General features: G+C 42.8%; 1 protein-coding gene across 8 annotated transcripts; it reads left to right on the forward strand.

The window, feature by feature from the left end:
* The first annotated feature begins 5,840 nt into the window (after positions 1-5,840).
* On the forward strand, positions 5,841-58,147 carry LOC148018193 (uncharacterized). Of its 8 annotated transcripts, none has more exons than XR_015687651.1 (9): positions 5,841-6,581; positions 7,391-7,468; positions 7,564-8,098; positions 52,068-52,453; positions 55,894-56,111; positions 56,239-56,383; positions 56,532-56,680; positions 57,261-57,557; positions 57,753-58,147. XR_015687651.1 is itself a non-coding variant. In XM_087661340.1 (8 exons), exons 1-8 carry the CDS (start codon positions 6,117-6,119, stop codon positions 57,796-57,798), a joined length of 2,022 nt encoding a protein of 673 aa, XP_087517466.1. In that variant the 5' UTR covers positions 5,842-6,116; the 3' UTR covers positions 57,799-58,147. The 8 variants fall into 8 exon arrangements, 3 of the variants coding, with proteins under 3 accessions (XP_087517466.1, XP_087517467.1, XP_087517468.1); XR_015687649.1 differs by having other exon boundaries at positions 5,842-6,581; positions 57,222-57,557; XR_015687650.1 differs by having other exon boundaries at positions 5,842-6,581; positions 57,350-57,557.
* The last annotated feature ends 13,942 nt before the right edge of the window (positions 58,148-72,089 follow it).

Below are 72,089 nucleotides of genomic sequence, written 5' to 3' on the forward strand. Positions count from 1 at the left end.
TTTTCTGAAGATATACAACGTAAATGCCACCAAGTTGAAGGACGCCCTGGAGGACACCCTGAGCTTCTCTAAAAGTGACCTATGGGACTCAATCGCCCATTTTCTCAATGAGTTCACTTTTTGCCGAGATCCCACCTTTATCGCTACTTGTAATTATCTTAGATTACTTAGGGTACTACTTAGACATGATCCTACGCCACAGGAGTACCACCTCCCGCTCCTATTTTTTATCTCAATGATGGCATAGATAGCTATGCCATGGCTAGGTTGACCATGCAAGCTACTCTCTTACCATATTTTTGCATGGCCCTCTTAGAGGCCATGAACAGCAAAACTGCTTTACTAAGTGTAACCACCTATTTTTGTCCACAACTCCTCTCCAAGTTAGAATGAACCTAAAGGGATATATGTAAGAAAAGGCCTTTCTTAACAAGTCCCTTAGGTCCCCAACTTCTTCTCACGACCATGGACGAAGATTAGTCTTTGTTTCTTTCAAAAAAATAAATAAATAGAAGAAATAGAAATAAAATAAGAAGAAAAGAAAAGGAAAGAAAATAGAGAAGAGAATCGCGACAAAAATCATGAGACTCACTATATGAGCACCACAGTCATTGCACCTAGGGGTCCTCAAGTTAGGTGCGCCCGATGGCCTCCCCATAGAACCACCCTTATGCACGGACTAGGGTCCTCAAGAGTGGGACAACGACCCAACTCCCATTTCCACTAGCACGAGTACATTACACTGCATGGTAAGGTAGACGAAAATAGGTCATGGAAAGGGATGAGCCTCTTCTCACATATTTGAAAGATGGAGTTTGCAAAGTGCATGTATTAAGGAAAGTTAATTGCACTGTTTTTAAGACCAGCAAGGAGCAACTATAGCCAATATAAATGTTAGAGGAGCCAAGGAGAGAGACCTGAAAACATACATAAATATGGTGATGTTGTCCTAAAGGTCCATAGAGTACTCTTGCTTGAAATGAGAGCTTATTGAGCTCTAATCAATCACTGACAACCTCCTGAAGAAGCCTTGAAGCAAGGCATTGAGTGTAGAGATTACAATCAAACTCAACACATACCTCATTGATGAGCTACCATTACTATGAAATTGCAAGCTTTATCCATTGACTACTTCTCAAGAAAAAGGTCAGAATCCCCTTCTCCAAAGTGCTTGGCTCTGATACCAGTTTGATGTAGACCAATGCCTGGTGGAGCTTCAAGAGTGTACCAATGGAGATCCAAATTGAGAAAGAGAGAGAGACACCAACACATTTATCTTCTTTTTGGGTACTTCAACACGTACCACTTATTCCATCAGATAGGTATATAGTTCAATGTCCCATAAAGGGACATTCACACCCAGTGTGGTTGTGGGCATGGTGGCCCTTTATTCCCAACACATAGCAACATTTGTAGCAAGAATTCCAATATCTAAAGTGAGCATTCGGCTAACTCTACTTTCTTTTGCAAACAATCTACACTTATCATTGAAATATTCCACAAAGCAACCTTCTACATTAAATTAAACTTGCAACCATTGCTCTACCATTTGACCAACAGACATTAAATTATTTGTGGTGGATGGCACATGTAATATACTTGACAAACTCTTGTCTAATGTGTGAGATTGATCATCACTCGTTTGTACATAACCTAGATTTTGCAAATCCTATATCTCTCCAATCCATTTAGTGTGATTGGTCATTTGATAAGATGCACCTAAATCAATATACCATACATCATTATGTGTCCCCTTTCCTATAACAACATTTATCATATGTTATATAACAAATAAATACTCACTTTTATCTTCATTTCATCGTGAAGACGATGCATAGTTTCCTTGCTGCAATTCACCACTACATATATAATCCTTCTTAGCATAAAAATGGGTTGCAATATGACCTATTTTTTTCATAATAATGACAAGCAATGCCAAAATTGCTAGAACCTTTGTTCTACCATTCACCTCTTCCTCTAGAGCTCCCCTTTCCTCTAAAGTTTCAAGGGCCTTTTGAAACCTACATTTCACCAAGTACCTAATTTAATATGTTTTGTTGGTTATCACTAATACGTCCCATATCACAGCCTCTTAAAGAGAATTTGCCATGTCGCTTTCCTAAACTTGAGTAAAATGCTTGGACGTGTTCATCACTTCTTTTAGACAATTCCCCTTGCATGTTAATCTCTTCAGTGATCATGAGAGAGATGAACTCATCAAAAACTAGAAATGACTTTTGTACATACATAGAAGTGACAAAGGATTTCAAGGCCATCTCAATATTAAGGCCACCTAAAGTAGATGAAACCAAATCATCATCATCAGGCATTGCATCAATAGTTGATGAGACACCTACAATGCTTGTCACTACTCATTTATAGACATCTTTCATTTCTTCAAAGTATTCAACACTTGTTTGAGTTAAATCTTTTGTGCCTTTGTATTTATTGAAAACATATTCTTAAAGATTGTCCAAGCTGCATGTAAAGTTTCTATATTTCTTATATGCCCCAACATAGTGTTATCAATAGTGACCATAGATAGCCAATATAATACCTTTTTGTCTTTTATATTCCATTCTTTCTATGCTTTTAATTATTTTGTAGTTGGCAGGAGGCCTTTTCGACTAAGGAAGTTTATCACACAAAACTTCCATGATGGGTAGTTATTATTGTCCAGCTTCCCAGTGATGGGGTTTCCACAGTTCTCTACCATTATCACAAAATTGATATAAAATAGTAAACAAGTCTTCTATAATCTTTCACAATAAGTACACAACAACACATGAAGCAGCCTTTTTCATTGACTGCTCAATAGAACATGTAATTTGTAACCTATAGTAGATGAAACTTGTGTTTGCTTCTAGGTAGATATCTCAAAACTTATATATTTGAAATCTTTAACCTATGAACTCTCTTTCAATTGACACAATCGAACTTGTAGTATACCTTGAAATTGCTATTCGCAACCTTGCAAGTCTAAAACAGGGTCTGAAATGGCCTCAAATAGCCAAAAAAGCAATCTTAGATTTTTGCTCTACCTTGCTTTTAGTGCCTTCACAGTACCTAAGAGAAAGAGTGAAAAAATGGGAGAGCTTCTTACAGGTTGCTTGCTTGCTCGAATCCTTGCTTCTTCTCTTTCACTTCAATTTTCAAAACTAGCCTCTCTCAATGGCGCTGCTTTGATACCATTTCACGAATTGGGTAGTGGGGGGACTTGCTTGAGCAGTTATACCAAACACACACCATACGCACAAGAGGAAGCTCACTCAAGAACACAAGAGGAGAGATGGAGGGAAAAACATTTTCTTGCTAGTTTCTTCTTCTTCTTTTTCACACAACACAATGTACACAACATATAGATAAGATACAATATGAAGGAAAGTGGCCTACTGAGTCAAGCAGTGTATAATTGACTATACTTATTGACTAGTATTGTAACTATGCCAACTATATGTAGGTGCAACAAACTAAATATAATAAGTGATAAATCAATGACCATATGAGGATCATAATGACCACCGACATGCTGAGTGTAGATGTGTGGACCCATCTAACTAGGTGGTCCATCATCAATGTCTGAAGTGTTAAGCTTGCTATCTTAACGAACGAGAGAGAGAGAGAGAGAGAGAGAGAGAGAGAGAGAAAGAGAGAGAGAGAGAGAGAGAGAGAGAGAGAGAGAGAGAGAGAGAGAGAGAGAGAGAGAGAGAATGTGTGTGTGTATGTATGAGTGAGCGAATGAGTGTGTGCATGTGTCTGCCTGTGTGAGCATATGTATGCATCTATCTCACTAGACCCTCTTGTGAAAACAAAGTCTTAATTTTAAGGTTTTTTTGTCACTTTCACAAATCTCTCAACGTGTAAAAAAACATAGTGTTTTTTTCATCTTACATTAATTGATTAGTCTTTTTCCCATATCAATTAATGCTGCTCTTATTTGTGCTTAACTCCAAATACAATTGATGTTGCACCTTGTCTATGCTCAATTGTTGATCATGTTAGTGATGATGGAACCTTGACTTACCTCTCACTCCCCTTATATTCTTCTTCCAAACCACTTACGGTATACTTTGTCTATGGTAGAATTATAGTTTCTTTTAAACCAAAAATTTTAATGGACTTATAGTCCATCTTCTTAAAGGTTTCTATGGTTGTGGAGAAACAAATGCTTCCAACAAAAAACTCAGTTGCCACTTATTGAATCAAGGATAGTTCACATCTAATCTCAATGCTAAAGTTTTTCTCGGTTAATTATATATTACTAGCTTAATAGTTAATTAATAAATACATTAACTAGTATAATATATCAACTAATATTAATTAGTTAATATATTGAGTAAATTAAGTGTGTTTAATTAATTGGTTAGTGTATTGTGTTACAATTAGTGGATAAGTATAACTAGTTCATTAATATATTGTGTAACTAATTCGTTAGTAAGTTAATGTAAATAATTTGTTAGTATATTATATTGCAACAATTAGTGTGCTTAGTTAATTAAGAGTATTTAGTTAATTAGCTGGTGTATTTTATTGCAATTAGTTAGTTAGTATATTAGTATACCTAGTATTTGCACTTAGAATTCATGTACTTTGATTTTTTGGTTTTGTCTCATCAATGCAAGGTTCACTTTAGCAAAGGTAATTGCAATCTTGATATATACAAATTTTCAAAAGGTTAGAATCTACCTTTTTCAATTTTTATCATAATCAATAGTAAAGAAAAGCAAAGCAAAGTATATATTTTCTTGAAAGATCGAAGAATGATATCTTTCTCCATAATTATAAAACAACAAAGAAACATGTGCCAGCTCTTTGATATGTTATTTGTGTAGTATATTCATGTGTTTTTTGTGTTATTATTGTGCTTTTACAAATAGTAAGCTAGTTCTAAGCCATCATATCTCAAATTTTAACCAAGAAACTTTCTAATTTTTAGATATATATTTTGCAAGGTACTCTTAAACAACATAATGTCTCAAACCATATGGCAAGTTTCTAACCAAACTTGATTAGCTTCAAAAACTTGTGATATTGTTAATCTAATTCATATTTTAAAATAGACGTTTCATTTTGCTTACATATGGTAAGAAACAAATTCAATTCAACAAGATTAATATCATACATTTAAAATTTGACATTTAGTTCTCAAGGAGGAGCGGCCCCTCTCTTTTGAGCATGAGGGGATGCTACCCCCCATAGAAAAATATATAGAAAATATTGTAGAAGAGGCTTTCCTATGAATAATGAAAAAATGATTGACCATTTGGCTTGCTTCGTTGGTTAAAAGAGAAGCAATGAAGGAGAGATAACATCAAGAGGAGGAACCCTTTTTCATTTCTACCACTCAACTCGGCATACCCAATAATGAAACCTTTTCCACATACGTTAAGTAAAGATTGTATCCCTACTACTTTAGATAGAACAAGTATAAAATGGGAAGACAACCCCTTGTATTCTATTGTCACTTTGCCACAAAGTGCATCTACAGGACCACGCTACCCAAAGGCATACGGTTCCACCCAAGCGAATCTCTTAAGAGCCATGGTCTGAAGAGCCATGGGCCATACTGGTGTGTGGTTGTTCTCTCCCTCGCGACTGGCAAGGTATAGATACCTTTTCCTCATGGTGAGTATCATCATCTACCTTTGGATAGATAGATGGAGAATAGGTCCATATGTCATCACCGATCCTCGTAAGAAAGATTTAATTAAAGAAGAACTAGATAGTGACTTATATACCCCATTAAAAAGTATTTGCAAAAGAGATTTTTAATTAAGAGGAGAGGCTGAAATTGTCTAGAAAACAAAATCCCAAAATGTAAATTTCCCTCCATGCGTGAATAGTTAAAAGGAAGAAGAACAAGGAAAAACGAGGAAGACGATCATCGCGAACGTTGGTCAAATCCCATCGTTCTTCTCTCGATCTCTTCCCAAAGCAGACATGGAGACCGGAGTGATACAAGAAGTCGAATAACAAATCTCCTTTCTAACTCAATCTCTGCAGACATGGATACGTAATCGCTACACATCCGGCCAGCCACAATTCATCACAAGGAAAGTTCTTTCTGTACCTCCCTGCCTTCCTTCAGTTCGTCCGGTTTGTCTGGAGCAGCAGGCATGCTGCAGGCTGCTCATAAGCATGCTGAGCCCCAGACCGATCCCAAGGCCCGACGCACAACTCGCACCTCGAGGAAGGACTCCCGCCGCCCGAAGCAAAAGCCTTCCAGGCCGCCGCCACCACCACCACCACCACCACCACCACCACCATCATTACCTGGACCCCCTCAGCCAACAGTAGACCACCCGCATGGCTTTGATGATGCAGCGCCAAGCTTGCAGCACCATATCACTCAAAGTTCGGAATCGCAGAGCTCACATCAGCATGCGCTTGCGGCTCCTATCGAGGAATCCGAGCCAGCTTTTAGTACCAAAGAGCTAACAGAGAGTGGTGGTAGCAGGGGTCATGAGGGCTTCCAGGAGGAGTCCATTGCTGAAAGACTCGAAAAGCTCGAGCTGTCCTTGCCACAGATCGATATAACAGAGCTGGAACAGAACAGCAATAGGCAGCAGCGGGTGGATGAGGTAATTTATGCCTTTGAAGATCGTTGTGGATAGGATAAAGCTCACTGCTGCAAATAATTCATTGAGATTATGTGGATGCACAATACCAAGTCAGCTGAGCATAGATATTCCACTGACCAGATGTAGGAACTAGTGCATTTGTGCTCAATATGTTGAACTTCATCTAAATGGAGATCCCCGACTTATGCCATTGAATCCCAAGCTAGTCAACTTGCATTAACAAATCATCAGCATGTGATGGTTTTTAAATCTTGTGATTTTTTTTTTTGGGGTGTTGTTTCTTCCAAATGGATTCTCTGAGGGAGTTGTAAATTTGTTGGGCTTTCATGTGCGTGTGGAGTGTTATACAAAACAAGATTTGCATAAATGTAGTGACATTTGGAAAGGATGGCAGCCTTGACTTAGCTACATTGAGGACTACGATTTATTTAAGACACTGAACTGCCATTGCTTGAAGACCAAATGGACGGCTGCTTCGTAGTTGAATATGTGCAGGTTGAGATGTTTTATGTGGCATGCCACATAAGCCATTGCTTGAAGATTCAAGCTCCCTGGTTAATTTGATGCACATCTAATGCTCAGGTTATAGTAGTTGTTGGAAAACCAGCCTGACTAGTGCCCATGGTATAAGCACTTCAGATAACGGTAAGGTTGTACAAGCAACACAGTTGATGGGTGCATTACTTCAAGGTCAATTGTGGAAGCTTTTGGAGTTGTTCTATTTCCCATGAGTATTGTTTTGGTGAGGAGAGAAAGAGAGGGTATTGGCTTTGTATAGAATCTTATGGATTTCTTTCTTTTTCACGTAGGTGCTTGCTTTGCAAGCTATTTTTGGAGAGGATTTTGTAATTATGGAAGCAAATGAGGCTGAGCCAGAGGAATATAAGGTATATGATATTTTCAGTCAGTTTAAATTTGGAGAGTGACATTCTTAATCAGCCTGGAGGTTGTGTCCTCTACATTTTTCATTGTATGATTGCAGGTCTCCATTCATGTTGAGGTTCCATCTGACATGCGTGTCATGGTGAGGCTACATGATGATCCAGCTGAATCTCAAAAGAAAAATTGTAGCTCTGCTTCAAATGAAGGGAGTTCTTGCAACCTCCATGCATGCACATTAAACTTTCTGCCTCCAATCTATCTGACATACAGGCTTCCGATTTCGTATCCTTCTCGCTCTCCACCGAATTTTATTCTTTCAGCCCGTTGGTTGACCCGAGGAATGCTCTCAAGCCTATGTCAGGGTTTGGACAGTGTGTGGCATGAACAGGTTGGTGATGTGGTAATTTACACTTGGGCAGAATGGTTGCGTACCAGCTGGTTTCTGCATTTGGGGATTACTGATGAATTAGAACTGGATACCCAAGAGCAGACGAATGGAGATAGCCGGGCATTTTCTGGGTGCTTTACTCCAAATGTTGACATTCCATGGTTGATCCGTTATAACGAGGAGCAAAAAAACAGTGAATTTTTGAAATGCCTGCACACTTGTTTCATCTGCTTCACTGAGCAGTCAGGTGATTCTGCTGCTATTTATTCATGCACACACACATGCAGTCCATGGGTGCACACACGCATCCAAAGGGGTCTTTTAAAATGTGATGCATATTTTAATAACATAGTAATTGTTAGTAATCTGCAGGTACTTTCAACATAGCCTTTATCATAACTTGATGCTAGACTCAGCTAGATTTGTACAAGGTTACCTTCATATAATATTTCCATTGGGTCATTCTCCCCATATTTTTCAAAATAGGCGACACCGTACTGCAATCATTATTTGCTCTTGGGAGTAGAAGAGGTACCTAGTGAAGTAGTCCATCATTTAGTCCATAAAACATATTAGATCAAAGCATTAAAGCAATAGACTAGGAGGAGTTGGCCAAGGTGTTCATTTCTTGTAGCAAAACCATAAGCAAGGAGGTTCATGCAACATGCCATAACTGCGTATTGAAGTGTGTGTAGATTGGAGGTGATGTGGATCTGGTAGTTGATGGGATGCAACGTGGTGCAAGTATACACTTTGTGTGATTGGTGATTTGTGTGATTGGCATCTTTCGCTCTAGAGAGAGCATGCATCCGGTACTTCAGGAGAATAAAGGATCATTTCTTGGAAAAGGTCTAACATGAAAAAATTGGGTATATTTAGACAAATTTGTGCATTATTTTAGGGCCTCATCCCAGCAGATCTATTAGTGACATCATTGTTCTGAGTGGCCTGATTTGTAGCAGACCTACTAGCAGGGATATGACAGTTGTTGCTGCCTTCAAACCCAAGGATGGTTTTGCTCCTTCTAAGGCCTCTGTGGCCCAATTCATGCCAAGTTGGATACCTGTTACATCAGATTGGGTATGGGATCCAATAGCAGCCGCATCCATAGAATTTGCATGCTGTGATGCAGTGTTGGCAGTTGGAGTCAAGTACACCAAGACTTTGTTCCCAATGCTTGTATTGCTTTGTCATTGTTTGGCCTCTCACATCTTTTGCGGGTGTGTTGTTGCCAATGTTTGAAAGTGGCTTGCAGAAGATTCCTTTGTGATTAGCATCCAAAGTGTGACTCCTTTTGGTAGTCAATCCTAGATCGCTTTGCAACTCATCATTCCATACAGCTTCAAGGACTAAGGCACCGTGAGCCAACACTTTCTCTGCTCGTTCAACATCCTTGTTACCTACACCTTTGTTACAAGAGTTTGATGTGCTTTCTTGCTTTCCTTCTGCAGTCTTAAGGGTTTCCATGGAAACTGGCTGCTGAATTTGTATAACAGTCCTGATACAAACTCGCTGTTGTTCCACTCATCCCAAGCATTCACAGAATGTTGGAACCTTGATTTGGCAGTGCCATTACTAGACATTGACTCTTGCACACCTAGATGTGAAAGGCTTGGTAATGCTGATGGGGTGTCTGAAAATGTTATGGTATACGTAGGAAATCTGGCCTGCAAGTTTTGCATCCTTGATGCATAACTTGTATCTCACACTTATAGATGTCAAGTTATTGTTTCAAATTGGATTGCAGAAGTCTTCAGCAAACGTACAAGTTTTCCTTGGATTATAGCTGTTACCTTGTAATGCATAGAGGGGGATTAATTATTTTTCTTGGATTGAGAATTGCAGTTGGTATGCTGTACACATAAGGGGATTGATGCCTGCATTGAGATCTGCAGTCAGTATGCTGTACAGTGTTTTTTAAAAAATAGCATAGGGCAATGAAACCTTCCATCACTCCAAACATACTTGACAAATAAGGTAAGTTGGTGCTAGTCATCCACTCTATAAAACCTTTCATTCTTCAGCCTTAAACATTAGTTGAATCATTGCTTCTTTGTTACATTGGCATTTGGTATCATTTGGAAGAGAGCAAGCACCATAATAGAGACATTTGATTGAGGCATAGAGTAGGAGATTCAATGCATTGTACAACTGAACTCACCTTATTGAGTAGCCCATAAATCTCTTCTTTCAAGCTTTGATCACTATCTTTGATCTTTACTTCATTGTTCTTCCTCATTTGGATTGTATCTCCAAGCAACAAGCTTTTGGATCAGTAAGTTCAGTATGGTTAAAGTATGTATCTTTAAAACCACAATTAACATGTGGATTAATCTTTAATTACATGGTTAAACTAAATGTTGCACATGTGAGGTGTAACTGGGTTTAAAGTAAACTTATGAACCCAGGACCCGAGGAAATCATAGGATGTCAAAGGCAAAAGTTGTTATAAGTTATGCTGCACAAGTACTTGGTGGTATCTGGTGCCAGTTGTTGGTCTAGGTCATTCATTTGGCCATAAGTGTTAGTTGGTGAGACTAGAGAAGTGGTGTTTAATGGTACCTAATGCAAGTTTGATGGTCAAAGATGGTGTAGAGACACTTGGGAATGAAAGTTGCCTAGCCAATTGAATTATTGGCCACAGTCATTATTTTTTTGGACACCGAAATAATTATTAGACTATTTTTCAGTATTTAAAGATTGAAAATTAATATTTAATTATGGATAATATTGAAAAACCATTTGAGAAGGTTGCCACTTGTAAAAAATGCCCATGCAAGACTGAAAAACGTATTTAGAGGTTGGAGAGAGGCATTTTAGTGCATTCAACGTGAGAGAGAGAAAGAGAGAGAGAGAAAGAGAGAGAGAGAGAGAGAGAGAGAGAGAGAGAGAGAGAGAGAGAGAGAGAGAGAGAGAGGTTGCTGGTGTGATTTGCAGCCGTTTGAGGACCTTCTGAGGCAGTCGAGGGTAAGAGAAGACCAATCAACAGCAGATGATATCATCTACAGGTTGTTGAGACAGGGCAATAGCAGTAGATGATTGATTTTCTTTAGTTCTTTGCATCTACAAGCTGTTGAGACAGGGCATTAGTAGTAAATGACTGATTTTCTTTAGTTTTTTGTAAAGAAAGTCTGAATTTTCTCTCTCCTCAGCATTCTTTCTCATCTCCCAGCCTTTCTATAGCCTTGGTCCAAAGATTACAACATTGAGATTACTAGAGGCTGAGAAATTTCAGATTTCTCTGTTGTAAACCCTAATCAATAGAAATTAGGGTTCAGTGGAAGCCTTGAGAAGCACGCCAGAAATTGGAAGCTCCAAACTTGGATTCAATAGGGTTGAAGCTGGTTCAGTTAAATTCAAGTGGAGGGACCAGGAAATCAATGAATTTGGGGCATTTTCCATCTTCATCAAAGTTGGTAAAGGCCAATGGACTGCCCAAATCAAGGGGCAAATTAGATTGAAAACTTGTTGGTCATGTTGGACAACAAGGGAGTGGGATTAGGAGAATCTCATTATACATCAACTTTTTCTTCAATTAAATTAAAGATATACTGAAAGGGGCGCTAGTTTTGAGGCCAACAGGGTGTCCATTGTCCAAGATTGTAAGTTAATTTGCATTTCTCAGTTTTGTAATAAATGTTACTGTTGTAATTAAGTTGTAATTAGAAAATTATCACCCATTCCGGAAGGAAGGCTGGTTGCATCTGCTTTTTTTAGATTTCGGTTCTTCTTTAGTTCAAGGGTGGAAATGTCCATAATAGTTTGAAATTAGAGAACTTCAACATGAATTGTATTGAGTTTAGGACCTATTTCTCTTAGATTCGAGCTTTGGGAAAGGCAATTCTTTGCCAACATCCGGCAAAGCCAAACTGTCTTCATATTGATGGAACCAAGGGCATAGTTTTCAACATTTGAAGAAGAAAGTGCCATGGTAGGCGGCTTTCTACTGCTCCATGAGACAACTCCTGATCCAAGGGAGAAAGCATAACTTGTAGTGGATTGCCTCAAATCCACATCACCTATCCAATTTGAGTCACTCCATCTAAAAAGAGTGACTCTCTCTTTGTACATGATCCCATAAGATCGAGTTCCTTGTAAATAGCACAAAACGCGCAAAGTAGCCCTAGGGTGAGCCTGAGTAGTAGTCTCTATCAAAGAAGGCAGAATGCTACCACAAAGAAAATGTTCAGCCATAAGCCAAATCAACGAACCAATGAGGCACTTGTAATAGGTAGCATTTGGAAGGGGATCTTTGGTCGCCAAAAGCTTGGACTTTGGGTCCATGGGGTAAGAAATAATTTTACATTCGGCCATATCAAACTCCAAAAGTTACTTAGAGATGTAGTTGTGTTGGGATATGAAGATGCCCTATGCCATCTTATAGAAGCCAAGGAAGAGGTGTAGGATTCCTAGATCCGTCATGTCGAACTTGTGTCTCAAGATGTCTCGAGTCTAATTAACCTCTTATGAGTCACTCCTTGTGATAATCAAGTCATCTATATACAAGATGATGGGCACACACTTGTGACCTGCAACCTTGTAATAAAGGTTGGAGTCATGATTTGATTAATGGAAGCCATTCTTAATTCTATAAGAAGAATTGATCAATTCTTTGGTACTTGTCAAAAGATGATGTACCAACGAGACAGCAGGGTTTGCGGGGAGGAACACGGAGTGAACTCGACAAACATGGAGAAGAGAAGAGAAGAGAGAAGAAACTCTGATGGATAGAATGATGAAGTTCTGAATCATGGAGTGAATGTGATACAAGGGGACAAGGGTGCTGTAACACAAGGAAGACGATGAAGACAACTATGAACCACAAACCGCAATGTCCTCTTGAAGGGGTATAAGGGTAGTGGAGAGGCTAGAGAGAAGAGGTGACGGACTAAATGAATCAGCCGTGAGGAATGAATGAGAGAGTGGCCTGAAAATAGGCATATTCAGTCTAGGATGGCGCCCCTTTTTGGGGTTGCAAACCCTAAACACAAAACGCAAAAATGAAAAAATGCAAACTGTGGGTGAAGGGTTTCTCAACACCCCCTCTTAGGCCCAAAAAGGGAAACGAGAAGAGTGAGGTGGAGATGGAATGCTATATGCTGAAGAATTGTCATCAGCAGGTGCCACTTGGACAGTGCCCCTCGTGGGGAAATTATTCACTTGCCCAAGCGCCCTAGTACAAGAAGAAGAGGAGGAAGAAAATGTAGAGGATCCCTAAGATCCAAGATTTTCACTTGAAAGGTAACTTGCAAGAAAGAACAGTAGATAGAGTGAACTGGAGAACCCGAAACTCAACCTTGGGAGAGAAGCCACTAGCTCCGTGCATCCATGCAAGAAGGAATATGAAGGCCTCATCACCAAGTCGCGGCTGAACCTCCAAGCCCCCGATCTAGGTAGATTCTCGAGATCCTGGGTATCAATAGGTGAGATGACTGCTGGAAGGAAGCCACCCCATCCAAGGATAGAAGAAGAAGGTAAAAGGCCTATGCCAGGGTGTGCGAAGGATGGAGCAGTGGGTGGGGACTCCCTTTGAAACTGGAGGAATAGGAGCCCCCTCTGAAGTCGCAGTAGATGTAGATGCTTCCTCAGAAGGCAAAGAAAGATCACCCCCCTTTGAATCCCCCTCTGAGGTAGACAGGGAATCCAAAAACTCATGGATCATGGACTCCGAAATGTTTGAGGATGAAGGAAATGTTGCCAGTCGTGCCGAAGAAGGTATTTGGGGTGGTGAAGAATGCCCACATGTAACCTCTCGAACCTGAGTAGGCGAGGGTGAAGGATGGGGCTCAGACTGAGCAATGAGTGGGCAATAGTTGCTACTTCTCAATGGAGTGGACCGGGAAGCTGAAGAAGAGGAAGGAGTTGAGCAACCACTGTCTCTTGAAGGAGTGGATTGTCGAGGAGACGATATTAAACAATCATTGTCTCTAGATGGAGCGGACTACAAAATTGCGGGCGGTAGTAGCCATTGTACCTGAAAATAGGTGGGAGAAAAGTGCCGCTGGCATTGCAACGATCTCTAGGAGGCCGTAGTGCCAATTGATTCTCCATGTGCTCGAAAGGACTAAGTGCGCATCGGATGCGTCTTATTGCCTTGAGCATAGTACTCCGATAGTTGATGCAGAACGATCTTTGTGGCCCAGAAAGAAGAGGTGGCACAAGGAGTGCTTGGTGGAACACGCATATACTTTGGGGTGTGGGGGAGCAAAGGTCAAAGTCGGCAAGCATCGGTGGTGTGTCTAGTGATGCCATAGTACGAGCACGCAGTAGTTTGGTTATCTCTTGGCAAAGAAGCCATGGATACGAGTGTGCTTTGCTGAAGAAGGAAGAGGTCAGCCACAAACCATGAACCGCAATGTTCACCTCAAGGAGTGTGAGGGTAGTGTGAAGCACAAACCGCAATGTTTGCCGCAAGGGGTGAGAGGGTAGTGGAAGGGTTGGAAGTGAGTTGCTAGTGGGAGGAGAGGATGCTACCAATAGTAAGAGGTTGCAGCCAGTAGAAAAACGTAGGTGAGGAGAGAGAAAAACTAAAAACGTAGGTGAGGAGAGAGAAAGTCTAAAAACGCAGGTTGTAAGAGAGAGAAAACAGCAAACATAGATTGTGGGAGAGAGAAATACTAAAAACGCAGGAAAAATCAGCAGTAGTAGTCAACATGCTAAAATCAGCTCCGAACAGTGTATGATAGACTGGAAACAGGTGCCAAACTGTTGCAGACAGCAATGGCCAGCTTGGACCGCGATGTCCTTCGTGTCCGGGGTGTGGTCAGCAAGCTGAAATACTTGAAATCTGAAAAAATGAGATTGTTTTCTAAATGGAGAGTGATCAGCAACAATCGCTCTGCTATAAACAGTTGCAAACTGCAGGTGGAAGGCTGGAAACAGGCGCCAGACTATAGATGACAGCAAGGGACAGTTGAGATTGCGATGTCCTCCGCGAAAGGGGTGTGGGCAGCAAGTTGAGAACACCTGAAACCTGTAAAAACGAGATTTTGATGCGGTGGAAGAAGAGAAGTGGATGTCGAACCTACCACTGGTCTTTGCCGTCACTGGAATGGAAGATCTTTGCCGCTGTTTGAGCAGATCCAGCTCTGATACCATGTCAAAAGATGACGTACTAGTGAGATAGTAGGGTTTGCGGGGAGGAACATGGAGTGAACTCGACAAACATGGAGAAGAGAAGAGAGAAGTAGCTCTGATGAATGGAATGATGAAGTTCTGAATCATGGAGTGAATGTGATACAAGGAAACAAGGGTGCCGTAGCACAAGGAAGATGATGAAGACAACCACAAACCACAAACCGCAATGTCCTCCTGAGGGGGTGTCAGGGTAGTGGAGAGGCTGGAGAGAAGAGGTGATGGATTGAATGAATTAGCTGTGAGGAATGAATGAGAGTGGCCTAAAAATAGGCATAGTCAGTCTAGGATGGTGCCCCTTTTTGGGGTTGCAAACCCTAAACGCAAAATGCAAAAACGCAAAGTTTCTCAACAGTACCAAGCTTGAGGAGCTTGCTTTAGGTCATAGAGAGCCTTCCGCAACTTGTAAACATGATTCTTCTTCCCTTGCACAAGAAAACTAGGAGGTTACGAGATATAAATCTCCTCCTTTGGGACGTCATTCAGAAAGGCAGACCTCACATCCATCTAAAAGATAGGCCAACGGTGGTGATGGGCTGCAAGAGCCAAGATAGCTCAAATAGTAGACATCTGAGCTATAGGTGCGAAAGTCTTTGAGTAATCCAACGTTGCCTTGTGTACAAATCCCTTGGCAAAAAGGTGAGCCTTATGCTTATCCAAGAATCCATTAGACAAGTACTTGGTTTTATAAACCCACTTCACACCAATTACCTTCGGCTTCTTTGGACGTGGAACCAAATCCCAAGTTTGGTTATGCTCAATAGAATCGAGCTCTTTCTATGTAGCATGATACAAAATATCCTGTGTAAGAGCCTTATCAATTGTAGTAGGCATGATCACGATCTTGAACAATTTGATTGTGTGACATAAGGGCGTAGTTTACAAGCCAAATATCCTGTGTAAGAGCCTTATCAACTATAGTAGGCGTGATCACGATTTTGAAGAATCTGTTTGTGTGACATAAGGGCGTAGTTTACACAAAGTGAACTATCCCACTGGGCTTGTAATCTAGTTGATCTACGTGGGCTTGTAGGGATAGTAAGAAAGTGGGAAACACTTGATTCCTACATAAGTTGCCGATACCACCAAGGAACAGTGATCTTGCTATGAAGGAAACTGAGTGGCCTCCGATACCCGCAATGCACCTGTTTGGGATAGGGATGGCTCCTAACTAGATGAAGGTAATTTTCCCTCGTCCAAAGAGGAAGGCTTCCCTTTTGATGGCTCAACACCTTCAAAAGAAAATTGAGGGGATGAGGAAAAAGTAAGAATACTCAAAGACAAAATAGTAGAAGAAGGAGGAGCTATGAAAAGAACACCTCCAAAAGAAAATTGAGGGGATGAGGAAAAAGTAAGAATACTCAAAGACAAAATAGTAGAAGAAGAAGTAGGAGCTATGAAAGGAGGAAGGGAAGTAGGTGCGAAGAAATGTTGTAAACACAAAAAGCACAAAAACAATTGTACGACAAAGCACAGATTGATAAACACAGAACACAGTTAGGGTTAGGTTTAGGGTAACTCAAAGACAGTGAGCACAATGACTAATAAAGTGAATGAATAATGAATATACAGTGCTCATGTAGCAAACACACTATGCAGTGAATACTGAATCTCGAACTCTCGTATCTCTGGGATCAAGGCAAAGGTTATGAGCTGTAGAGTGTATCAAACTTTGAACGGATTTCGAATCGCAGCCAAAGGTAGCCTCTGAGTGTCAAACACCAACAAACGTAGCCAAGGATGGTTGTATTTGATGTAGATGGCAGTGCAAGAGAGAGAAAGACTAAAAACGCAAGTACGTGAGGAGAGATAAATTGGGCGACAACTGCTAGGTGCAAACCCAACTTGTGGAGGAGAGAGAAGATTAGGGTGGCAACGAGAAATTGTATACGTAATCTATAGAGGAGAGAGAAGATCAAGGCGACAACTCCAGATTGTTGATGACAATTGAGGTGTTGATGTTAGTATCAAACGCAACACTCAGATAGTAGGCGACAACTCTAGGGTACTAGGTGAAGGTTGGAATTAGACACCAGATGGTAGTAGATGGTTGGGGGAAGCTCTGATTGCGATGTTCTCCGTGAATAGGCTATGGGCAGTAGAGATATGGTTCATGAAACCTAAAAAAACGAGATTGAGGGAGAGTGGTGGAGTGAATGTCTATTTATAGAAAGTTTGGAACATCCAAATTAGGGTTTTGCATGTGGGACATGGTAACTCTCTAGGATGATGTTTCTTTTTAAAATAAGAGGTTTTTTTCATTAATTAAGCATGTTTTGGGGTTGTTTAAGTTAGGCTAATGCATTTTTAGCTCAATACCTCCTCTCAGGCCTAAAATTGAGCTATGAGAAATAAGCCCTTGATATGTATTGTCTTTTATTCCAAGGCGTCTCATCCCAAAGTAGCTAGGGCATCAGGCAAAGAGTGCACGTTGGCTTTCCAATAACCTATCAAGACTACAAAATCGATGGTTATCTTATTAAGGAAGCCAAGTGATCACCCCAAAGAGGCCAAGGTATCGGTTCAAGGTTGCAAGGCTGCTCAAGGGCCTACGAAGCCTTGCAAAGGTAGATGGATTCAACAATGGATTTTGTGTTTGTTTTTGTTTGGAGTTTCTTTTTTTTGAGGGCTTGTGTAAAATTTTCAAAAGATTTAGCATTAAGTGATGGTTTCAAAATCAGTTTTCGTCCCATTGAGTCATTGTGTCCCGAAGTATAAGAAAATAAGGATGGAGAGTCCCACTATCTTCATAAAACAATCAAAACAATTCCACATACTACTAGAGTAAGTGTCTAGGGATTCCTAAGTGTGTGCGCATGTGTGTGTGTGTGCCAATCATATGGAGAGTATGTGGAGAGAGAGGTAAGATGGATAAGCAAGCAAGATAAGCAGAGCTAGCATGCAAGCATAAGAAAAATTGCCTTTGGAGATTGCCATGTGCAATGCTACGATTACAGTAAATCTAGAGTCCACCACTCTAAGGGTGACGGAAAAAGGATAAATGCGCACAGATGCATGTTTACATGAACAAAATGCCAATGTATGGGGTAATGCAAAGAAAGATGCAAGTTTTCATACTCACGTAGAATGTGATGCAACAATGTCAATTGGACAGTGTCCTCGCAAGGGAATTGTTCACTTGTCCAAGCACCCTTTTACAATCATGTCATCTTGGCAGTGCGGATGAAGTTATAAATGTCCATAATATATAATACAAAATAAATTAATGTTTGAAAGTGAAAAACTGTAAACATCATCACTATCACTATTAAGAGAAGGAAACCGTTGTCTCTTAAACTAGAAGGAGAAGTAAGAGGAAAGTATCCTCTTTTTGTCAAGCTAAAGAAGTAGAGAGGAGTGTATCCAAGCCAATCCGCGTTAGAAGATATTGTAGAATTGGCGATTGCCTTGGTCAAAATATTTGCAAAGTTCTCACTAGATGACACAAACTCTAGGCGAATGGTGCCTAGCTCAACTTGCTTTCTAGTGAAATAGTATTGAACTGCCACGTACCGTGTCCGAGGGGTGATAATGGGATTGCCCACAAGGGCAATGATACTCGGGTTGTCGCGTAGACAATTGTAGGCAACTCGCAAGGAAACTATAATGTGGTGAGTAAGTTCCCAAATAGATGGCCTCTGTAGTACCATTTAAGAGAGCCTAATACTCCGTCTTAGTCGTGAAAGCCGCCACCGTCTCTTGCTTACGGCTAGCTTAAGAGATGTGTGCCGTATCCAAGGTGTAGAGGTAGTCTCCATGAGTACGCTAGGTGTCAAGATCTCCTGTCGAGTCAGAATCAATATACCCCTGTAAGCATAAACCATGACCATAAGTGAGTCCATAATCATAGGTACACCTTAAATGTCTTAACACACGAAGATAAGCAATCCAATGAAACATTCTAGGTGCATTAAAATACCGACTAAGCAAACTAATTGAGAACGCAAGATTCGGCCTAGTAGGAATCAACTAGAGTAATTTCCCTACAATAGAATGATAGATGTGAGAATCAAAAGGCTAATCCGAGGTATCCTTGTGTAGATGGATAGTGGGATCTAGAGGCATAGCTATTGTCTGTGTCTGATCAGTGCAATACTGGTCTATCAACTGTAGGGCGTGCTACTGCGACAAAAAGATACTTCCCTCAATCTTCATTCCCAAGAAATAAGACAACAAATCTAAGTTGTTTATCTCAGAAGTACAACAAAGTTGTGCCTTAATGTCCATGATAGTCGTAGAATTTGAGCCATTGAGTAATATATCATCAACATTTAGCAGGATATAGCAGACCCTTGCGCTAGTGGTGCTCACGTATAGATTTGGATCATAGGGGGTAGAATTGTAGGAGTCGATGAGGTTTGGAGATAGAGGTAGACAGACCTTACGCTTTGAGAGAGAGAGAGAGAGTGCGAGCAAGCAGAGTAGAGAGTGAATACGTTTTTCGGTACAATAACGAGTGTACCACTTTAGGTTTTAGATAGATATATGTATGAAAGTACAATGTGCTAAGGGTGTGTTCACACCCGTGTATATATAAAAGGCACGATGGCCCTTTATTCCCAACAACCTTTCACCTAAAGGCAATGTGCCTTAAGAGGAGAAAAGAATCAGCTTAAGTCTAAGTATGTACAAAGCTGAAATAAATATATCTATCCAACTTCCATCATCTGTTGGCAATGAGCAAACCGCTCTGTTGGAAGACCCTTCGTGAGAAGGTCTGCAGGATTATCATCTGTATGCACTTTGACAAGCTCAATGCTCTTGCTGTCAAGTACATCTCTAATGAAGTGATATTTCACCTGTATGTGCTTTGTCTTTGCATGAAAGACATGATTCCGTACTAGCATGATAGCACTCTGACTATCACAATGGAGAACAGGTAACTCTGAGATGCCAAGCTCTCCCACCAGACATGAAAGCCATAAAGCCTCCTTGCATGCCTCAGTGGCAGCTACATACTCTGCCTCTGTAGTAGACAATACAACACACTTTTGTAGCCTGGAGATCCAAGAGACCGCTCCTCCTGTGAAAGTAAACACATACCCAGAAGTGGACTTCTTGCAGTTCGCATGACCAGCATAGTCTGCAACCGTAAAGCCAACAATAGATGCCTTCTGCTTTCCAAAATAGATGCACAACTCCTTTGTACCTTTGAGGTATCTCATAATACCTTTCACTGCATTCAATGCTTCTTGCCAGGGGTTGCCATGTATCTGCTAACCACTCCCACTGCAAAAGCAATGTTAGGACGTGTAGCAACCATAGCATACATCAAACTAGCAACAGCTGAAGCATATGGTATCTTGGCCATTTCAGCCTTCTCATCATCAGATGTAGGGCTGTCCTCTGCACTGAGTTTCACATATGGAGGCAATGGAATCCCAATTGTTTTCCCCCCCTCCATATTGAAACGCTGCAAAACTTTGGAGATATACTCCTGCTGAGATAGGTAGAGTAAACCTTTAGATCTATCTCTGAGTATTCGCATGCCAAGAATGTGATTTGCATCACCCAGATCCTTCATGTCAAAGCTGCCATGAAGACTTTACTTCAATGAATCCAAGGCACGAGTATCCTTGCCAACAATCAGCATGTCATCAACATACAAAACCAAGATAATCAGGCTGTCATCTGCTGTCTTCTTGGTGTACAGGCAGTGATCCACTTGACTTCTATGAAACCCTTGGAACTGCATGAATGTATCAAACTTATGATACCATTCTCTTGGTGCTTGTTTCAGCCCATACAAACTCCTTTTGAGTTTACAGATCATTTGTTCTTTCCCTTGTTCAACAAACCCTTCAAGCTGCTGCATATATATGTTTTCATGCAGATCACCATGTAAAAATGCAGTCTTTACATCCATCTGTATGAGCTCCATATCCTCAACTGCAACCAAGCCCAAAATGGTTCTCAATGTAGTCATCTTAACTACAGGAGAGAAAATCTCATCAAAATCAATTCCATGCTCCTGCTTGTACCCCTTTGCAACCAATCTTGCTTTGTACTTTGGTGAGGAATCGGAAGTGACCTTCATTTTGTAAACCCATTTGCATGGAAGGGTTTTCTGCCCTTTAGGCAACTACACCAAGTCCCAAGTGCCATTTTTGTCAAGAGATTCCATTTTTGACAGCATGGCTTTATACCATTTCTTGTTGTCCTGTCTGTCCATTGCTTCCTTGAAGCAAGACGGTTCACCACAGTCTGCCAACATGACATACTCAGCCACATTAATTGCACCAGGAACAAATTTGCCAGGTTGTCTAGTAGCCCTAGACAAGCTTCTAACCCAATGGTCATTTGTTTGGTGGTTGTCCCTGCAAATTTCCATTTTCAGCATGCTATCCTGGCATTTCAGCTTGCAAATCAGCATTAACAGCTTGCTGTTCTGGTTGTTCCTGCACATGTAATGGCTCATTTTCATGGGCAATAGCTGGCTGATCATTTCCAGCATCATTTCCTGCATTTACAGGTTCATTTACAGCAAGTATTTGCTACTGTACAGCGGGCACATTTTGCTGTCCAAAAGGTATTTCTTCTCGGAATACAACCCTACGGACCTCCTTAGTCTTTTTGGGTTGTTTGTGCATGCGATCTTCCCGGAAGATAACGTCATTGCTTCGTACTATTTTTCTTTTCTCAAGATCCCACAATTTATACCCCATTTCACCCTCGTCACCATATCCTAGGAAAATGCATTTACAGGTCTTTGGCTCAAGTTTGCTGCGTTTTTCTTTACGAATGTGCACAAAAGCCTCGTAGCCAAACACTTTCAGATGAGCATATGAAGGTGGCTTGCCCGACTATGCTTTTTGGGAAAACCACCCCCCCTCCCCTCCCCTCCCTCCCCCCCCCCAAAAGACCTGTTTGGTGACCGATTAATCAAGTGAACGGTTGTTATAACAGCCTCTGCCCAAAAACCATGGGGTAATGCAGCATGAGACAGCATCGTACGGACCTTATCCTGTATGGTTCGATTCATACGCTCTGCAACTCCATTTTGGGGTGGATTATGAGGGGCAGTAAGCTCCCTCTTTATCCCTTTGTTGTCACAAAATGCCTGAAAGGCTTTGGACACATATTCCCCACCATTGTTAGAGCGAAGACACTTAAGTGTCTTATTTGTCTGATTTTCAGCCAATGCCAAGAATTTTTTAAACTTGTCAAGCACTTCATCCTTGCTACGAATAGGGTAAACCCATACTTTTCGTGTAACATCATCAACAAAGGTGACAAAATATTTATTTCCCCCTAAAGATAATCCTGGCATTTGACATACATTTGAATGTACTAACTCTAGAGGAGAAGATTTCAAAGAAAGAGACTTTTTGTGAGAAGTCTATGTATGTTTGCCATAAATACAATTATCATAGTGCTTAAAATCAGCATAACAAAGACAAGGCAAGTAACCAAATGAGAAAGCACTTTCATTCCTGTTTGACTCATGTGTCCCAACGGACCATGCCACAAAGAAACACTTGGCTACTCGATCACGGCAACAACATGGTCACGCACACTAGATACATGAAGTGGATACAACGTATCACTCTTGCAACCTCTGGCAATAACTCTAGATCCCTTACAGATCTTCCATTTTCCATCACCAAAGGTGGCATGAAAACCATCATCATCTAGCTGCCCTGTGCTGATCAAGCTCTTCTTGAGCTGAGGTACATGGCGTACATGCTGAAATGTAAAGACAGACCCATACTGAAACTGTAATTGCACACTGCCAATACCTGCAATCTCACATGCATAGTTGTCCCCAAGATGGACAACACCATGTCGACCCCCTGTATATGCGGAAAACCACTCACAATGAGGGGTGACATGAAAAGAAGCACCTGAATCAAGAATCCAGGTATGCATGTCATCGTCTGTATCTGCAAGTAGAGCATGCGCACCAAAACGTGAAGAGACAAAGAGTACATCACTCCCACTGTCACTGTCATGAGTGACTACATTCACCTCTTCAATTTCTAAACTGCTTTTCTTAGGCTGACTGTCCTTCTTCTCTTCCTTACTATCATCTGTCTTCTTGCCTTTTCCTTTCTCTTTCTTCCATTTGTAGCAGTCGCGTTTAAAGTGACCCTCCTTGCCACAATGATGGCATTCAACATCTTTGCCACATGATTTACTGCGTCCCTTGCCATCATATTTGCCCTTTTTCTGTGATCTGCCCCTAGTATGTAAAGCACTGGAAGACTTGCTGGATGCATTGTTCTGCCGATTCATCTCTTCCTTAAGTAGAGCACTCTCTACATCAGCATACAAAAGGATCACATTAGAATTGCTCATGGCAGTCCTGAATGTATCCCAACTCTCTGGTAGAGTGCAAAGCAAGAAAGTAGCCTTAAATTCCTCATCAATCATGAACTTCAAGGCAACAAGCTGGCTGAAAATGGAGTTAAACTCACTCAAGTGAGTAGACATTATTATACCTTCTTTCATACGCAAATCCATAAGCTTTTTCAGCCAATACACTTTACTTGCAGAGCTCTTTTGTGCATACAGTTCTTCCAGTCTAGTCCATATAGCATATGCAGAATCCAAACCTTCAATGTTGAAGAGCAAGGCATCAGAAATTGATAGCTCTATGGTTGAGCATGCAAGCTCATTCAACTCATCCTAGTCATCCTGATCCATGTCCACAGGCTTTGTCCCTTTAGTTTTGATTGGCTTTGCCTGCTTCTTTTGTAACAGGATATTGTAGCACTGTTTTTGCCACACTGCAAAATTATGTGCGCCTTCAAGCTTCTTTATATGCATCAAATTACTGCTGTCATTGCTGCCAGCCATGGTTTTCAGCTCAAAAGTGGCAAAAAAACCAGTAAATGCAAGCCCAAATTGTCACCCAAGTGACCAAAGTACAAACAAGTACCAATCAACAATAAATGACCAGGTAGAAGTACAGATTTCAGATCTGTAATTCAGTTTTCAGAAGCACCAAACCAAGTGCTACAGCATTATCCAACTGATTACAGCTGTTCCAAAGGGCATGTGCATCACATTACATGAGAAATCCCAAAATTTCAGCTGCAATTTCTGTTATACGTGTACCCACGGGCATAAAATTTGACATGAACGGTCAAAAGCCCCAAAATTTTGTGCTCAAAAGCGTCAAACACACATCTGCATTTCCTCTGTCATGCATAGGGCTGTCCAATTTTGCCAAAATGAAGAATTTCAGCAAAACCCCCAAATTTCACCAAGTGTTGATGTCTAAATTGCGTGGAATTCAACGTGCATGTACATAAAATGACCAAATGCTGCATAAATTTTGCCCAAATTGCAAAAGCCCCAAATTGCACGGGGTCCAATGTGTCTCAATGTCGAGAAATTGGGTTAATTTCAGCCCAATTTGTACATGTACATGAAAAGCCCCAAATGTCGGGGACAAAATGTCACAAATTTCTGCAATTTCTGAGACAATTTAGCTTGTCCTACATCAAATTTTCCAAATTTGGGAAAAGCCCCAAATTTCTGGGCTAAATGTTGAGAAATTTCACTCAGATGAGCAAAATTTCAACAATTTTGGCGAAATCCCCAATTCAAATGCGCACAATGTCTGCAATTCCGACGCAGATGTCTCAATTTTCCACGAACAGTGCTCAGTCTGGCAAAGCCCCAACTTTCTGGGCCAAAATTGCACAAAGTTAATGTTTTGTCCTTGCACGTGCGAACCTCGGTTAGGGGAAGGAGTTTGAGATTTTTTTTTTTTTGAAAAAAAAGGTTTGAATGATGGGTCCGTTGACCCGTCAAGCCTCCCCGTCGCGCGTTCGACCGATGGCTCTGTCACACGTTGTGCCTCGTTAGGTCTCCTTGCCCGCTGGCGTCGCGCGTTGACTGCTGCCCACTATTGCCCATCAGTTGCAGCCGCCTTGGTCCACGCTGGACCCCGACTTGTTGCAGCCCGTCACGCTGCTGCCCGTGTAGTGGACTGTTGCCCGTCAGCAACCCGCCAGCGATTCTTGCTAGCCCTGTCTCTTGCCGGCTCCTCAATAATCCACAAGACTGTTACATGAGACTCTGCGTGTCGCCTGCACCTCTCAACAGCTTGAGTGAGCCATTGGCTCTGATACCAGTTTGTAGAAGTCGATGAGGCTTGGAGATACAGTAGACAGACCTTACACTCTGAGAGAGAGACAGAGAGAGTGCGAGTAAGCAGAGTAGAGAGTGAACACGTTTTTCGGTACAATGACGAGTGTACCACTTTAGGTTTTAGATAGATATATGTATGAAAGTACAATGTGCTAAGGGTGTGTTCACACCCGTGCACATATAAAAGGCACGATGGCCCTTTATTTCCAATAAGAATGGTATCGTAGAGTCCATAATTAGTCGTCCATCCTGTGGTAAAAAGACCTTGGCGCTTGCTTCAGTCCATTAAGAGCTTTCTGCAAGCAAAATATATTGGCAATCCAATCAGTGGAAGAAAAGCCGAGAGGCTACTCCACATAGAGTTTCTCCTCCAAATAACCATTCAAAAAGGCACTTGACGTCCATTTGATAGATCGGCCAACCGTAGTGCGTGCGTACGCAACCAATAGACGAAGGAATGTCAATCGATTAGTTGGTGCGAATGCACTACAAGGTGAGCCTTGTATTTGTCTAAAGTACCATCAGCCTTTAGCTTGGTCCTTAAAATCCACTTCATCTTGATGAACGGTTTGTGAGGAGGACGATATACTAATGTCCAAGTCCCATTGCGATCAATACTGTCTAGTCCTTTCTCCATGGCCTCATGCCATAGAGGGTCTTGGAGAGCCTCCTGCCAAGTGTCTGGCTCAGAATGTGCAATGTAATCAGCTGTAAACAATGATGTATATAAAGCCTGAAGATTGAGCCAAGCTGACCTTCTAGGGCTCTCCAGAGTGAAATCCAGTGGAAGAATCCTCGAATCCCACATGGTTTGCTGGTACTAGTGAGGTAACGGGTCTCCTGGAGGCGGCTTGGGATCTGAAGTATCGGTAAGAAGGTCAAGAGCGGGTAGTAGATTCAGCTCAGTAGGCACAATCTCAAAATGATGTGAGTCAAGGTAAGGACGAAGAGTCCAGTGTAGAGGACTGCACTATGTCTCTCTCATCAAAGACAACATTCCTCCTAACGATCACCTTGTTCGTTTGAGGATCGAACAAACAATAGGCTTTTGCTTTGGAAGAGTAGCCCATAAAAATCGAGAGATTAGCTCGAGGGGTGAGCTTTCCTATCTTGTCATCAGGAGTATGTGTGTAAGCACAACCACCGAAAACTCTGAAGTGAGAAATTAAAGGCCGAGAGCCAAAGAATGCCTCATACGGACTCTTTTTAGGGACCGCCGCAGTCGAGCATTGGTTGAGGATGTATATTGAAGTGTTAACAGCCTCAACCCAAAGGCGCTCATGGAGCTTTGCTACGAATAGCATAGAGCGGGCTTAGATTTAGGACAATCTAGTTCCTACACTCTACAACTCCATTCTATGCAGGGGGTTGGTAGAGCTGAGTTGGCATGCAATGCCTTCCTCCTGTAGAAACTCAGAAAACTCGTGGGAGGTAAACTCACCATGAGAATCACTCCTCATAGAACCCACATGACAACTAGTTTGACCAATAGCACCCAAGCACGATAATAAGTGAAAGCATCAGACTTGTGCTTTAGGAAGTACACCTACATGTATCTAGAGAAATCATCCACTATAAAAAAGAAGTGCAGTGCACCATTTAAGGTGGTAGCGGATGTGGGACAACAAAGGTCTACATGAATGAGCCAAAGGGGTTTAGCAACATCAGTGATAGACTGCTGAGAAAAGGGTGTACAATGTTGTTTGCCTAGCTGACATGCTTTACAAACCTCTTGAGATAGTTTCAGGCGAGGTGTAGAAGGCCCTCAACCATCCCCTGACGCGATAGCTCATGAAGAGAGCTGTAGCCAAGATGTCCTAAGCGAAAATGCCAAAGACGCTCAAAGTCCATGGGCTTCTGTTTTGTGGCCAAAGCCTAGAAGCAATGAAACTCCGAATCATCAGTAGTCGGCTTGGTAAGAAAGTGGGTCATGTGGTAAAGGCCATTAGGCTGTGCCTTATTGCAAGCACTCACTAAACTAGTTTGAGAGTCTAGGATCTGGATTGTGGTCGTTGTGAAGAAAATTGCTTGCCCCAATTGGCAAAGCTACTAAATTGACAGCAAGTTTGTTGGGAATAAAGGGCCATTGTGCCTTTTATACGTGCTCGGGTGTGAACACACCCTTAGAACTTGTACTTTAGTACTTTACGTATAACTATCACAAAAACCTAACAGAGGTACAACTCTTTGTACCCACACGTCCTACCTCTCACTCTCTCACTCTCTCTACTGCTGCCCACTCACTCACTCTCTTTGCCATTGCCATTGCTCACCACAAACTAGTATCAAAGCTGAAGGTTGCTCGCCTCCCGAGTTCTGTGCAGAGCTGAAGGTTGCTCCCCTCTCGAGTTTCGTGTAGGCTGCAGGCCATGCAGATGCAAGCGTAGGTGGCAGGTCGAAGACAGGAGCAGGGCGCAATTGTCTTCATGTCAGGCTTCAACAGGTGACAGGCCATGACAGGCAGTTCCCAGGCAGACCATGTCAACACAAGTGAGCAGGCAACATAGGCAAGCAACACATAGGCAGGCAACTCGGAGGTAGGAGACATGGCAGGTAGGCAGCGATTGGCAGACAGTCGACGGGCAGCCATCGACAGTTCAGCATAGGTCGCGTGTTGCTGACCTCCCGACAAGTCTTTTTTACAAAAAGAAGAAATTATTTTTTTGGTGCTTTGCAGGCTGTCACGTGTGTATAATCACAACTCAACAAATATTAGAGATTTGGCACGCATTTACTCCCAGAATTTGGGGATTTTGGCGTATGCTTGAAGATTTTACCCGGTTTAGTAAAATTTGTGGAATTTTGTACACTCTTGGGTCTCGGAAATTGGGGCTTTTCATGTAATTGCAGAAATTGCAGTGGGACGGGTACAATTTCTTGAAATTTTGACACATTGGACCCCGTACAATTTGAGTCTTTTGCAAAATTTGTGAAATTTTGGCAAAATTGGATTGTGCAATCCATTTGGGAGTTATGTTTGATGTAATTTGAGTAGAGAAATTTTACGGCTTTTGACCGTGGGAGTCAAATCAGTGCCCATGGATGCATTTGGAGCAGAAATTGCAGTTAAAATTTAGGGTTTTCTCTTAAAAATTGATGTATTAACCCATGGCATGGCTGCAATTGCTTGTGATATTCTGTAGCCCACATTTTACACCTCTAAAAATTGATTTGCAGATCTGAAATTTCTGCAATTAATTGACTTTTCATTGCTGGTTGGTACTTGCTTAGTACCTTGGTCATTTGTGAGAGTTGGGTCACATTTGTTGACTTTTGAGTCACTGTTGAGTTGTACAGTGCTATAATGTCTTAGTGCAGAAGAAACAGGTGAAGCCCATAAAGACAAAAGGGGTAAAACAAGCAACAATGGATCCAGATGAGTGGGATGAGTTAGATGCGCTTGCATACTGTAACATAGAGCTTTTAGTGTCAGACACTGTGCTCTTCAACATAGAGAAATTGAAATCTGCTTATGATATGTGGAAATGACTGAAGGAGTTATATGCTCGGAAAAGTGTAGCGAGCAAGGTTTATTGGTTGAAAAAATTGATGGACCTTTGTATGAAGAAAGGTACAGCCATGTTTGTACATTTGAATGAGTTTAACTCTATTTTCAGCTAGTTGATTGCTTTGGAGTTTCACATTGATGAGGAGTTTAGGGGAACTTTTTTGCTATGCACTTTGCTTGAAAGTTGGGACACTTTTTTGGATAGCAATGAGTAATTCTAATGCTATGTTGCTATATTCAGATACAGAGAGCTCTTTACTCATGGAGGAGATTAATAGGCAAAATATTTTAGCAAACAAGTCTTTCAATGCAGTGCATATTGGAGGCAGATCCCAACAGAAGGGCAACTCTAATAACAAAGCATGCAACAAGTCTTGTGGTAATAATGTGGAGTGCCATCATTATGGTAAAAAAGGGCACTTCAAGGGGGATTGCTTTAAGTGGAAAAAAGAAAGGGCAAATGCAAAAACATTGATGATAACAAGGATGAGAAAAAGGACAGCCAACACGCAAAGAACAGTGTGAAAATAGAGGAAGTCAATGTAGTCAGCCATGAGAGTGACAGTGGTAGTAATGCACTCTTTGCTACTTTTTTTAGTGCACAGTCATTGATTGTAGATTCTAATGATGACATGCACACCTAGATTTTTGATTTAGGTGCTTTATGCCATGTAACACGACACCGTGAGTGGCTCTTTGACTATAGTGATGGTAGATATGGTGTTGTTCACTTGGGGGACAACTATGCATGTGACATTGCAGGAATTGACAGTGTGAAGTTGGCATTTTCACCATGGTTTAGTGTTCACTTTGCATAATGTGAGGCATGTATCCCAGCTCAAAAATAGCTTGATAGGCACAGGGTAGCTGATGATGAAGGCTATCACACCACTTTTGGAGATAGCAAATGAAAGGTATATAAGGGCTCTAGGATTGTTGCTAAAGGCTCTAAAAGTGAATTCTTTGTATCCATTACATGTATCTAGTGTGTATAATCATGTTTTGCCATAATCAAGTAGCCAAGTGTGTCTTTGTGGCATAGTTGGTTGGGGCACATGAGTCAAACTGGAATGAAAGTGCTTTCTCGTTTGGATTATTTGTCATGTTTGAGGTATGCTAATTTTGACCATTGTGATCATTGTATTTTTGGCAAGCTTGCTCAAATATCATATAAAAAGTTTCTTTCATTAAAATCTTCACCCTTAGAGTTGGTACATTTAGATATATGCGAGATGCTAGGGTTGTCTCTAGGGGGAAAGAAATATTTTATCACTTTTGTTGATGATGCCACACACAAAGTATGGGTTTATTTGATCCATTGTAAAGAAGAGGCTTTGAGTAAGTTCAGAAAATTCTTGGCACTTGTTGAAAATACGACCAGCGAGACATTAAAGTGTCTTCACTCTGACAATGGTAGGGAATATGTGTCAAAAGCCTTTTAGGCCTTTTGTGACAGCAAAGGGATAAAAAAGAAGCTCATTGCCTCTTATAATCCACTCCAAAATGGTGTCGCAAAGTGTATGAATAGAACCATTCAAGAGATCTGTACCATGCTATCTTATGCTACATTACCTCATGGATTTTGGGCAGAGGCTGTTACGACAGCTGTACACTTGATAAATCGGTCACTAAATAGGTCTTTGGGAGCGAGAGTCTCTTAAGAAGTGTGGTCGGGCAAGCCACCTTCGTATACACACTTCAGAGTGTTTGGTTGTGAGGCATTTGTGCACATATGCAGGGAATAACACAGCAAATTGGAGCCAAAGTCATGTAAATGCATTTTCCTAGGATATGCGGACGAGGGTGAAATGGGGTATAAATTATGGGATCTCGAGAAAAGGAAAATTGTATGCAGCAATGATGTTATCTTTTGGAAAGATTGTATGCACAAATAGCTTGAAAAGATGAAGTGAGAAGGGTTGTGTTCCAAGAAGAAACACTTGTAGGATAGCAAAGAGTGCCCGTTGTACAGCAGCAAATACCTGCTGTAAATGACACTATAAATGTAGAGAACTATGCTGAAATTGATCAGCAAGAAGTTGCCTATGATATACCACAATTTCAGCAAGAAAATGTGCCATTGGAATAGTTGGAACATGCAGGACAACATGCTGAACCCTTTGAATAGCAGGTTGTTAATGCAGAATTGCAGGCTGAACAACCAACAAACATTGATCATTGGGTTTGTACGTTGACCAGAAATACCAAACAACCAGATAGGTTTGCTCCTGGTGCGAATTATGTTGCTAATTATGCCATGTTGACAGATTATGGTGAACCGTCATGCTTCATGGAAGCAATGGACATAGAGGATAACAAGAAATGGCATAAAGCTATGCTGTTAGACATGGAATCTCTAAAGAAAAAAGGTACTTAGGATTTGGTACATTTGCCTAAGGGATAGAAGATTTAACCATGTAAATGGGTTTACAAGATGAAGGCCACTTTTGGTTCCTCGCCAAAGTACAAAGCATGACTTGTTGCAAAAGGGTACAAGCCGAAACATGGGATTGACTTTGACAATATCTTTTCTCTTGAAGTCAAAATGGCCACTTTGCGAACCATATGAAACTCATATAGATGAATGTAAAGATTGCTTTCTTACATGGTGATCTGTATGAGAACAAATATATGCAACAACAAGAAGGTTTTGTGACTAAGGGGCAAGTAAAGATGGTATGTAAACTCAACAAAAGCTCGTATGGGCTGAAACAGGCTTCGCGTGAATGGTATCATAAGTTTGCTACATTCATGCAATCTCAAGGATTTAAAAAAAGTCGAGTGGATTAGTGCTTGTATATCAAGAAGACATGACGGTCTTATTATACTGGTTTTGTATGTGGATGACATGTTGATTGGTGGTAGGGATGTTCATGCGTTAGATACATTTGAAGTAGAACCTACATAGTAATTTTGATATGAAGAATCTTGGTGAAGCACATCATATTCTTAGCATTTGTATATCAAGGACAAATCGAAAGGTTTTCTTTATTTGTCACAATAGGAGTATTCCAAGATTCTGCAACTTTTCAATACGGAGGGGGGGAAAAGCAATTTGTGTATCATTGCCTCCATATGCGAAACTCAGTGTAGAGGACAGCCCTACATCTAATGATGAAAAGGCTGAAATGACCAAGATTCCGTATGCTTCAGTTGTGGGTAGCTTGATGTATGCTATGATTGCTACACGTCCTAACATAGCATTTGCAGTGGGAGTGGTTAGTAGGTACATGGCACACCTTGGCAAAAAGCATTGGGAAGTAATAAAAGATATTATAAGATATCTCAGGGGCACAAAGGATTTGTTCATCTACTTTGGAAAGCAGAAGGTATTTGTTATTGGGTTTCTGGATGCAAACTATGTTGGTTATGCTAACTGTAGGAAGTCTACTTCAGGGTATGTATTCAGCTTCACAGGGAGAGCAGTTTTTTGGATCTCCAAGCTACAGAAGTGTGTTGCATTGTCTACTACAGAGGAAAAGTATGTGGTTGCCATTGAGGCATGCAAGGAGGCTTTATGGCTTTCACGTCTGGTGGGAGAGCTTGGTATTACTAAGACTCTTGTCCTCCATTGTGATAGTTAGAGTGCTATCATGTTAGCATGTAATCCTGTCTTTCATGCAAAGATGAAGCACATATAGGTGAAGTATCACTCTATCAAGGATGTACTTGATAGCAAAAGCATTGAGCTTGTTAAGGTACATACATATGATAATCCTGCACATCTTCTCATGAAGAGTCTTCTAGTTGAATGGTTTTGCCAATTGCCGATAGATGATGAGAGTTGGATAGTATATGTATTTCAGTTTTGTACATATTTAGACTTAGCTAATTCTTTTCTCAACCTTAAGGCACGCTGTATTTAGATGGGAGGTTGTTGGGAATAAAGGGCCATTGTGTCTTTTATACGTACTTCAGGTCTTTACATATAACTATCACAAAAACCTAAGAGCGGTACAACTCTTTATACCCACATGTCATGCATTTGACTTTCTCTTACTCTCTACTGTTGCTCTCTCACACTCTCTCTTCACCATTGCCATTGCTGAATATCGGACCTTCATTACGTGTAGGCCACCACAAGGTTCACCCCAAGCTGGGGGACATCATAGACATAATCCAACAAAGCGAGATCTTAACCCAAGTCAGTGGAAAAATTGACATGATCTTGGGCTTAAATCTTGACCAATGAGTTATTTCCTACGTGAATACTCTCGGTTGCAAGGGCTCGAGAAATGAAAATGTCCGCTCTAGGAGTCATGTGATGGGTAGCTCCACTGTCCACAAGCCAAATAGGTATTGGTGTGCTTGGCTTGTGACAAGTGGGTCTTTGCAGGCACCTCATGAAGAGGCAACTCACAGATGTGAACGAGACTTGCATCCGATGTCTCTAAAGAGATGATGTGGGCTTTGTAGACTAGTTAGACAAACCCTATGGAGTTGAGTAGTTCGCCAATTAGATGACCGATCAATGGCAGTGTGGATTTGGCCTTGCCATTGCCCCCGCTAAGGGTTGCCACCACCTTGCTTCCCTTGTTGGGGGTTACCGAACTAGGGTGTGGAGGTGTGATTCTTAGATTTTGCCTGTTTGCCTCTTGCCTTAGATCGACACTTATTGTTATAATGTTAATCCTTTTGACAATGTTGACAATACCTATTCTTTTTAGATACACTTTGCCATCTAGATTTAAGAGAAGATTGGTCTTTCCTTAGGATTCACTAGTCCTATTTTGATTTTGATTTGAGTTTTGTTTCCCCTTGCCCTGTTGTCCCCGCTAAGAAGATGCAACTAGAGCCCCCTCTATTGAGGACGTATTATGAAATTGATCGAACAACCGTGTGTAACGCAATACTTGACACTCAAACTTATAAAATGTGAGCATGTGAGGTTGTGAAATTACCCGATGCACAAAATGAAAATATTTTCTTGGTAGCTTATTAAGGAATAGGGTAGTTGTCAGAGGACTTAGGAGCCCTACTGGTTGAGAACTCAGCAAAGAGATGCCAATACTCAACCAATTGGACTTTCAAGTCATCCTTGTTTGTGATTTTGAAATTTTGGAGCTCATGATCTAAATTGATGTGACCAATCCTATCCCAAGCCGCATGTGGTTAATCAAATATGCTCAAGGATGCTAAGTTGAAATGTTGAAGCTGAGAGTGAAACTCAAGCAATAAGCCCTATATAAGCTCGACAATAGCAGAGGCGCTACGGGTCTTCCACGAGTGGACAACCTCGTATGGAACAAGGGTGGAATCAAGTTAGGATTCCAATCCTTACACTAAATCCCACAGGTTCTGAGAGTCTAAGACATGCCTCATCAAATTTGACCAAGTCGTATAGTTTGATTTGTTGAAATGAGTCTTTTTATTAAAAGCATGCTGCGCGGAGGACTAGAATCATGAGATGTTTGTGAAGATGGATAGATGGGAAAAGATGGTGATGGTGGGCTTATTACTCACAAACCAAAGCTTGTTTTAAAGAGTCCCTTTGTGATGCGTATCTCTCAATCCAACGGAAAATACAGAATTTGTTGACATAGAATTTGAAACAATAGGGTTTGTACATGAAATGTGTAATCTGAGCTAGTTTCCACTTGTGGATGGCTAGTCCGTAGTGGAGATTTTGAAGGTCCTACAAGATCATTAGTTCTGTGCATTGAATCTAAAGGAGAAAACTCAGGCTTACTTTTATAGGCTTACTTTCAACCTTCTGTTGAGCCCTATGTATACGGATGAGATCATACTTAGCGACATAAATTTGATATGGTCTATGGACTCCATGGTAGTCCAATGGTTCTCCGCCCATGTTAGATTGGGTAGTAGCAAGCTGAGAGACCCACTCCTGATTGTTTCTATCCATGTTTGGCTATGGAGATTGGAGGGGTGTTGTGAATGTGTTCGAAGTTATCTAACTCTTCTGTTGTTCCAGCTTTCGTGAATGAGCTTTCCAATCAAAGGCCAAGGTTTCTCAAAGAGTACGTGGCTTTAATACCATGTGAAGAAATGCTCTAAACACAAAAAGCACAAAACCAATCATACGACAAAGCATATAGTGACAAACATAGAACATAGTTAGGGTTGGGGTAACTCAGAGACAGTGAACACAATGAATAATGAATATATAATGCTCATGCAGCAAACACACTACGTAATGAATATTAAACCTCGAACTCTCATATCTTTGGGATCAAGGCAGAGGTTATGAGCTGTAGAGCGTGTCGTACTTCGAACGGATTTGGAATCACAACCAAAGGCAGCCTTTGAGTATCGAATACGAGTAAACGCAACCAAGGAAGGCTGGATCTGATGTAGACGGTGATGCAGGGGGGAGAGAGAGTGTGTGTGTGTGTAAAAACGCAGGTACCTAAGGAGAGAGAAAAACTAGGTGACAACTGTTAGGTGCAAACGTAGCCTATGGAGGAGAGAAGATCAAAGCGATAGTTAGAAACTGTAAATGCAGCTTCTTGAGGAGAGAGAAGATCAGGGCGATAGCTCTAGATTGTTGGCGATGGCTCTAGATGTTGACTTCATCATCAAACAAAGCACTCAGGGTAGTAGGTGATAGCTCCAAGGTACCATGCGAAGGTTGGAATTAGGCGCTAGATGGTAGCAAATGGCTAGGGGAAATTTGATCATGATGTCCTCTGCGAATGGGGTGTGGGCAGCAGAGATATGGCTCTTGAAACCTGCAAAAATGATTGAGGGAGAGTGTTGGGCTGCATGCCTATTTATAGAAAGTTCGGGGCACCCAAATTAGGGTTTTGCATGTGGGACACAATAGCTCCCTAAGATCGTAGCTCCCTAAGATCACGTTTCTTTTTAAAATAAGAGGGTTGCTTCATTAATTAAGCGTGTTTTAGGGCTGTTTAAGTTAGGCTAATGCATTTTTAGCTCAACAATAGGTAGAGAGGGAGAAGGAGCGTGAGAAGGTGCGGACAAAGGAGTGCAGATAGATAACTTGGAAGGAAGGGGAGCAATTGATGGTGGAGGAGGGGGGGCTAGCTAATAACGAAGAACCACCTAGAGAAGAGGAACCATCAATAGGATCTTTGAAAACCAAGGTCTCATCAAAGATCACATCCCTGCTCACCTCAGTCTTTCTTTTCTTTGGATCGTAGAGCTGATAGTCATTCATGGTCATGTTGTAGCCCATGAAGATAAGCTTCTTCGGCTTGGGTTCGAGTTTACTTCCTCTCTTCTTGTCCACATGGATAAAAGCATTGCATCCAAAGATGCGAAAATGGGAAACAGAAGGCTTCTTTCCAAAGAAGGCCCTATAGGGAGTCATACCCTGTAATGTGGATGTAGGAGATTGGTTGTAGATGTTAACCATAGTAGCCACTGCCTCACCTCAAAGGGAGTGAGGTAGACTTCTATGCTCCAATATTGATCAAGCCATGTCTAGCATGGTCCAATTGTCACACTCCACCACACCATTTTTAGATGGTATCTTTGGATGGGAGTACTCCATCTGAATGCCATTATCCTTGCAAAACTTAGAAAGTGTTGGTCTAGCAATAGGTGAATGGTCCCCACTCCACAAATGGTTATGGGAGAATTGTCACCAATGGTGATGGAACCCCCTCTAGAAGCAGAAAATTTGTGTTTTACAGCAGCGAACAGCAGACTGAAATTTGAGTTTTCAGCAACAATGTGGTCTCCTCTTTGGTTGGAAACTCCGTGTCCTCACGTAGGGGATAATACCATTTGAGAATGTGCAATAGAAGAGAATCACGAACATGGAGAAAAAAGGAGAGGAAAGAAGAAAGTAGGAAGAGAGAAGAAATCTGCACTAAACAATGACAAAAGTTGATTACAATGAGGATTGATCAGTCCTTGCACGTAGCCCAAGGCGTTAGTGAGGGCACTGGATCAGGCTGAATAATGATGGCAGCCCTTTTGACGGTGATGGAGACGGAGCCTGCAGTCCATGATGGAGATGGAGAAGACTGCAGCCAATGGTCGGAGCACTTGCAAGAGATAGAAGAATGGTCTGCCTAGCCAAGCAACTGCTATAAATAGCAGTAAATCTGAAAATCTGGCTGATTGCTGATCTGGCTGACCTGCTAGTACTAGCCTATTGCATCTAATGCAGTCCAATTGCAATAAATGCAGCAAAATGATGATGTGGCAAGCTGGTAAAAATCGCAGCAGGCTGGCAACTGGACATCAGCTGGCAGGGCAGCACAAACATTGGAAATGCACATTGAACGGAGGACAAAACATAGTTAGAGCACCAAATGTCCCTGTTGGACTTTGACTAGGGCTCACAACTAGGAGATGATATTTTGATAAAATAGGGCAGGCTAATGGTCTAGTTAGTTTTCTCCCCAAAGGAGGAGACTACTTAGAGGCCCAATGGCGGCCGATCACCTTGTCGTCAATGACCTATAAGGCCTTGGCCAAGTTGATTGGCAATAGGCTTCACCTCATTCTCCCAGATATCATCCATGACACACTGATAGGTTCCGTCTAGGATAGGAGCATAGTGTATAAGGGAGCATCCTCTTGCTTCCTTACCAAACGGTGTTGAGACGATATTGGTAGCGTGTTGCGCCATCTTCAAATTGCCCGTTCCTTTGTAAAGCTTTCTCAATCTAATACATCTTCTCATTTTCATTCTCAAAACTCTCTTCACTCTTTTTCCTTGCAATCGTGTCGTGTCGTGCCGTGCCGTGCCGTGCCGTGACGTGTCGTGTTATGTTGTGCCAAAGTCAACTTGGGGATATTTACCTTACGCACTCTTAGTGTGTAACGGTGTTGAGACGATATTGGTAGCGTGTTGCGCCATCTTCGAATTGCCCATTCCTTTGTAAAGCTTTCTCAATCTAATACATCTTCTCACTTTCATTCTCAAAACTCTCTTCACTCTTTTTCCTTGCAATCGTGTCGTGTCGTGCCACGACGTGTCGTGCCGTGCCGTGTCTCTCTTCACTCTTTTTCCTTGCAATCGTGTCGTGTTGTGCCGTGCTGTGTTGTGCCGTGCCGTGCCGTGCTATGTCGTGCCGTGACGTGTCGTGTTATGTTGTGCCAAAGTCAACTTGGGGATATTTACCTTACGCACTCTTAGTGTGTAACACTTGGTATCAGAGCCTCTCCTCACGCGAAGGCAGGACCTTCAAAGGGTGTGGGAGTGATCATAAGGGAAAGCTAGTTGTGTTTCATAAAAAATGGGTGGACGCAACAAAGCTAAAAGTGCAGCTAGAGAGGAACGAGATGAAATCTCGGTAACCCTCGGAATTGGGGCTAGTAAACCTCAACTGGAGGTTGGGGAAGAGTATCCAACAGAACATGAGGATGATTTGGATGCAGCACTAAAGGAAAGAGTGGTGCTTCGTAGGGAGCCCAACTCTATTGATGCCATGCGGGGTATGATGCAAGATCTTTTGGCCACAATGTTGCCCAAAGCTATGGGAAAAATTCAGGCTGAAACAGATAATGAAGTTGAACCACATAGAAGACGCAGAAAGAAAGACAGGAGAGATCGGGATGATTCTTCTTCTGAAGAGATGGGCAAATTTAAACCACAGCCACCGAACAAATATAAAGGAGAAAGAGACTCCATCAGCTTAAATAGATGGATCCATGAGGTGGACGGTTCTTGAAACTAATGTGGATCTCAAGCTGTCACAAAGGTCTCGTAGCAGCTCAGTTATTAGATGGGGACGCGGCCAAATGGCTTATGTTTGAGGAGGAACAACAGGGGGGCAAGCTTTCATGGGATGATCTACAGAAAGCAATGATAGATTACTTTGTCCCCAAGAATGAGCCTTTCAAAGTCAGGGACGAATGGCGTTTCCTCAAGCAATATAATGATAGAATGAGGGACTGTATTCAGAAATACCGTTTTGTCATGCTGCAGCTCAACGACATGGATCCTACGACAAAATTACATGGGTTTTTATATGGTCTGCAACGCTAGGCTCGGCAAGAAATAGAGAAATAGGAGCCAGCTATAGTTGCAGATGCTATGAATATGGCCGAAAGGCTCATGGATTTTGAAGGTAGGCAAGTGGGCTCCATGCGCAATACTCCTGCTGGGACACCATGGACTACAAGAACAAGTCCAGGGTTCAATCAAACCAATGTTAATGCAGATAGTGGGTGGTCTAACAATCAACCCCTCCGAATTGAGTATACTCAAGGTACTCGGGCCGACTCCAGCCCTGCCAACACATCTACTACCTTCCGATCTACAGGTGCAGGAGCCGGTCGAAGTAATTTTTCTTCGCGAGGGGGCTATACCAGTGCATACAGAGGAAGGGGAGTTCCCATAGTATGCAATTTATGTGGAGGGCCTCACTTCTCTCGCGATTGTCAAAAAGGGACCACGGCTTCAACAAGTGGTTCTAGGGCAGCTTATGTTCGAGCTGCTCCCGGGTTGCCTCAATCCTCGGTCCATATTACAGAAATTGAAGAAGAAAAGAAGGATTGGCAGCACCAAGCTAAAGTCGGCACTGTAGGGGCAAACCCCCCACCTAATATGCCTGCTTTTATTCCGTGTATCAAAAACATGTATGTGCAGGCTGCAGTGGAAGACATTTCACAAAGTTTGATGGTGGACCAAATATTGTGAACTGGCTAAGGATGTTTTGGTGCAAATTGGTCATTGGCGAGCAAAGTTAAATTTCATAGTTGTTCCCATGGATGGGTTTGAGGGTATTCTAGGAATGGATTGGATTGATCACCATGTGGTTCAAATTTTGGGGATGCAAAGAAACAAGATTTATCTGCAAACTCCGACCACAATGGTGTGGGTTCCCTACTTTCGCACTAGATCTCAAGATCAGAGTGCATCTTCAGCGCCAAGTCAATCGGATACGCACACCGACCGTAAACGGGTGAGTGACCCGCTGCCTTCTATTCACACTAAGTACACACAGAAATGGGTGCCAAAAGAGTCACCTATGGAGCATACACATGGTAAGCAAGCTCAATCAACAGTTCCAACAGAAACAGCCCAGATACCAGCTTCCGCAGTCGACTCAGTGTCTCAACAATATCAAGAATCAATCACTCCAACAGAAACAATACAGATACCAGTATTCACAGGCGACACATTTGCTTAGCATCATCAGGATCAACTTCAAATGTCAGCCATTTCAGAAATTACCGCTAAGCAACTAGAAAAAGAATTGAAACATGGAGGGCAGTTACGTCTGTGCATTACGCGGTTAATTGAAGAAGAGCCAGTTATTCAGCAGATCATCTGGACCATAGGGAATGATAAGGTGCAAGATCTCCTCAATCAGTTTCAAGATGTCATGCCTGACCATTTGCCCAATGGCCTGCCTCCCCGCCGAAGTGTAGATCACAAGATTAATCTTTTGCCAAGAGCACAGCCCCCAGCTAGGCCGATCTACAGGATGACAGGAACGGAACTGGTGGAGCTCAAGAAGCAGATTGGTCAAATGGAAGCCTCTGGGCACATGCGACCAAGTAGATCCCCCTATGGAGCTCCAGTGCTGTTTGTTAAGAAGAAGGACGGCTCACTCCGGTTATGTACAGATTACCGTGCTCTCAATAAATCTACAGTCAGAAATCGGTATCTTGTGCCCGTCGTCGATGATCTATTGGATCGGCTTCAAGGTGCTAGGTTTTTCACATGTCTCGACTTGAGGTCGGACTATCATCAAATCAGGATAGCAGAAGGGGATGAAGAAAAGACAGCTTTTAGAAGTCGTTATGGCAGTTATGAATGGCTGGTGATGCTTGTGGGACTCACTAATGCACCAGCTACGTTTTGTGAACTAATGGATAAAATTTTTATTGATTTCCTCGATGACTTTGTAATCATCTATATTGATGATGTGTTGATTTACAGCAAAACTTTGGAGGAGCACTTGGATCACTTGCACAAGGTCTTCTCCCGCCTCAGCCACCATCAGTTATATGTTAAGCCGGAGAAGTGCGAGTTTGCAGTGGAGCAGATAGAATTTCTTGACTACTTGATCAAGCCGGATGGTATTGCCATTGACCTTAAGAAGGTTCAAGCGGTCATGAAGTGGCAACCTCCTACTAAGGTTGGACAACTCAGAGAATTTTTGGGGTTTACAGTGTTTTGCCGGCGCTTTATTCAAGGCTACAGTAAGCTCACGGTGCCATTAACAGATTTGACATCTCCTGCAACTACTTTTCAGTGGACAGATAAGCAACAACATGCTTTTGAGCAACTTAAGCAAATGATGTTACAGGCACCAGTGCTGAAGATGGCAGATTTTTCTAGCCCATTTGAGGTTCATACCGATGCTTCAGGATACGCCATTGGGGGCGTGCTTATGCAAGATGGACACCCAGTTTGTTATGAATCTAAGAAGTTGGATTCTACAGAAAGGAGATGGGCGACGCATGAGCAAGAGATGTTCGCAATGGTTTATTGCTTAAGGAAGTGGAGACACTATGTTCAAGATAAGCCCACAAAAGTATATACAGATAATATCTCTCTTAAATATTTCCAAACTCAACCCAAGCTCTCTCCCAAGCAAGCTAGATGGCAGGATTTCCTAGCAGAGTTTGATATAGAAATTTTGCACAAACCTGGGTCTTCCAATAAGATGCCAGATGCCCTCAGTAGGGAGGCAGAGTTACAAGCTATAACGGTAGCTAAAAGTAGATTTGGGGCTCAAGTCAAAGAGCACATGTAGGCAAATGAAGAAGCTCAGCAGTTAATCAAAGATATAGAATCCGGCAAAACGCCATGGGGGATATATGAAATCAAGGATGGTCTCATTTTTCATCAGTCAGCATTATATGTTCCGAAGGTTGCGATCTCCGCAACTAGATACTCTGGGAGTGTCATGACAGTTACATCGGTGGTTATTCCGGTCAGATACGCACCTTTGATCGGCTTAAAAGATTTTTCTACTGGCCGCAAATGCGGGAGGATGTTACACAATATGTTCATACATGTCCTACTTGTCAGATGGTCAAAACACAGCGCATGAAGCCAGCAGGAGAGCTTCAGGAAATGCCAGTACCTTCGCGTCCCTGGGACGTTGTAAGTATGGACTTCATCACAGATCTGCCAAAGTCTCATGGTTGTACAACGATCTTTGTGGTAGTTGATTTTTTTTCAAAGCAAGCCCATTTTATTCCAACAGATCCTCCCATCACAGCTCCGAAGGTGGCCAAATTGTTCTTTTCCCGGGTATTCAAGTATCATGGTCTACCTTTGGCTATCATTTCAGATCGGGATCCCCGTATTCTAAGTAACATGTGGAGAGAGTTATTCAAGCTATTGGATACTCAATTAAGGTTTTTCTTCAGCATATCATCCACAGACAGATGGGCAGACAGAGAGGCTCAATCAGGGCATTCAAGACTACATTCGAAGTTATGTTCGAGCAGATCAGAAGGATTGGGCTCAATTTCTAGATATTCTTGTTTTCATTACAATGCCACATTACATAGCTCCACAGGGTTTACACCTTTTGAAGTGGCTACTGGTAAAGAAGTCATAACTCCCATGGCCTTAGCAGCAGGTAAGCAATATGTCTCAGATCCAAATACTGAAGAGTTCCTGCTCAATTGGAAACAACGCATGCAAGTCGCCCAAGATACTCTTCGTCAAAACAAGATTTTGATAGCAAAGAGATACAACATCAATCGCCGCAAACATGTACAGTTCTTTCTAGGTGATTTGGTGTTGGTCAGTTCCAAAAACATAGATTTGCCCAAAAACTTAACTCCTAAGTTCAACAACAGATATTATGGCCCGTACAAGGTGGTGACCAGTATCAATGATGTGACCTACAAACTACAGTTGCCACCCAATGTTTTGATCCATGATGCCTTTCATGTACAATTGCTTCGGAGGTTTCATGCCGATACTAGATTCGGTCGTCAACGTCCTTTGCCAGATCAACTTCAACATCTGCCCTTCGAGCTTGAAATCATTTTGGCAACTCGCTTCACCAGCAAACATCCTGAATTCCACATCAAATGGAAGAATCGCCCAATCAAAGAAGCTGCATGGGTGATTGAACCACTAGTCATTGAGCATGCCCGTGACTTACCCCTTCAGTTCTACAATGAAAGAGATAATCCTGATCTCTATCACCCGTCTTTACCTCATGAGTAATTTTCTGTCTCACGAGCTGTACAGTGAGAAGTGGGCAGAACAATCCTACTTCAAATTTTGGCAAAGTCCTTTGTTCCACAATTGTAATTGAGTCAGTGGGCAAGGCACACTACTTCAATCCCACTAGTATCCGTCTTTATCTCACACTTGTATATTTCCGTGGATAAGACGTGAGCTTGTAAATACATCTTCTTTTTCTAGCGGGCTAAGACACTGATCTGCTCTCTAGGAGTGGATTAAGACCCCCGAACTTTTTTGAGTCAAAAATGGTCCCTCTCTCGCCCAATGAGGACATTGAGCTTTCTCATGGGGGGGAAGTGTATAAGAGAGCATCCTCTTGCTTCCTTACCAAACGGTGTTGAGACGATATTGGTAGCGTGTTGCGCCATCTTCAAATTGCCCGTTCCTTTGTAAAGCTTTCTCAATCTAATACATCTTCTCACTTTCATTCTCAAAACTCTCTTCACTCTTTTTCCTTGCAATCGTGTCGTGTCGTGCCGTGACGTGTCATGCCGTGCCGTGCCGTGCCGTGTCGTGCCCTGACGTGTCACACACTAAGAGTGCGTAAGTTAAATATCCCCAAGTTGACTTTGGCACAACATAACACGACACGGCACGGCACGGCACGGCACGGCACGTCACGGCACGACACGACACGACACGATTGCAAGGAAAAAGAGTGAAGAGAGTTTTGAGAATGAAAGTGAGAAGATGTATTAGATTGAGAAAGCTTTACAAAGGAACGGGCAATTCGAAGATGGTGCAACACGCTACCAATATCGTCTCAACACCGTTTGGTAAGGAAGCAAGAGGATGCTCCCTTATACACTCCCCCCCCCCCCCACAAGAAAGCTCAATGTCCTCATTGGGCGAGAGAGGGACCATTTTTGACTCAAAAAAGTTCGGGGGTCTTAATCCACTCCTAGAGAGCAGATCAATGTCTTAGCCCGCTAGAAAAAGAAGATGTATTTACAAGCTCACGTCTTATCCACGGAAATATACAAGTGTGAGATAAAGACGGATACTAGTGGGATTGAAGTAGTGTGCCTTGCCCACTGACTCAATTACAATTGTGGAACAAAGGACTTTGCCAAATTTTGAAGTAGGATTGTTCTGCCCACTTCTCACTGTACAACTTGTGAGACAGAAAATTACTCATGAGGTAAAGACGGGTGATAGAGATCAGGATTATCCCTTTCATTGTAGAACTGAAGGAGTAAGTCACGGGCATGCTCAATGACTAGTGGTTCAATCACCCATGCAGCTTCTTTGATTGGGCGATTCTTCCATTTGATGTGGAATTCAGGATGTTTGCCGGTGAAGCGAGTTGCCAAAATGATTTCAAGCTCGAAGGGCAGATGTTGAAGTTGATCTGGCAAAGGACGTTGACGACCGAATCTAGTATCGGCATGAAACCTCCGAAGCAATTGTACATGAAAGGCATCATGGATCAAAACATTGGGTGGCAACTGTAGTTTGTAGGTCACATCATTGATACTGGTCACCACCTTGTACGGGCCATAATATCTGTTGTTGAACTTAGGAGTTAAGTTTTTGGGCAAATCTATGTTTTTGGAACTGACCAACACCAAATCACCTAGAAAGAATTGTACATGTTTGCGGCGATTGATGTTGTATCTCTTTGCTATCAGAATCTTGTTTTGACGAAGAGTATCTTGGGCGACTTGCATGCGTTGTTTCCAATTGAGCAGGAACTCTTCAGCATTTGGATCTGAGACATATTGCTTACCTGCTGCTAAGGCCATGGGAGTTATGACTTCTTTACCAGTAGCCACTTCAAAAGGTGTAAACCCTGTGGAGCTATGTAATGTGGCATTGTAATGAAAATAAGAATATCTAGAAATTGAGCCCAATCCTTCTGATCTGCTCGAACATAACTTCGAATGTAGTCTTGAATGCCCTGATTGAGCCTCTCTGTCTGCCCATCTGTCTGTGGATGATATGCTGAAGAAAATCCTTAATTGAGTATCCAATAGCTTGAATAACTCTCTCCACATGTTACTTAGAATACGGGGATCCCGATCTGAAATGATAGCCAAAGGTAGACCATGATACTTGAATACCCGGGAAAAGAACAATTTGGCCACCTTCGGAGCTGTGATGGGAGGATCTGTTGGAATAAAATGGGCTTGCTTTGAAAAATAATCAACTACCACAAAGATCGCTGTACAACCATGAGACTTTGGCAGATCTGTGATGAAGTCCATACTTACAACGTCCCAGGGACGCGAAGGTACTGGCATTTCCTGAAGCTCTCCTGCTGGCTTCATGCGCTGTGTTTTGACCATCTGACAAGTAGGACATGTATGAACATATTGTGTAACATCCTCCCGCATTTGCGGCCAGTAGAAAAATCTTTTAAGCCGATCAAAGGTGCGTATCTGACCGGAATGACTACCGATGTAACTGTCATGACACTCCAAGAGTATGTGGTTGCGGAGATCGCAACCTTCGGAACATATAATGCTGACTGATGAAAAATGAGACCATCCTTGATTTCATATATCCCCCATGGCGTTTTGCCGGATTCTATATCTTTGATTAACTGCTGAGCTTCTTCATTTGCCTACATGTGCTCTTTGACTTGAGCCCCAAATCTACTTTCAGCTACCGTTATAGCTTGTAACTCTGCCTGCCTACTGAGGGCATCTGGCATCTTATTGGAAGACCCAGGTTTGTGCAAAATTTCTATATCAAACTCTGCTAGGAAATCCTGCCATCTAGCTTGCTTGGGAGAGAGCTTGGGTTGAGTTTGGAAATATTTAAGAGAGATATTATCTGTATATACTTTTGTGGGCTTATCTTGAACATAGTGTCTCCACTTCCTTAAGCAATAAACCACTGCGAACATCTCTTGCTCATGCGTCGCCCATCTCCTTTCTGTAGAATCCAACTTCTTAGATTCATAACAAACTGGGTGTCCATCTTGCATAAGCACGCCCCCAATGGCGTATCCTGAAGCATCGGTATGAACCTCAAATGGGCTAGAAAAATCTGCCATCTTCAGCACTGGTGCCTGTATCATCATTTGCTTAAGTTGCTCAAAAGCATGCTGTTGCTTATCTGTCCACTGAAAAGTAGTTGCAGGAGATGCCAAATCTGTTAATGGCGCCGTGAGCTTACTGTAGCCTTGAATAAAGCGCCGGCAAAACACTGTAAACCCCAAAAATTCTCTGAGTTGTCCAACCTTAGTAGGAGGTTGCCACTTCATGACCGCTTGAACCTTCTTAGGGTCAATGGCAATACCATCCGGCTTGATCAAGTAGTCGAGAAATTCTATCTGCTCCACTGCAAACTCGCACTTCTCCGGCTTAACATATAACTGATGGTGGCTGAGGCGGGAGAAGACCTTGTGCAAGTGATCCAAGTGCTCCTCCAAAGTTTTGCTGTAAATCAACACATCATCAATATAGATGATTACAAAGTCATCGAGGAAATCAATAAAAATTTTATCCATTAGTTCACAAAACGTAGCTGGTGCATTAGTGAGTCCCTCAGGCATCACCAGCCATGCATAACTGCCATAACGACTTCTAAAAGCTGTCTTTTCTTCATCCCCTTCTGCTATCCTGATTTGATGATAGCCCGACCTCAAGTCGAGACGTGTGAAAAACCTAGCACCTTGAAGCCGATCCAATAGATCATCGACGACGGGCACAGGATACCGATTTCTGACTGTAGATTTATTGAGAGCACGGTAATCTGTACATAACCGGAGTGAGCCGTCCTTCTTCTTAACAAACAGCACTGGAGCTCCATAGGGGGATCTACTTGGTCGCATGTGCCCAGAGGCTTCCATTTGACCAATCTGCTTCTTGAGCTCCACCAGTTCCGTTCCTGTCATCCTGTAGATCGGCCTAGCTGGGGGCTGTGCTCCTGGCAAAAGATTAATCTTGTGATCTACACTTCGGCGGGGAGGCAGGCCATTGGGCAAATGGTCAGGCATGACATCTTGAAACTGATTGAGGAGATCTTGCACCTTATCATTCCCTATGGTCCAGATGATCTGCTGAATAACTGGCTCTTCTTCAATTAACCGCGTAATGCACAGACGTAATTGCCCTCCATGTTTCAATTCTTTTTCTAGTTGCTTAGCGGTAATTCCTGAAATGGCTGACACTTGAAGTTGATCCTGATGATGTTGAGCAAATGTGTCGCCTGTGAATACTGGTATCTGTATTGTTTCTGTTGGAGTGATTGATTCTTGATATTGTTGAGACACTGAGTCGACTGCGGAAGCTGGTATCTGGGCTGTTTCTGTTGGAACTGTTGATTGAGCTTGCTTACCATGTGTCTGCTCCATGGGTGACTCTTTTGGCACCCATTTCTGTGTGTACTTAGTGTGAATAGAAGGGAGCGGGTCACTCACCCGTTTACGGTCGGTGTGCGTATCCGATGGACTTGGCGCTGAAGATGCACTCTGATCTTGAGATCTAGTGCGAAAGTAGGGAACCCACACCACTGTGGTCGGAGTTTGCAGATAAATCTTGTTTCTTTGCATCCCCAAAATTTGAACCACATGGTGATCAATCCAATCCATTCCTAGAATACCCTCAAACCCATCCATGGGAACAACTATGAAATTTAACTTTGAAATTTAACTTTGCTCGCCAATGACCAATTTGCACCAAAACATCCTTAGGCAGTTCACAATATTTGTATTTGCCTTGCACGAATGAAACTTCAACTCCTGCTGCCTTTGAGGGCCTGACGCCCAAGCGCGCTGCTACTTGCAGTGAAAGAAAATTATGAGTGGCACCAGTGTCCACCATCAAACTTTGTGAGATGTCTTCCACTGCAGCCTGCACATACATGTTTTTGATACACGGAATAAAAGCAGACATATTAGGTGGGGGGGTTTGCCCCTACAGCGCCGACTTTAGCTTGGTGCTACCAATCCTTCTTTTCTTCTTCAATTTCTGTAATATGGACCGAGGATTGAGGCAACTCGGGAGCCGCTCGAACATAAGTTGCCCTAGAACCACTTGTTGAAGCCGTGGTCCCTTTTTGACAATCGCGAGAGAAGTAAGGCCTTCCACATAAATTGCATACTATGGGACCTCCCCTTCCTCTGTATGCACTGGTATAGATACCAAGTGTTACATACTAAGAGTGCGTAAGGTAAATATCCCCAAGTTGACTTTGGCACAACATAACACGACACGTCACGGCACAACACGGCACGGCACGACACGGCACGGCACGGCACGACACGACTGCAAGGAAAAAGAGTGAAGAGAGTTTTGAGAATGAAAGTGAGAAGATGTATTAGATTGAGAAAGCTTTACAAAGGAATGGGCAATTCGAAGATAGCGCAACACGCTACCAATATCGTCTCAACGCCGTTTGGTAAGGAAGCAAGAGGATGCTTCCTTATACCCTCTTCGAGGCTACTGAGTGGGCTCAGCACAGTGGTTAGAGGATGGTTGTGCTTTTGTTGGACTTTGAGAAGGCCTATGATAGGGCCCCTTGGGACTTCTTGGAAGGTACTATAGCATGATTGGGCTTTCCCTAGGAGTGGATCAGAGGAGTATCTGCATCATACATGTTAGTCACCAGTAGGGTACTCATTGGAGGAAGGAGGAGGGGGGAGGAGTTTTGTTTGAGAGGTCAGTCCAATAAGGCTGGCTTTTGGTCCCCTACCTCTTTCTATTCTTTAGGAGGTGATGTCCTACTTTCTCTGTTCGAAAGTGAGTGGCTTGTGAGGCCTTAAGGCTCCTTGTGAGAGAGGAGATAGAGCTGGTGGAATTTGAGTATGTAGATGGCATGGCCCTCTATGTGGAGGACGATGAGGTGGTGTTAGAACGATTGAGACTTGCATTGGAGGTATTTTGCAGAGATGTGGATGCAAAATTCAATGGGTGGAAGTTAGTTGGTTTTCTCACAGATCTAGAGTCTAGCGTTGGGTGGGGCATTCACTTGAGTTTTAGTTGGGTGAGCAAGGGGCAAGCCGTCTATTATCTTGGCTTCTAGGTGGGGACTCAACATTACGCCAACTCAATAGTTTCTGCTAGTACTCGATTTCATTAGAAGGAAGCTGACCTATTGGAGTACGACCTGCCTCTCCTTGGCAAGCAAGGCCCTAGTGGCCAACTAGCTCCTCTTAGCAATAGCCTAGTACATTGCTACCTAGTGGCGTTTCTCCTCATCTTGTGTGGCTCAGCTTCGCCACCTCGTGAGGAATTTTCTTTGGGCTGGTTCGGATGGCCCTAGGAACTCTTGGGCCAAGGTAGCATGGGTGACTAATCTAGTATCACTCAGAGGGGGGCATAGCAGCCAGAAACATCAGAAATGTTTAGAAACGAAATGTTAGAAACGTGTTTCGTAAGTTTCTTTCAAGAGGGGGTAAAATAAGAAACGTGGGTTTTTTTATATAGGGATTTTTAGTAGTTTTGATTGGAGAAAGAGATTCTAAATCTCTATGGAACTCTCTCTTAAACAAAGAATGACTAATTGAGCTTAAGTGATAAGAGCCAATTGAGAATAATACATTATACATTACATATCCATGATTCATTATTGACTTGTCACTTATGTGAAAGTTAATCTTTGGACAAGCTATACTATTGTTTAAAACTCAAACATTATGATTTATACATATTATACAAAGAAAATTGAAATTAACATGTAAATAGCCTATCTATAATATGGACTGAGTCAAGTTGCAACATCATGATTCTCATTTCAAAACAAATCGACAAAATGTCAAAATCAAGAATGAATTGTAATATATGATAAATAACTCATAAATGAGACTAAAGTCGTATAATATTCAAATCTCAAGGCGAGAGAGAGAGAGAGAGAGAGAGAGAGAGAGAGAGAGAGAGAGAGAGAGAAATTTACGAAAAAAGAGAGAGAGAGAGAGAGAGAGAGAGAGAGAGAGAGAGAGAGAGAGAGAGAGAGACTAGATACTAGATTAACAAGTCCAATAACTAAACAAAAGCATAAAAAAATCAGTCTCATCCAAAATCTTGAGCCCTCACAAGTCATTATACATTATCATCATCATCATCATGTTTGATATTGCCCAATAGTTTTTGTCAAAAAAACCATGTTTTGGGTTTCAACTCACAAAAAAAAAAGCCACGTTTTTTACTCTCAGAAGCATTTCATACTTTAAGAAACATTTCATAAGTTTCAGATTCAAAGAAACTCGTTTCTTAGCTGCTACGGAGGGGGGGTTGGAGATTATCGACCGAGAGTATTAGAGTTTGGTCCTCTTGGGCAAGGTGGTGGTTCGTGGCCTCACACCATGTGGGTAGACATGGAAGGTTCTTTTGTAGGAGGGCCTTTAGGAGTATGGGGTATAGCTTGATGGGGAATGGAGGCCATCCTTGAAGTGGATCTTCATGTCAACCCAGATCAATCTACCCGAATCTTGGTTCTTGTGCAATTTGCTACATGTATGGTAGGGCTTGTGTAAGCGCTTGATTCAGAGATCTTTAGTATGTCAGGAGGAGATAGTCTTCCAATTGGTGGTCTGGAGCCCCCAGGTTCACGATTGAGATAAGATCCAAATTGGTGAGTGCCCTCACATCTAGTCGGTTGGTTGGGGGGCTGGCCTTGGCCGCACTGTTAGAGTATGGAGGAAGGTCTATAGGTTGCATGATTGGGGAATTTTATAGTAGGCATCTAGTTGCTAGCAGGGAGTTGAGACTAGGATGAGGGAGATTGAGGCAACGATCCCATAGGATTGGTTGGACCCCATGTTAGAGAGCCGATGTTGAGGTGTGGGCGGCTAGTCTCTCATCAGTAGGCATCCCATTGGAGGTGGCAGTGCTCCCCTTGAGGTTTTGTTCATAGTCCAAGCTAGTAGAAGGGTAGCCCTCGACAGAGGTCGACAGGAAGAGGAGCTACTAGCTATACCCTGGAGGAGGATTTGTGTTGTTAGACTCAAGGGGAAGATTTGGGTGCTAGACCCCTACATACCCTAGAGTGAGTTTAGGAATGGCCCCTTTGGATTTGGGAGAGCAGGCCTCTAGATGAGGTGGAGTGGGACCTTGGAGAGTGGCTTTGACCAGCCACGATAGTTGTCAAGAAGCACTAGGGCTTCTTGGCCTACACAGCTCAGATTGGCAAGCATGTTTTGATGTACAAGGACAAGGATTGGGCACACTCTTACAGTAGACAACACTGGCGAACACAACATTATTGAGACAGTAGACCTTGTGACTGACCTTTTGGCGATGCTTGTGGGATAATTGGAGGCCATGGAGGGTGACATATTTCTTGTGGCTATTTGCACGTGGAGGCTTGGCTAGTGGGAGCTAGCTGGTTGAGATGCATAGGATGGAGTTTGCAAGGGTTGCCCACTGCAGCACTTGGAAACTGCAAAGCATTGCTTCTAGTCTTGTGAGGTAGTGCAACTGGTGTGGAGAGGAGCGTGGTGTATTCTTCGCTGAGTGGCGCCTAGCTTGGGGTATATATCTTGGGGGTTGTTTGTTGGTAGGCAGTTAGCCAAGGTCGCCACTTATTGTATGAGGCTGAGATGCATGACACTTATTTTTCATTTTTCTCATTGAGGTGGGTTCTTGTGTTTTGGTTGGCTTGGAGGCACTACCTATCCATTAGGTATTGGACGTTACAGCAGAGCAATCAGAGGTGTGGGAGATTATTGGGAGCCTCACAGTATGACACATTTGGAAGGCATGCTATTAGTTGGTTCTAGGCGGCAAGTGCGTGTCCACATATATGACTTTGGTAGACCTCTGGACCTCAATTATCCACTCCCTCCACGGTCACTGGGATCAGGTGCAGGGTGACTCTAGAGCTCATGAGGAGCTCCAATGCAACGTCTTACGTACTTGGGGTGGCCATGATTAGATCTTCACAATGCAAGCAGGCAACTCCAAGTGGTGGTATACTCCTCTGTGGCTTCTATCTCCCATTTCCCTCTGACCGCCTTGTGAGGCTTGTATATATGATTGTAGTATGACTTTGTATCAACTCTAGCCAGTCTATTGAGCACATGTGCTTTGTTGTAAAATCTTTTAAGTAATACACATTTTTCTTGGAAAAAGAAGGAAGGCTGGTTTTAGTGCGTGGTTTTGCTGGGTGTTGTATGCCATAGATCAAAGCAGCTGGGGGTCAATCTAACTGCTAAACAAGGCAAAAGACATGTTCTTCTTCTATTTAAGGGGCTGTGTCTTTTGTTTCATTTGAGTACCCTTTGCATGGATACATATCTACATTATTCTTTCCATGTTTGTGCATCTATGTGCATTCGCTGCTTTGCACACGAGCATTCGTATGGAGTGCAGTTTACTTGCAAAGCTCATCTCTTTGGCGGGAAGGGGGGTTTTGTATTAGTGCTTGCAATCAACCTAGTGTTTCATAATATAAACTGATATCTTTTATGCTTTTTTGTAGGGACAAGTTTTGTAAGACTTCCTTGTAAACACCACTTTTGTAATCAATGTATGGAACAATACACCAAAATCAATGTGAAGGAAGGAGCTGTGAAGACATTATATTGTCCAGACACAAGCTGTAAAAATGCTATTCCTCCAAGCATATTGAAGCAGCTCCTTGGAGACGAAGACTTTCAGAGGTGGGAGTCATTACTTCTACAGAAGACACTTGACTCAATGGTCGATGTTGTATATTGCCCTCGATGCGAATTAGTGTGCATTGAAGATGAAGAACATGATGCACAATGCATGGGTTGTCTCTTCAGCTTTTGCAGCCTTTGTAGGGGTCCACGACATGTTGGCCAAGAATGTATGCCCCTGGATGTTAGACTGGAGATCCTTAAGGTACATACCTGTATTTGCTCAATAGACACACTGTCATTTTGTTTGTATGTGTTGAATGGTGCGTTCAATGTGTTCTTAAATGTTGCAGGTGTAAGGATGTGGTCTAATAAAGAGCTTGACAATCAGAAATACACTAGGATGATAAATACAGCATAACTTCATTATTTGATGGTCTACTGTTTAGTTCTACATATTGGCATTCATGCATATGGTGACATTGAGCTAGAACTTACCTAGGTTGGGACTGGTTGGTAGATTTTCAGATTGAAACCTGTTGAAAAATATATTCCATCCTTTTCTGACCATATCCCTGGTTGTCCTCTTACTGATATCATGTTCAAACTAGGTACAGAATTTCTTGCTTTTAGTAAAGTGACTGTTCTTTTTTGGTCAAGTGTTATTCTCTGAAACTTACTATCTATCTACATCTTGCGGAATTCTTCTCTCCTCTTTAATGATTAAATTTGAGCTTAGATCTCCTGGCTGTCATTGATATCATACTCATTTAGATTCAGCATCCCATAATTCTGATGTCTCAGTCCTGTTCAGTTTTGCTGCTAATTTTGGGTGCTTGTGAAGAGGCTTTTTATATAAGCTATTACCATAAGCTCTATTTCTGGGATGATGGAGCCCCTGGTAGTTTCACCTTTACTTGATGAGACCAGCTGCCACTCCAGAAATCTAAGTAGTTGAACAAAACTTCCGTGATCTCAACTCACTAGAATGATTTTAGGAAACAAACTGACGGTTTTAATTTTAATCATTAGTTGTTCACTGTGCTGCAATAGCATATGAATAGATCACTTTTTGCAATTTGCTTGCTTTTATTTTTGAAGATTTCACACCTTAAACCCATCTTATACATGACTGCACTTTTCTTCTAGTGCAAATTTGTTGTTATACTAAAACTTTAAGCGAAAAGGATATTCACTTGGCCAAACATGAGGCCAAGTTTGAGTTGTGGAGATTTCCACTTGTAAAGTAAGTTTTATACTAACAATATTTTCTACTGCCATCTGTTACCGGGTGCCAAGAACTCGGAATTTTGAGTTTTATGAGAGTTAGCCCTAGTTTCACTTGTTTCACACCAGTTTGAGCATTACTACTTTAATGCATATGGTCTCTGTATGGTGGGATGACTCAAAACTAGTTTAACAAAAGAACAAAGATGGAGGCCTAAATATTTTCTTGCTAATATTTTTTTTTCTCACACAATATAATGTACACAAATTATAGATAAGATACAATATAAACAAAAGTGACCTACTAAGTCAAACAATGCATAACTAACTATACTGATCAAGGAATCTGATGCAAGTGTCTATTCGTCAATTGGAGTCTATTTGACCCCCCATTTAATGACTGCAAGGTTTGGAGGTATAAAGCAGCTACCAGATCCGGAAGCCCGAAAGCATGTGATGGAGGCCAAGGTAATAGATTTCGATGCTAGAAAGCTGCCCATCCAATCGTCTTATTGAGCTTTGGTAACTGGCAGCTTAACAATATGGGCACACGTCAAATTTATGGCCACTGTTTCGTTGAAATAATCAGATGGATGGAATCTTGCAAGGGCATCAAGCGCTGTTGAAAACCTGCACCATTTTAGTTCACTGTGCTTGGGCATACTAAACAATAACCTTTTTGGGCATTGAGTTGGATGAAAGCCCCCAGCCTTGTAAAGAGCAAAGGAATCTTTTCTGCCGTATGCTTTTTGGTAGATGGCCACCTATTGTTTGTGCTTACTAGGCTAGAGGGTCAAACCTCTCTTTAAGAGGTCACATGTATAGTATGAGGGAGGAGATCGGTGCACTCTGTTTTGTAACGACACTAGCAAACGAGAAGGCTTTCTCTCAAGAGCATATTGCTTCCTAGGCTGCCTATCAGTTAAACCTCTATTTCAATGGTCATGTATAAATAGGATGAGGGAGGAGATTGGTTGCAGTCTGTAACTGTGAGCACGCTAGGAACAGAGAAGGCTTTCCCACTCTCTTTAGTGTAATGGTTCCTCTTGCTATCCACTTGCCTTCTTTCTTGAGAGGAGAGTCAGGAATGAGGTTTGCGCGTGCTTGCCAACTTCAAGAGCTCTCTAAAGGCCATCCACCATTTGTCCTCCCTTTTCTTCAGCCTTACTTCTTCACTTGCAGCCACCTCCAATGTACCAATATGAATGTCAGGAGACCAAGAGGAGTGAAGCAAGCTATCCCAGGTAGTTGAATCTGGAGGAGTGCACTAGGGTTTTGGGAAGGAACCCCACAAACCTGCTCTTTGTGTGCTCCCTCCTGAGGCTGATTCTGCACAGGAACCCTAATATATTTGTTTCTTGACAATATCTGACCTGATATCTTAATTCCACTCTATATGAGTAAGACTAAATATGGGCAATTCAAATTCATTGCAGCAGACTGTGGTGGGAGTGCATCCATCTTTAATCCATGTTTCCTAAACCATGATTGCATCTCTGCAGACTAATAATGTGTCTCTCCACTCTGTGCTAACCAACCGTATGGAGGAAGTTGATGCCAAGCACATATATCTATATCTAGGGAGCTCCCTTATCCTTTGTAAGCAAGTCACTGACTGAAATAAGGCCTCTGTAACCACAGGTGTGGCTCCTATCTTTGCTTTGACAATCTCATGGGGGTATCGATGGTTTGCTTTGTATCATGTGAGTGATCATCATTACTAGTGGCATCTCACTACTCTTCTACATCCTTTGCAAAGACATGGGCCCCATATTGGGGATCCATATAACAAGGATGGGGTAAAGAATGTATCAAACATCCATAATTTAGACCGGGGTTCTTGGAATTGAACATATGCATTTTCCCTGGAGTGCTCCAAGTGCTGCATAACCTCTGTCCATCCTGGAAGTTGTTGAATCTCACAATGAAAATGGAGGTCCTGTGAATGTTACCCCCAGATATATGTAGGATCTAGCATACTCAACCATATGCCCTCCAAGAGTACACTCATGCCCCACTCAGATTACCCAAGCATGTGTGGTATTGAATACCATCACCTTGGTCTTCCCAAGGTCAATGCCAATCCTCTATTCATGCAAAATGCTTGCAATGTATCCATGTTTCACTGCGAGCCCTTGGTAAAGTCTGTGATCAACACCGCATCATTCGGATGCAAGAAGATGGGTATCAATATGCTAGCCAAGCTTGCACTTGGTCACCCTAACCTATACACACAATGTGAGAGCTCATTAACATAAACACCAAATAGAGTAGGTGAAAACGGACACCCCTGCTTCACCCTGATGGTACTGTCCATATTGGAAAGTGTTCCCATTGTGTACACACACACACACACACACACACACTCTCTCTCTCTCTCTCTCTCTCTCTCTCTCTGTGTGCCTGTGTGTGTGTGGAGAGAGAGAGAGAGAGAGAGAGAGAGAGAGAGAGATTAAAAGCAATGTATGGATTTGTTAGGAGCGACAACAAGGTTCTTCAGCAAGAAGGAAGAAAGAACAAGATATGCTAAACGATCTTTTGAGTATGAAGTATGTTGAAAGAGAAACAAAGCCATGCCCCTCATGTAAAATTGCTATTACAAAAAGTGAGGGATGCAACAAAATGACTTGTGGAAACTGCGGACAGTATTTCTGTTACCGATGTAACAAGGCGATTGAGGGTTATCAACATTTCAGGTTTGGATGCTCTGTTTATTCAATTATCTGGTGCTCTGCACAGTGCCTTGAAATTTTGGGTTAAACTTTGCTGGTGCTCAGCACTGTGCCTTACTGAAAATTGTTGGTTAACTCTGCTATAATGCAGGGACGGCTGTGTATTGTTTGATGAAATTGATCTCCAAATGTGGCAAGCTGAAATGCTTAATCTTCCTCGGCATCCACAAGTACAGAATCGGGATGGAGCTCAGGCTTGGTTCCCTTGTCCCAATTGTCGGCAGCCAAATCTGAAGGTAAAGAAGCGAGGGCCCTCAAATTTTTTTGTAATGAACCTTCTTATTATAAAATTCATTGAAGTTCTTGGATCTGAGCTTTGTGGATCTTTCCATATGGGTGAGCTGACTAATTTCTCATGTTCTCATGTCTATGCTGACTAGGAAGGGAACAACAACCATATATTTTGCTGGTCATGCCAACAGCACTTCTGCGCTTTATGTAGAAAGGTGGTGCGTCGTAGCTCAGAGCACTATGGTCTTGGACCAAATAAATGCAAGCAACATACAAATGGTTGATAAGAGATTGAAGGACAGGTATGTGCCTGTGCCTGGTTCATAAGTTGTTGTCAATATCAAGTATTTGTGCTGGAACCCCTCAAAGAGCCACACATTTGTAAAATTTGTGCTTTCTTCTTTCTGCTAGTATTTGTGATGTTTGCATGGTATTGCCACGTTTGTTCTGCTTGACCAAGTGCAGAAAAAGGCAAGCTGCTTTGTCTAGTTCTTCTTTTTAATGTCTCCTTCAATATGCATGCTGAATATGGCAGTAATTTTTTTTCACCATCAAAAGAGCCCTTGTTATCTAAAATTCTGTTTTATCATATTTCCCAAGTTCTCTTATGCTATGATGCTTGTGCTTGTTTCGTCGGGTATAGACATTTCCTGCTTTGTGAGGGGCAAAGTAAATTGGGTATTTGCCCAACTGTTATAAACACTCTGGTTATGGTTGTTCTTTCCCCTTTCTGGAAAATTCACCTTGATCTTGTGCTATTTTCCATCTGATCTCACTTTCCATGTTTTGAACTGTATCTGAATACCATACAGTTGCACATACCTAAATCTGAATACCTTACAGCTGCGCGTACCTAAATCTGGGTCATATTGTCGGAAGCAAGGCAATCAGACAATTGCACATGTTTTGAACTGTATCTGAATACCATACAGCTGCACATACCTAAATCTGGGTCATATTGTTGAAAGCAGGGCAATCAGACAATTACACTCGGAAGGGCAAGGCATGTAGTGGTGGATTGGTAAATGTGGGCTGGTTGATGGTTTACATCTCTTTGAAAGTATTTTGGAGGAAAAGCTCTTTCATGAGATGCCTATTCTATTGATTTAAGCTAAGCAAACTTGGTTGTTTTGAGGCCTCAAAGGGTTCAGTGTGCATTATCAAAGTACTGGGAGGAAGGTTCTTGTCTGACATCTTTGTGCCTCATAGTACTCGGATAAAAATGAGTGCATGCCCTGGCTGTGTATTTTCATAGACATTACAATATTAGTCTCAATTAACAGTACTTTCAAGTTCATTGCCTTCTGTTTGTATTTGCACAACATAGTCAACTATTTCCATGTGGCATGAACATTTTGTCCGTAATGTTTGCAGTGGCTATTGCAAATGGGCTTGGGCAAGGAGAAGTACTCTGGTGTGATGGGGACTGGTGCATGATCTGATTGAACTTGTGCATAAGCATGTAATATGATCCTCGGAAAACCCATTTCTATGAGGATTTATACAGAGAACATCTAACAAAGATGCAATAACAAGATGTGAAAGATTGAGAGAGATTGCTGTCTTATTTCTGTTAGCAAGGTCACACCTAAATATACACTCTTAACTATTACTACATTCATGAAGGACTTGCTCACAAGTGACCCCTTGGTGGGAGAATAAGATGGCAAGGGCTCCACAAGGCCAGTTGTAAACATTTTTTATTATTACAATAATGACGAGAAGAGTTGGATGCCAGATGGCTTCTCCTTCTCCTTCTATGTTGTGAATGTCCTGGTTTGTGTCACCCTTTGATGCTGCTGAAACAGGAGTGTTGAAAGCATTGACTCGTCATATTATACAGTAAACCTAAGTGCAGTTCCATGGTTTACATGGTTTTTATATTTTAGTCTTAGTTTCTTTTGTGGGTGTGACATATTGGAACAGTAAACCTAAGTGCAGTTCAATGGTTCACATGATTTTTATATTTTAGTCTTATTATCTTTTGTGGGTGTGATATATTGGAACTGTAAGAATTGTTGTTTCAGGTCCACAGGCAATCATCTTTTAGCTTCAAGGCTTAAAATCTTGGTGTATCTATCTGTTGGGTAGCTTGTAGTTGTGTGCATCAAATACTTGGTAGAGTTTGTTTGTCGCATGAAAAACCTTTTAAGATCGGAATAATCATATGGTATGCAAGTAATGTAAGCAGCACTTAGCAAATATTGGATCATACTTAGAACCTTAAAATAGATTTAGGCAGTTAATGAATGAAGCATCTTTGGTTAGATTAGGAGTTCCCATTAGATTATTGGCAAATCACCATTGTTGGCTAGGCAATCTTTTTTATGTTGTAGCACTTTTGTCTATACTATATATTATTTTTGCATCTTCTAGACCTACCCGCCAAACTTAACATTGTAGATGTGGCACGCATTGCAAAATTTGAGCATCTTTTCTCAATAAACCATTGTATCATAAAGCTCTCTCTCTCTCTCTCTCTCTCTCTCTCTCTCTCTCCCTCTCTTTGTGGGGTGCATTCAAGCGCTCGTGAGCTCGAGGGAACATCTTTACTTGCATTGTGGACTTTGTCTTCTCACACACACCCTCCATCCTTGTGGTTGGAGTCTCCACATGGTGTGCATTCAGCAACCGGTGAGCTTGAATGAATAGGGATGTGTGGCTTATGAGACAGACAACTTAGAGATATGGATGACATGGAATTGTAACGGCCCATTATGGACACACCCAAGGAGGATGGAGGAGGTGATGGAGAACCATGAGGTGATTCTAGTCATAGAGATATGTTAAGAGTCCTAAGAGGGTGTTAAAGTACATGGATATGTTTGGGAGTCCACATATTTGAGTTGCACAAGACAATAGGTTGCCACCTGAGGATCAGGAGTGGTAGTGTTGACCAGACGAGCTCCAAGATAGACTTCATCATGGCATGAGACCTTGACACATGATACATGTGGATCGGATTGGAGTTCTCTCATGATTGGATGCTATACATTGTCCTTATTGTTTCATAGGGGAGTTGAGATATGCTATTAGGTAGCCCTAACAATAGGAGAGAGGGAGATAGAGGAGGAGAGTCCCCTTTTAGAGACCTCTTACACCAAATTGTACTCTTCCAAATTGGGAGAGATTCTCTTGGTAGGAGATGCTAATGCAAGGATGCAAAGTAGATAGTATGACACATGATTTTGAGGATCTAGAGCGGTTGTAGGTGATAGATGTACACGAGGCAAGCATAGATAGGGTATCGGTTGACACCAGGTGAGATAGTACTTGTTATGGCTAGTATCTACTAGAGCTAGGGTTGCAACACCATCTCATAATTTGCAATGGGAAATTTGGCTTGAATTCAAAGCATTGACATGCTTCTAGTCCATTGGCTCTAGCATGGTGGATTATGAACCAGGTTCCATTGGGGTGATGGAACTAATCAGATCCTTCACCATCTACCCTTGCTCCATTGGAGTAGATCATACCTAGATGCCCCTCACTTCCCCACACCCACAAGTGCCAGCTCTTGCCCACACCTAGTCCACCACTTGCTATTTCATGCACAAGGTAGTTGACATATACATCCATCATGTCTATGATGGGTGTACACGGTTTGAGCATACTACCTTCTTAGGGGCACACTCATCTCACAACTCACCGATGTTTTGCACTCCACAAATCTCCAAGCTTCCCACAGGCCACACACACTAGCAAACTCATAAGACTTGGGACCATGCCCCAAAATAGATTGTATGGTGATGAGTGCATGGAGCTATACAAACACCTTTGGACCCAAAACGAACTAGGGTCTATAATAGAGAGGGAGGCTCACAAGCAAATGAGGATCTTGACTTGCTGTAAGTGGCAGGCATATGAGGAGGTATATTATTGGGATCTATACCATTTATTCATGGGTAAAGATGTACCAGAACAAATGGTATGATGATGAGTCCATGGAGCTTTATAGAGACCTTTGCATCTAGAGAGAATTAGGATCTATTATAGATAGGGAAGCCCACATGTAGATGAGGATCTTGACTCGCCATTAGTAGCAGGTATATGAGGAGGCACAATATTGGGATCTATACCATCTATTCATGAGTAGAGATGTAGCCGTAGCATGATGTAGACTATGGAAGCCGTGTTGCCCCACACCCATTAGTGACCTAGAGACATGGGACTTCGATGCATAGGGACGATGGAACTAATTAGATGCTTTACCATCCCCCCTTGTCTGATCGAGGTAGATCATACTACATGTCCCTCACCATATCTGCTTCCCCATGCTTACAAGTGCTAGGTCTCCCCCACACCTAGCTTACCACTTTTTACTTCAGGCATGAGCTAGTTGATATATACAACCATCACATCTATGATGGGCCTACATTGTTCGAGCATATTGCCTCCCTAGGCATGCTCACCTCCCAACTCACCTCCATTCTATACTCAGTCTCTCTCTCGAGCTTCCCACATTACACACACACTAGCAAACTCATAAGACCTAGGACCATGCCCCAGAATAGATCATACGATGTCGAACACGTCTAGATCTAGAGAGAATTAGGGCCTATTATAGAGAGGGAGAACCACAAGCAGATGAACATCTTGACTTATTCATGTGATGGGCATTTGAGGAGGCACAATATTGGGATCTATACCATTTATTCATGAGTAGAGATGTAGCCACAACATGGTGCAAACTGTGGGAACTGACTTGCCCCACACCACCATCAGCGAGATCGAGAGACATGGCACTCCAATGTAGAGGGACTATATGATATATCACACCAGTTATTGATTCCTCACCCATTGGAGCCTCACCCTATCACATCCACCTTCTTTGGACATGATATGGTGAAGAAAGTGATAGTGCATCTACAATATGGAAAATCATTGGATCACGCATGTATGTAGGATGAGCACTTCATTTATGCAGTGGAGATTTTGGCTTTCCTTGCTCTTATGTTCAATGTGGCTCTAGTAGAAGGCTTTCTAGATGAGTGGACCATGCATACCATTGTGCTAGATCCTAGTAATTACAGGACCATCATGGTGGGCCACACAGTGACTAAGATACATGGAGTAGTGATGGAGGTGGAGCTTAGTGCATATGTAGAAAGGGAGATTGAAGGCAACATGATAGGTTGGATTCATGAATAGAGATGTAGCCATAACATGGAGTAGACTATGGAAGCCATGCTACCCCACACCTATTAGTAACCTAGAGACATGACACTTCGATGCGTAGGAACGATGGAACCAATAGATGCTTTACCATCTCCCCTCATCCGATCAGAGTAGATCATACTACATGTCCCTCACCATATCTACTTCCCCATGCCTACAAGTGCATTACCATCTCCCCTCATCCGATCGGAGGAGATCATACTACTTGTCCCTCACCATATCTACTTCCCCATGCCTACAAGTGCTAGGTCTCCCCCACACCTAGCTTACCACTTTTTACTTCAGGCATGAGCTAGTTGATATATACAACCATCACATCTATGATGGGCCTACATAGTTTGAGCACATTGCCTCCTTAGGCATGCTCACCTCCATTCTATACTTAAGTCTCTCTCTAGAGCTTCCCACATTCCACACACACTAGCAAACTCATAAGACCTGGGACAATGCCCCAGAATAGATCATACGATGATGAGTGCATGGACCTATATTGACACGTCTAGATCTAGAGAGAATTAGGGCCTAGTATAGAGAGGGAGATCCACAAACAGATGATAATCTTGACTCGTTCGTAAGTGATGGGCATTTGAGGAGGCACAATATTGGGATCTATACCATTTCTTCGTGAGTAGAGATGTAGCCACAGCATGGTGCAGATTGTGGGAGCCACATTGCCCCACACCCATCATCGAGACGATCGAGAGACATGGCACTCCAATGTAGAGGGACTATATGTTATATCACATCAGCTATTGATTCCTCACCCTATCACATCCACCTTCTTTAGACGTGATATGGTGAAGAGAGTGATAGTGCATCTACAATATGGACAATCATTGGATCACACATGTATATGGGATGAGCATTTCATTTATGCAGTGGAGATTTTGTCTCTCCTTGCTCTTATGTTCAACATGGCTCTAGTATCCACAATCAGGAGATTCCCCAAATCCTAGTAATTAGAAGACCATCATGGTGGGCCACACATTGGCTAAGATATATGGAGTAGTGATGAACGTGGAGTTCAGTGTATATGTAGAAAGAGAGATTGAAGGCAACATGGTAGGTTGGATTCATATGGGGATTCTCTACACTTGACCACATCTTCACCTTGAGGGGCATGATTGAGTAGGTGAAAGTGAGGAAGGAGAGACTATTGCTTCTATGTGGATTTTTGCGAAGCCTTTGATATAGTTCCACATAATAGGCTTGTGGGAGCTTTCGCTCAACTGCCAAGACACTCGGACCGCTTATTGTTTCAAGCGTTCCAAGCCGAGCACTAATGGCTACCTCTCACATAGCCGACGCGCCATCCATATCTACGGTGTAGTGAGCTTACCTCCGTGCCGTTCGAGTTACCTCCTCTCCCGCACACTCCGGTAGCTCCACGATCCAAGTGCAAGCTTCAAGCAAGCTCCATCCTCAAGCTCCACGCTCCAAGCTCCATTGCCGCGAGCAAGACAAGAGAAGAGAAGAAGAGAGGAGACGATGGAGAGCTTCTCCTCCTCGGTCCCTCACCCTCACACACTCACTCCCTCACACTCTCACACTCCCTCTCTCAAGCACAAGCTCAAGCAAGCAAGAAGAAGAAGAAGAAGAAGAAGAGGAGAGCTACTTTTGGCCACACACAAGAATGAGCTTCTCATTCACTTTTCAACTTTATATACAAAACCCTAAATCCCTTTTGGGCGGTCATCCCCTTTTTCCCCTTTTTACATGGCCGGCCATAAATAGCGCTCTGGCGGAGGGGCGCGTGCCACATGCTCCCGCCTTCTGCGAAGAGCGTCCTTGCATGCTAGATCCCCAGGATTCTCCATGCGTTCTGCTGCCAAAGGAAACCTGCAGGACGCAATCCAAGGGTTAGACCTTGATACAGGGGGCAACTGTTTGCATGGAAGGGATTTTAGTGTGGTTTATGAAGCGCATATGACAAAAAAGGGAGGAGTGAGGCATGCGGTGTTTGTTGTAGGGGAATGGTCCCCATGCTGATGTTCGCATAGCCTCCAGTCATTTGCGGACATTAGTTTATGCTAAGTCGTGTGGACTTGTTGTCATGGAGTGGGACAGGATACTTCCTCGGGAGGATAGACCAAAAGGGAAGAAGGTGTATAGGAAGAGACTCCACTTTGTCTACACCATCAGAGTTGTTGGTCAAGGCCTCTTATGGCGGCAATATGGGTTGCATGGCCTTCACTTGGAGGTGGGGCTGGTCACCCGACTTTTAAAAGTGTGATATGAGGAGGACCTGAGGAGCTTAGCCTGTCAAACCCGACTCCTCTCCCTGCCTTGACTATCATTGCTTGTGTGTGTTGATATTGTTTATACATGGTGACACAAAAATCAGTGTTTATTTATATACATATCTATGAATCCATGTCACATCACGAGGATAAGAACCAAGTATAGAACTCGGGGTTGTACCGGAGCGTGGCACACGCATCTAGTATTCGTGGCAGCTGACTTAATACTGATAGATATTTTGCCACGTCGAGTAGCATGGAACCTTGACCGAGTCTACTGGCAATATGTAACTCCTCTTCGGTGAGAACCTTATCAATCAAAGGGCCCTGTAGCCTAGTCCCAGCCAAGTCCGCACCCCGAATGTCAGTGAGCACTCGAAGGAAAGTTGGTGCCACGTAGGTTGGGTCTCTTTGAGACCGCCATTTGGCCAATCGCTCTTCTGAGACCGTCATGATCTTAGCCCCTAGTTCGGCCATTACGACGCGGCTTTCGCACCAACGCCGCTCAAATTGACTCTGGCCTGCTGACAGTCGCTTTAGTAGCTCTAGGTCTACAAGATTCGGTCGGCAGAGCACTTCATTGAACGTGACGGTTAAACGTAGTTCATCAGCCTCCTTGTCAGGGATGAGTCGCATCTGTTCATGCAGGAGCCTGTCGTAGTGCCCGTTAAGATGTTCTTGTTCTTCCCATGATAGAGGAAAGGTCAAGTACTCTCTAAGCTGCTCCTTGGGGATCGTGCCCACATCCGCAAGGACGTAGACACGTGCGACTACTTTGAGCTTAGCCTCCAACTCAGTTAAGCATTTTGCGACATTTCTATGTTCAGCGAGGGCTTGCTCGGTTGCTATTTCATGCAACGTTCTAAGAGTTTCCTTAGGCTTCAGCATGGCTGGGGGCTCAGGCCTAGATGAGCAAGATTGGTCAACGCTAGGATTCCTTGTGCTCTTGGGGTTCTCACGTTTCTCCTGAGGTTTTGTTGTTATTTTGTCATGGTTCTTCTTGGATGTGACTGGTATAGATTTGTCACCCTGTTGTGACAGCGTTGTATCCACTCTTGATTGATCAATGTGAGTTCTATTGTCAGTGGATAGAGTGTTGCAAGCAACTGTTGATGGCAACGGTTGCTTTGGTTTCTCAGAACACACGAATGTGTCTGGGGTTTCACCGCTATTCGGAGAGGCATCAATGAGTTCATTGGTGGATGGACTTGAGGCTTTATTCATTGGCTCTTCGACGCTCTTCGTCTTAATGTTCTTGGGGTCCACAACCACCTGCAACTGTTGCTGTTTTCTCTGCTTTCTCCTCTTTTTCTTGGTCAATGAAGGTGCCTCTCTCAACAACTCAGGACCCTGGGCTATATCGACCGTTGATGTGCTTGGTCGGGCCTTAGCATTTCCCTTCTCTAGTATGTCCTTATGGGACATAGCCGCGGTTTGCTGAATAGCCTTGCCCGGTTGTGAGGGCACAACTGCCGCTCTTTTTGGAGAGTCTAGCTTTTCAACCAACTCCCTAGCGTTTAACTCCTCCAGCCTAGGCTTCAGGCCCTTTGAAAGTGCTGGAGTTTTCGAGGAAGTTGGTTGCGACACCTCTTCCGTATGTGAACTTCTAAAGACACGTTCCACATAGGGTATTGTCACGGCCAAGGGCTGTGATTGCTGTGATCCCTGATTGGAAGTAGTAGCAGCTAGTTTAGTGGGCTGGCTACCCTTTGTGGATTGCGGTGTCAAGTCCCTAGGGCGATCAGAAGTGGTTGTGTCTTTTGTTGGCCTTTGAGCACTCATCTGTGTAGATCGAACATGAGCTGATCTAGCCGCATTAGGTGGCTCAGGCATATCCTTGGGTCGAGAGGTACGGATGGCATCATGTCCCACCTCTTTGACGGTTGGAAGCTTAGATGGAGGTAGAGATTGGAATTGAGCAATCGCCCTTGACAACTGCTGTGGTGCTTCCTGTGTCTGTTTGGGAGAAGAGGGCGTAGGAGATCTAGGACTCTTAGGTGGACTTGGCACCCGCTGAATGATCTGCTCGAGGTTACTAGACGATCGTGCCATTTGCTTTGTTGAGCGATCAGCCTTGCCTTGAGCAATGTTGTGCCAATGATGCTTGTTCTCCCTTTGGGGAATCAAAGGCTCCTTGGGCACTAATGGCTTTTGTGCACGCTCAATGGTTACATATGACATCTGCTTATTAAGCATGCTAGGTTGAGGCTCTTTCTCTCGAACACTCATGTCCGGTTTCTTACCTCGAGACCTAGATTTTCTCTTAGGTTTTCTCCTGTGCTTCGTTGCTTTTGATGCACTCTGGCCTTCAGTCAACCAGGGAGGTCTGGCAAGGGGTTTTGGCACCCAAATCCATCGGTTGCCTGCATAATACCCTTGAGCCCGAAGCAACGCCTTGGATATCCATCGTGGCGTTGTGCTGGCTCTCCATCGACGCTTCCATCTATAAGGCTTGGGCTTCTTTTGGGGTCTTCTACGATATTTGTAAGTCCAAAGCCCGTCCTTGGCATTGTCTCTTGACCTTCTTGTTTCAGGCCTGGCCTCACTCACTGGTTCTCGTTGTTCGACCTATGCTTGTATCAGTTTTTTCAACAAGTCCTTGCTCTCGTCAGTAGGCTTGACTATTACGTCAGCACCTTCCTTGCCTTTCCCTTGAGGTCCGATGAGGTCACCCTTGCTAAAGGTGGTGACTATCCTCACACCCGGTAGTGTCAGGCGTATCCTTTGTGCTACATAGTCAGCCTCACACTTGGTCGCCCTTTTGAAGGGTCTTCCTAGGAGGGTTTCTTTCCCGCAGCCAGCACTATTTGGAGGAACATGAAATAGAATAGGTAAGCTTTCTGTTTCAATTGTCGCAAGGATTTTGCACTTCCCTATGAGTGCTTGTGGGTGTCCCCCATAAGGGCTAAGAGTTGCACTAGTCGGCGTCAGCTCTGGTTGGCCTAGTAGGGTCCATGATTCATAGGTCAAGATATTAAAATCTGCTCCTTCATCAATTAGAGCATCAATAGTATGCTCTCTTTTTGCGGTGAGTTTGACCCTAAGATAAGCAGGTGGTACTATGTCTTCATCTTCCGGGTCCTGGCTTGTAAATTTAAGCCTTCTGACAGACGCCCTTGAGTTCTCGACTGCACGACCAGATGTAGATTCTCCACTGCTGTCTTGGATCGTTAGTGCAGTGCTATTCAAGGTACATCTCTCGTCAAGAGTGTCATGTCTAGTCATCTTTGCATTTGTAGCTTGCTGAAGTTGCATTTTGCTCTGACTAGACACGGTTTGAACACAATGTCTTTGTGTTCTCGTGGCGTGGCCTTTTTGCCCTTGATGGCTAGATTAGCCCATTGAGGTTCTAGGGTCTCTGTTTGTCTCTATTCGGGTATGGGCTTTTGGCTGCTCTTTTGCAAGTGAGAATCCATGCTTGTGTAGAGCCATCACTTCACTAGGGTCCAATTTGGAAGACCTGTCACGGCGCGCGTTTTCCCTCCAACCTACTTGGGGGAGGTGCGGAGGGGGCAGAGCCCCCTCTGCGGGGGTCCGGGGGGGGGGGGGGGGCAGTCCCCCCTGGCCCGCAGGGCCGTTACGGTAGACGCCATATGCAATTTGGAGGACCGGTTATAGCCAAATTTTGAACTACGTGCTCTAAATTTTAGCCCAGTTATGGATCTGTGATGTGCCTTCAGCTCTACTAGCCTTAGGGATCAATCACGGGGTTTAGATGTGTCAAAATTTGTGTTCTAGATGCCTGTCCGATTTTGACACTTTTTTGTCCGATTCTCAGATGTCCGATTTTCAGGAGTCCGATTATCAGAATCGGACGTCCGATTTTGGGTGGTCCGATCGGACCAGTGGTCCGATTTTGATCACATTCGATTCTGGAAACTGGATCGGACAGGGTGGTCCGATTCTGACTGGTCCGAGTCTGGGACTCGGACGGCGTGGTCCGATTGTGAGTGGTCCGATTATGGACTCGTCCAAGTGTCCGAGTCGGACGGGTTGGTCCGAGCGTCCGATTCTCAAAATCGGACGGGTTGGTCCGAGTGCCACGTGGCACGTCCGATCGGGCTGGTCCGATTCTGGGAATCGGACGGTCCGACTCCCGAACTCGGGTGGTCCGATTCTGGGAATCGGACCACAGCGAGTTGGTCCAAGTGCGTCGGCCGGCGGACGCGATTCCCGCGCGTTTGTTTCCTCCTCACTGTCTGGTGCACAAAATCACCACAGAATTTCTAAATCTGATCAGGGCACTTGTTGGAAAACATCAGACTCACCTGGAACAGCACGAATCACCGATGCCTAGGAATCAGGGCAGCGCTTCCTCGTCCTGTGAACCAGAAGTTCTCTCTCTCTCTCTCTCTCTCTCTCACAAAAGGCAAACCAAGGAAATGAGGTCCGTCCTAGCCTCCCAGGCCTCTTAAGGTCCTTTCCGAGCACTGCAGAACCTCACAGCTAGTTCCTTGTCCCTATCTTACCCAGAAACTTGAATCTGGTCCCCTGTTTTCCTGTTTCAGCCTGTTATACAGCAACAGAAAACCCCACTGTTTGCTTGTTTTTTTCTTCTTTTTCTTTGTTCTTTCCTACCCTAAATGCATCCAAATCAAAAAATAAATACCCATACTACTTACTCCATTCCACAACATAAATCACAGAAAGCAAAAACCTACTTGCCAAGGAGATCGAATACCATCTTCAACCCCCTCGCTTCCTACCTATCTACCTCAAGCACCGGTTCGGGGGAAACCCCTTACTTTGATGCTCGATTCGAAGCGCGCAAGCGCTCAAGGCTTGAATCTGTTGGTCCCGGCAACGGAACCAAAATGTGGGAGCTTTCGCTCAACCGCCAAGACCCTCAGACCGCTTATTGTTTCAAGCGTTCCAAGCCGAGCACTAACAGCTACCTCTCACATAGCCGACGCGCCATCCATATCTACGGTGTAGTGAGCTTACCTCCGTGCCGTTCGAGTTACCTCCTCTCCCGCACACTCTGGTAGCTCCACGATCCAAGTGCAAGCTTCAAGCAAGCTCCATCCTCAAGCTCCATGCTCCAAGCTCCATTGCCGCGAGCAAGACAAGAGAAGAGAAGAGAAGAGAAGAAGAGAGGAGACGATGGAGAGCTTCTCCTCCTCGGTCCCTCACCCTCACACACTCACTCCCTCACACTCTCACACTCCCTCTCTCAAGCACAAGCTCAAGCAAGCAAGAACAAGAAGAAGAAGAAGAAGAGGAGAGCTACTTTTGGCCACACACAAGAATGAGCTTCTCATTCATTTTTCAACTTTATATACAAAACCCTAAATCCCTTTTGGACGGTCATCCCCTTTTTTCCCTTTTTACATGGCCGGCCATAGCCTAGGCCCTTTTTCCCATTGTCCTTCTATCTTCCTAGCTTCCTTTCCACCGCCCGTGTACCTTTACAAATTGCACGGGTGAGAGCCCGGCGCTCTTTTACAAGATTTCAGGGTGCGCCTTTTTATTTTAAAACGCGCCTTTCCCTTTTTGCCTTTGCCTTGGACTTTTAGGGTTGCCCTTGCGCTTTTGGCATTTTCTCATTTTCTTTCTTCAGTCGGGCTACCTTTTTCCGCCTTTGCCCTGCATCTTTTCCACTTCTTTTTGCTTTCTTCGTGTTGGGGTTAACAAGGCTACTTTAGAGGTTGCATACACTAGGGGGATCCCATTAGACGTGATTTGGGGTATCTATGCACTGTAGGAGAGGGTTGTAGGATCTAGTAGGACATGAGACTTCATAGTATGGATACGTCAAGCAACGACTCAAAGCATATGGGATTCAACATGGACCATCTCCCCCCCTTTCAATATGACTGCAATTCCACCTTCATACATCTCCCCCACACTGAGAGGAATTTGGTCATCCAATAGGACCTTTACGCTGCACATATGACATACATGGATTTCACCTCAGCAGCCTCTTCCATGGAATATGTCTTTACTACAAGGACCACTTTATGGGGACTATATGGGATGGTTTCATTGTGAGACCTAGATACCTAGATGTATACAGGCCACATGAGATGCGAGTAGCCATTGGCTAGCTTAGGGTATCCTCTAATTAGATTGAGATTGAGACTAGGAGGGTAGTTGAGAGGTTGTGTAGAGCAAGGAGCACCATATTTGCAGGTGCAAAGCCTATTAACACAGCTCGAGCTAGATACCCCATGGTATTTGGAGAAGACACCCCCTCAAACTAGTCATGGAGTCCCTAGACCAATGCCACCTAGGCTAGTTCCTAGTCAAGATTTAGAGGCTTTGCACATCATTATTACATGCATACATCATATAGAGAGGGGGATGTTAGTCATAGCTTATGGATTTCTGTGAGACAGTGATTCCACACATAGCAACCACACAGAGAGGGTAGACAATTGAGAGAGTTGAAGAGATTAGAGTAGCAATGCTGAACACAGATATAGAGGTATTAGACACATATGCTACACTAAACAGATGAGGGAGATTTGCATTCACATAATTAGTACTTGACATAGCTAAGGAATCAGTACTATAGATACTATTCTTGTCCCATTTCATCAAAGATGCATGGCATAGTATACCCCATTGATCCTCATTTGGTGGAACTAGATATCTGTATATAATTCAGCCATGCAACTAGACATGTATTGCTTGATTCTCCTATTGTATCCCTACATGGGCATTATTTTGTCTTGCACATCACTATAGCTTATTTTCACATCTTTAGCACGTCACACTTGGATGTCTAGTGACGATCAACTTTGTACATGGTTTTGTTTCATAGGCCGATTTTGGCCTCAAAAGACATTAATATATATTTTCTTTTTTCTCTACCATGGCAAGTCATCAAGCAAGGAAAGAATCGAGCAAATTTGTAATTTGGAAATATGGAAAATAAAGTTGGTGTTAAATTAATCAAAATGTTTAAAGGGAAGAAAATTATGGATCATAAATCAAACATAAATCAATCGGCACTAGCATAACTAAAAGCACAACCAAGTGAAATTGCTAAGATGAAGGCAGCTAGAAAGGAGGGAAAATTGATAGTTTATGGAGGTGGAAAAGTCATTAGAGAGAACTTCAAAAAGCCTAAGCACTAAGTTATTTTTGGGGAAAATTGGCAGTTTATTAAGGTGGCAAAGTTATCATGGAAACATTAATCACTTTTGGGAAAAATGGGAAATCTATCGAGGATAAAGTTACCATGGAAATACTGATTACTTTTGGGCCATGACATATTAAGTAAATTTGATAGCTTTAGTAGTTAGTTCTTTCTTTCTAGTGCTAATGGCACCTTTCTATGGGTTTCTTTTTGTATCAATGACTCCTCGAAGTAGATTGTAACTAGAATCTTTGATTTGTGTCTTTGTCCTATACACATTTAAGGCATCTAATAGGACATTAATACAATCTCTCTCTCTCTCTCTCTCTCTCTCTCTCTCTCTCTCTCTCTCTCTCTCTCTCTCTCTCTCTCTCTCTCTCTCTCTCTCTCTCTCTCTCCAACCAAGCATCTTGCTTTTGATATGAATCTGGTGAATGCCTATGTCACGGGGAGGTTGTAGGCAATGAGACATGGGATCCTCTTTGTTTCTCTCTCCCTTGCAAAGCATCTTAGCTTCTAGATGTTTGTGATGATTTGTGAAAACCCAGGTTGTGGGGTGAGTGATGGACGATGTACCACCAATGAGAGCCTGTGTGTGTGTGTGTGTGTGTGTGTGTGTGACATGGCGACCCAAGGGAAAACTAAGTAGGAGAGTTCAAATCAAGTGCTAAAGGGCTCAATAGGTAGTAAAGTAGCATTGCTGGACTAAAACTTTGCCTTCATTGGATCTTTGAAAAGGTGAAGTTTTGTGTGTGTGTGTGTGTGTGCATATGCGTGCGTGTGTGTAGGTGTGTACTAGTTATGCCTCAGGAGGTTGAGTTTGAGCACTTTACTTGTAGATATAATACATATTATGAGATTAGAGGGAGATCCCATTGCCTTAGTAGAGAGGGATTGGGCTTTCCATAGGGTGGGTACAAAGATTAAAGGTGTTTGGGATTGTTCTTATTGGAGCTTCCAATGACACACAGATAGAAAAATTTTGAGGAGCTAGATAAAGACAAAGGCAAAGCCACTAAGCTAGTGGGTTCTTATAGTTTTATTTAGGGCTAGATTACTAGGCACTACCACTACAATAGAACCACCACACCAACCATGAATCAAAGGAGCCAAATGGACCAGGCACTCACACTCTATAGAGCACACCACTCATCACCCCATTGCCATGCGCAACAACCTTACCTTCTTTGATAGATTTGAGCCATCATC

The sequence above is a fragment of the Lygodium microphyllum genome, chromosome 21, assembly GCF_053477565.2.
Source record: "Lygodium microphyllum isolate KBCC chromosome 21, Lygodium_microphyllum_v1.1.10, whole genome shotgun sequence".
In the NCBI taxonomy this organism is placed as follows: Eukaryota; Viridiplantae; Streptophyta; class Polypodiopsida; order Schizaeales; family Lygodiaceae; genus Lygodium; species Lygodium microphyllum.

Coding starts and splice junctions, on each gene's coding strand:
- LOC148018193 (XM_087661340.1), top strand. CDS start 6,117: ATGCTGCAGGCTGCTCATAAGCATGCTGAGCCCCAGACCGATCCCAAG. Junction 8,099..52,067: donor CTGCTTCACTGAGCAGTCAG/GTGATTCTGCTG, acceptor GCTTTTTTGTAG/GGACAAGTTTTGTAAGACTT. Junction 56,681..57,752: donor GATAAGAGATTGAAGGACAG/GTATGTGCCTGT, acceptor TAATGTTTGCAG/TGGCTATTGCAAATGGGCTT.